Source organism: Berghia stephanieae, chromosome 11 (assembly GCF_034508935.2).
Source record: "Berghia stephanieae isolate SIO BIC M18660-M18661 chromosome 11, UCSD_Bste_1.3, whole genome shotgun sequence".
Taxonomy (NCBI): Eukaryota; Metazoa; Mollusca; class Gastropoda; order Nudibranchia; family Aeolidiidae; genus Berghia; species Berghia stephanieae.
The window spans coordinates 2213240-2285328 of NC_088370.1; the positions used below are offsets into that span (position 1 = coordinate 2213240).

The 72089-nt window shown below is 38.5% G+C and overlaps 2 protein-coding genes across 4 annotated transcripts; both read right to left on the reverse strand.

Annotated features, from left to right (window-relative positions):
- Positions 1-10925: 10925 nt before the first annotated feature.
- On the reverse strand, positions 10926-47022 carry LOC144956571 (putative palmitoyltransferase ZDHHC24). Its single transcript, XM_078887159.1, has 3 exons — positions 46953-47022; positions 19616-20159; positions 10926-15464 (listed from the first exon to the last, which is right to left on the reverse strand). Exon 3 carries the CDS (start codon positions 15453-15455, stop codon positions 14424-14426), a length of 1032 nt encoding a protein of 343 aa, XP_078743285.1. The 5' UTR covers positions 15456-15464; positions 19616-20159; positions 46953-47022; the 3' UTR covers positions 10926-14423.
- Positions 34247-45105, reverse strand: LOC144956445 (uncharacterized). 3 transcript variants are annotated; one of them, XM_078886944.1, is made up of 2 exons: positions 44180-45105; positions 34247-36488 (listed from the first exon to the last, which is right to left on the reverse strand). In XM_078886944.1, the coding sequence occupies exons 1-2, from the start codon at positions 44192-44194 to the stop codon at positions 35073-35075; spliced, it is 1431 nt and encodes a 476-aa protein (XP_078743070.1). In that variant the 5' UTR covers positions 44195-45105; the 3' UTR covers positions 34247-35072. The 3 variants fall into 3 exon arrangements, with proteins under 3 accessions (XP_078743070.1, XP_078743069.1, XP_078743071.1); XM_078886943.1 differs by having other exon boundaries at positions 44086-45105; XM_078886945.1 differs by lacking the exon at positions 44180-45105 and adding an exon at positions 42668-43148.
- Positions 47023-72089: the final 25067 nt, after the last annotated feature.

Sequence of the window (72089 nt, forward strand, 5' to 3'; positions counted from 1 at the left end):
TTGGGGGATGATATTTTTTTCCTTGTATATCATCTCTCTGTTATGCGCTGTATTATGTTTTGTATACATATTATATTATATGATTTGTAAACATTTGAGTGTATTCCTTTTTATTGGGACCTGTACTTGTGTCTGGATGAGACTTTTAGGTGATCTCAAACTCAGTACTTTGACGGTGTGCTCTTGGAATCTACATCTGATCCCTATTTGTTCCCAGTTCCCCTTTGTCTTACTTTTTCTTGGGTGCTTTAATTGTAATTCTAGAACTTTATACAATCCCATTTTCTTCCTTTTTACTGGCGCTGATATGACCTTAATGTGTTGCAAGCGCCGTAAAACCCTTTTAAAAACCCAAAACAAACAACAAAAGTAACCCGGGTCAACTACGGATATAGTCGGTGTTAGGGTTGAGTGAGTTAAGTGTCTGGTTCATGTTGACATAAGACTGTTTCCAGCTACCGTCAACTGAGGTGACTTTGCCACCAATTCAATAAGAGATTTTAAAGTCCAAATTCACAGAGGTAAAGTTACCCCAGTGGACGGTATGGTTCACATATCGTATACCTTCATACAATGCCTTCTCACTTGGCCATTTCATCAACCCCCCTCCCCCTATTACTGAACACAAATTAAACAGGCAAATAGGTGGTTTCGAAACAAATAAAACTTTATACAGGGAGGGCAGGAAATAGAAAACACAGCACCAGCAATAATAAAGGCAAATAAACAATGATGGTATGGTGATAAACAATAAAAAATAATAGTAAATAAAAAAACAGAATAATGGTAATGTAAACAATGATAATATGGTAAATTATAATGGTAATTAAACGATAATGGTAATAAACAATGGTAACGTGGTAAATGATAATGGCGATAAACAATAATGTGTAGTAATAAACAATGGTAATATGGAAAATAATAATGGCGATAAACAATGATTATGGTAATACAATAATAATAAATAGTAATAATGGCAATAATAATGATTCTGGTAATAAACAATTTACCATAATAATATTTGTGCACACCTGATAACTGAACGCAATTATGGGCCTGCTTTTAACATCGTACCAACAACAATTCTTAGCCTCAATGGGAAATTTGCCCGTGAATTTGGAGAGGCAAAGTCTCTCCTTCACGCAAAATTACCCCAGTTGACAGTAAGGACACAACTATTTTGCGTATCCACACATCTTATGGCGCTCGACTCTTTTAGGTCATTTATTCGGTGCCAGTAATAAGGAAAATGGTGTTGAAAACAAAACTACATGGGGGGCCAGAATACCACACCAAGTGCCCTCCCTGCCCACCATAGAAGACAGCTCGTGACATCCTTGCCCACCATGGGACATCCCCATTGGGAGGTCAGAAGACTCCAACCTGGATCTGAAGGTTTTACGGCACTTGAGACACTTATGTCGCTTCAGCACGTGTAAAAAGGAAAATAAAAAAAGAAAAGTTGTTGATCTGAAGTTAATAAAAGCACAAGAAAATGATAGCAAAGTTGACAAGCACAAATAGAGGACCAAAGACGTACGTCTTAGAAGGTTTTACGGCGCTTGCAACACACTTCAGCCATATCAGGGCCAGCAAAAGGAAAAAAATGAAATAATCAAAAAGTTCTAGAATTACAATTAAAGCACCCAAAAAAAAGTAATTCAAAGAAGAGAAACTGGTTCAAATAAGAAACGAATAGATTCCAAGAGCATTCTGTCAGTTTACTTAGTTTGAGGTAACCTAAATATCTCATTCTGACTCGAGCACAGGTCTCAACCAATAGGAACACGTTCAAATGTTTATGTTTGTTTGTTTTTAAGGATTTTACGGCGCTTGCAACACATTTAGCTCATATAAGCGCCAGTAAAAAGGAAGAAAATGGGATAGTAAAAAGTTCTAGAATTACAATTAAAGCACAAAAGAAAAGGTGAGACAAAGGGGAATTGGTTCATATAGGAAACAGATGTAGATTCCAAGAGCACATTATCAAAGTACTTAGTTTGAGACGGTGTGTCTTTTTTACGAAACCCGCCGAAACCCGCCGAAACCCGATGAAACCCGACGAATCCCGACAACGTTATGGGAAGTAGGTGGCTGTGGGGAGTGAACCTAGAACTCAGGGAAGTGTACACCATTGGGGAGTGAACCTGGGACTGGGTTTCGGCGGGTTTCGTAAAAAAGAACCAGTGCTTTTTTACGAAACCCGCCGAAACCCGCCGAAACCCGGCGAAAACCCGACAATATACAGCAAAGTTATGGGAAGTAGACAACTGTGGGGAGTGAACCCGAGACTCAGGGAAGTGTACACCAGTCGGGAGTGAACCTGAGACTAAGTTTATCGGCCGGTTTCGGCGGGTTTCGTAAAAAAGAATTAGTGCTTTATTACGAAACCCGCCGAAACCCGACAATATCCGGCAAAGTTATGGGAGTTTGGCAACAGTGGGGGGTGATCCTGGGAGTCAGGGAATTGCACACCAGTGGGGAGTTAACCTGGGACTGTGTAAAAAGGATATCAGTGGGAAATAAACCTGGGACTAAAGGGACATGGATACCATTGAAAGTTGAAGCCGGATATGGGAATTGAGTACCAGAGGAGAATGAACCTGACACTATAGAAGGTGGGCGCCAGTGGGGAGTGAACCTGGGATTCAGGGAATTGCACACCAGTGGGGAGTTAACCTGGGATTGTGTAAAAAGGATATCAGTGGGAAATAAACCTGGGACTAAAGGGAGATGGATACCATTGAAAGTTGAAGCCGGATATGGGAGTTGAGTACCAGAGGAGAATGAACCTGACACTATAGAAGGTGGGCGCCAGTGGGGAGTGAACCTGGGATTCAGGGAATTGCACACCAATTGGGAGTTAACCTTGGACTGTGGGAGATGGATAACTGTGGGTATCCGAGCCGAACTATAGGAGTTGGGTGCCAGAGGAGAATGAACCTGACACTATAGAAGGTGGGCGCCAGTGGGGAGTGAACCTGGGATTCAGGGAATTGCACACCAGTGGGGATTTAACCTGGGAATATGTAAAAAGGATATCAGTGGAAAATAAACCTGGTACTAAAGGGAGATGGATACCATTAAAATTTGAAGCTTGGTATGAGAGTTTGGTACCAGAGGAGAATGAACCTGACACTAAAGGAGGTGGGCGCCAGTGGGGAGTGAACCTGGGACTATGTAAAAAGGATATCAGTGGGAAATAAACCTGGGACTAAAGGGAGATGAATACCATTGAAAGTTGAAGCCGGATATGAGAGTTTGGTACCAGAGGAGAATGAACCTGACACTATAGGAGGTGGGCGCCAGTGGGGAGTGAACCTGGGACTATGTAAAAAGGATATGAGTGGGAAATAAACCTGGGACTAAAGGGAGATGAATACCATTGAAAGTTGAAGCCGGATATGAGAGTTTGGTACCAGAGGAGAATGAACCTGACACTATAGGAGGTGGGCGCCAGTGGGGAGTGAACCTGGGACTATGTAAAAAGGATATCAGTGGGAAATAAACCTGGGACTAAAGGGAGATGAATACCATTGAAAGTTGAAGCTGGATATGAGAGTTTGGTACCAGAGGAGAATGAACCTGACACTATAGGAGGTGGGCGCCAGTGGGGAGTGAACCTGGGACTATGTAAAAAGGATATGAGTGGGAAATAAACCTGGGACTAAAGGGAGAAGGATACCATTGAAAGTTGAAGCCGGATATGGGAGTTGAGTACCAGAGGAGAATGAACCTGACACTATAGGAGATGGGCGCCAGTGTGGAGTGAACCTGGGACTCAGGGAAGTGCACACCAGTGGGGAGTTAACCTGTGAATATCTAAAAAAGAATATCCGTGGGAAATAAATCCGGCTTCAACTCCCAATGGTATCCATCTCCCTTTAGTCCCAGATTTATTTCCTACTGATATCCTTTATACATATTCCCAGGTTAACTCCCCACTGGTGTGCAATTCCCTGAGTCCCAGGTTCACTCCCACTGGCGCCCACCCCTTTTGTGTCAGGTTCATTCTCCTCTGGTACCAAGCTTTCATATCCGGCTTCAACTTTCAATGGTATCCATCTCCCTTTAGTCCGAGGTTTATTTCCCACTGATATCCTGTTTACATAGTCCCAGGTTCACTCCCCACTGGCGCCCACCTCCTATAGTGTCAGGTTCATTCTCCTCTGGTACCAAACTCTCATATCCGGCTTCAACTTTCAATGGTATTCATCTCCCTTTAGTCCCAGGTTTATTTCCCACTGATATCCTGTTTACATAGTCCCAGGTTCACTCCCCACTGGCGCCCACACCCTTTTTTGTCAGGTTCATTCTCCTCTGGTACCAAGCTCTCATATCCGGCTTCAACTTTCAATGGTATTCATCTCCCTTTAGTCCCAGGTTTATTTCCCACTGATATCCTTTTTACATAGTCCCAGGTTCACTCCCCACTGGCGCCCACCTCCTTTAGTGTCAGGTTCATTCTCCTCTGGTACCAAACTCTCATACCAAGCTTCAAATTTTAATGGTATCCATCTCCCTTTAGTACCAGGTTTATTTTCCACTGATATCCTTTTTACATATTCCCAGGTTAAATCCCCACTGGTGTGCAATTCCCTGAATCCCAGGTTCACTCCCCACTGGCGCCCACCTTCTATAGTGTCAGGTTCATTCTCCTCTGGCACTCAACTCCTATAGTTCGGCTCGGATACCCACAGTTATCCATCTCCCACAGTCCAAGGTTAACTCCCAATTGGTGTGCACTTCCCTGAGTCCCAGGTTCACTCCACACTGGCGCCCATCTCCTATAGTGTCGGGTTCATTCTCCTCTGGTACTCAACTCCCATATCCGGCTTCAACTTTCAATGGTATCCATCTCCCTTTAGTCCCAGGTTTATTTCCCACTGATATCCTTTTTACACAGTCCCAGGTTAAGTCCCCACTGGTGTGCAATTCCCTGAATCCCAGGTTCACTCCCCACTGGCGCCCACCTTCTATAGTGTCAGGTTCATTCTCCTCTGGTACTCAATTCCCATATCCGGCTTCAACTTTCAATGGTATCCATGTCCCTTTAGTCCCAGGTTTATTTCCCACTGATATCCTTTTTACACAGTCCCAGGTTAACTCCCCACTGGTGTGCAATTCCCTGACTCCCAGGATCACCCCCCACTGTTGCCAAACTCCCATAACTTTGCCGGATATTGTCGGGTTTCGGCGGGTTTCGGCGGGTTTCGTAATAAAGCACTAATTCTTTTTTACGAAACCCGCCGAAACCGGCCGATAAACTTAGTCTCAGGTTCACTCCCGACTGGTGTACACTTCCCTGAGTCTCGGGTTCACTCCCCACAGTTGTCTACTTCCCATAACTTTGCTGTATATTGTCGGGTTTCGCCGGGTTTCGGCGGGTTTCGGCGGGTTTCGTAAAAAAGCACTGGTTCTTTTTTACGAAACCCGCCGAAACCCAGTCCCAGGTTCACTCCCCAATGGTGTACACTTCCCTGAGTTCTAGGTTCACTCCCCACAGCCACCTACTTCCCATAACTTTGTCGGGATTCGTCGGGTTTCATCGGGTTTCGGCGGGTTTCGTAAAAAAGACACACCCGTTTGAGATCACCTAAAAGTCTCATCCAGACACAAGCACAGGCCCGAACTAAGAGGAATACACTCAAATGCTTACAAATTAAATAGTATAATATGTAAACTAAACATAATACAATGCATAACAGAGAGATGATTTACAAGGAAAAAAATATCACCTCCCAAAACAATAACTATGCATTTGACTGTTTCCCTCCCAGCCAGGACTCCGACCAGGGCCAGGAAAAAAACCAAGTAATCTCATTCCAAGACAAAGACAGAAAGCAAGTTAGAAAATAGATATATGGGAATAGAAGACACAGTATGTACCTCCCTAAAAATCAATCATATATATATGTAAAACTAAAAATAATACAGATGATTTACAATAAAAAAATATAATTTCCCAAAACTCTAACTGTATACACTTTGACTGTTTCCCTCTCCCGGCCAGGGTATCCAAACATGGCCAGGACAAAACCAGGTAGTCTCATTCGAAGACAAAGACGGAAAGCATGTTGGAAAACATATGGAGGGGAACGGAAGACACAGTAAGAGCCTCCCTGCCCACTATGGGAAGTACGGAACCCCACCCAGAATGATACATTTGACTGTTTTCCTCCCAACCTGGGTATCCGCCCAGGGCCAGGACAAAACCAAGTAATCTCATCCCAAGACAAAGAAGGAAAGCAAGTTGGAAAACAGCTATAAGTATAAGGGGATAAAAGACAGTAAGTGCCTCCCTGCCCATTATGGGAGGTCAGGAACCCCACCCAGACACAATAAGTGCCTCTACTCTATGCCCAATATGGGAGGTCAGGAACCCCACCCAGACACAATAAGTGCCTCTATGTCCAATATGGAAGGTCAAAAGACCCCACCCAGAATAATAATAATAATATTGGTAATAATTTTAACAATATACTACTAATGCTTCTGCTACCACAACTACTACTACTACTACTACTACGTACTACTACTACTAATAATAATAATAATATCAGAAATTACAGTAACAGTCATGGTCATCATGTTATCATAACTACCACCATCACACTCATCATCATTACGATATAAATAAATTATTTGGAAAAGTAAAAATATGTATAAATTATTGCTATCAATAGTAATAGTAAGAGACATTTGCAATCTAAAAAAAAATAAAGATTTTAAAAATAATAATATGACCTTTGTAAAAATAAATATAAACATATTAATCTAATATTCTTCTTTAAAATATTATTAAATTAAATATTACATTATTTGAACAGAATCAAAGAATTTTATAAGTGTAACATAAATACAATTACCTTAACAAAAACGAACGTTATATCATTCATAGAAACTTTTTTTTTCAAATTTAGAAACAATATAAATATAAATAGTTACCCCAATGTGGGGCAAATGGCTGTTTCTTTTTCATGACTTGGTAGTTTTAAAGTAATATGGTTCTAGAATTACAATCAAAGCACCCAAGAAATAGACAAGGGGGAATTGGTTCAAACAGGAAACATGTAGATTCCAAGAACACACTATCTGTGTAGTTTGATTGAGATTGTTTGTTTGTTTTTTACGGCGCTTGCAACACAGGTTATATCAGCGCCAGTAAAAAGGAAGAAAATGGGATAGTAAAAAGTTCTAGAATTACAATTAAAGCACCCAAGAAAAAGTAAGACAAAGGGGAACTGGGAACAAATAGGGATCAGATGTAGATTCCAAGAGCACACCACCAATGTACCTAGTTTGAGATCACCTATAAGTCTCATCCGGACACAAGCACAAAATCCAACAAAGAGGAATACACTCAAATGCTTACATCATACATTAAAAATAACAAATATAATGTTACATAACAGAGAGATGATTTACAAGGAAAAAAATATCATCTCCCAAAACAATAACTATGCATTTGACTGCTTCCCTCCGAGCCAGGACTCCGGCCAGGGCCAGAACAAAATCAAGTAATCTCATTTCAAGACAAAGACAGAAAGCATGTTGGAAAACAGATATAAGGGGATAGAAGATACAGTATATACCCCCCTGCCCGCTATGGAAGGTCAGGAACCCCACCCAGAAAAGCAAGTTGGAAAACAGTTATAGAGGCATAGAAGACACAGTAAGTACCTCCCTGCTCACCATGGGAGTCAAAACATTTTATTACTGTACCATATATAATTATTTTAACAAAAACGAACATTATAACATTCATTATTCTAACAGAAAAGTTTGGGTCTTATTTTTTTTTTCAAAATTAGAAACCCTGTAATTAAATACAAAGCATAGCTAGACCCCAATGTGGGGCAAATGGCAATTTCATTTTTCATGTCAGTGTAAATGTTGCTGCTCGAAGCTCGAAGAAATAAATAATAACGTGAAGTTGAATGTAAGATTCAATTTAATTACCAAATCATCTGTGGTGTTTCAATCATCCTGTTTTGTTGATAAAGGGGAAACCCGAAACGTTCATTTGATCTGTTTTTGTAATTAAATTGAAGCTTACATTCAACTTCACGTTATTATCTATTTTTCATGACATAATATTATATTTTAAAAATCTCAGTCGTTAAAGAAACAACAAAAAAAGGTTGGAAATATAATTTAACGACATCAAACTAGTCCTTCAGACAAGGAGACTTGGAGATTGTTTTGTTTTGAAGGGTTTTACGGCGCTTGCAAAACATGTAGGTCATATCAGCGCCAGTAAAAAGGTTCTAGAATTAAAATTAAAAGGACTTGAGGAAATAGTAAGACAAAGGGGAATTGGTTCAAATAGGGTACAGAGTACAATATCAATGTAGTTTGAGATCAGTTCAAAGTCTCACCCAAGGAATACACTCAAATGCTTACATTATACGTTCAAAATAACAGATATAGCAATACATAACAGAGAGATGATTTTCAAGGGAAAAAAATATCATCTCCCAAAATAATAACTATGCATTTGACTGTTTTCCTCCCAGCCAAGCACTATAGTCAGGGCCAAGGCAAAACTTAGTAATCTCATTCCAAGACAAAGACAGAAAGCAAATTGGAAAATAGATATAGGGGGATAGAAGACGCAATAAGTGCCACCCAGCCCACTATGGGAGGCCAGGAACCCCACCCAGAGACTTGGAGACGTACCATAGAGAGGGACCTAAAGCCGATAGGTCTGTCCATCGAGATGGCCCCGAGAATAGCTGCTGACAGGCCAGGTGGAGATCCCTTGCATCGCCTCAAGTGCCAGCAGACCCATATAGGATTGAGTGAGTCAGAAAGAGCTATAAGGCCCATAGAACTGGAGTTTATCCCGGGTTTCAAAGTATAAAAGAGGACAATATCCATTGCCTGCTAGCATTTTGATAGGATACTAGTCTATCGCATAGTTATTATTATAATAATAAATATTTATAATTTACGAGGATGAGTCAAAAAGTAATGAGAAAAATCTCCTACTGAGTTCATTTCTTTTTCATGTGTGACGTTATATTTGGCTCAATTGATAATGATGATTATGATGATGAATAACTTGCACAGCACCCTTTTCTACAATATACAGGCTCTAGGCACTTGACGCACGTGGGAATATTGTTAATCAACTTGATACACAACACATTGACACACGGGGGAATATTGTTAATCAACTTGATACACAACACATTGACACACGGGGGAATATTGCTAATCAACTTAATACACAACACATTGACACACGGGGGAATATTGCTAATCAACTTAATACACAACACATTGACACACGGGAGAATATTGCTAATCAACTTAATACACAACACATTGACACACGGGGGAATATTGTTAATCAACTCGATACACAACACATTGACACACGGGGGAATATTGTTAATCAACTTGATACACAACACATTGACACACGGGGGAATATTGTTAATCAACTTAATACACAACACATTGACACACGGGAGAATATTGCTAATCAACTTGATACACAACACATTGACACACGGGGGAATATTGTTAATCAACTTAATACACAAAACATTGACACACGGGGGAATATTGTTAATCAACTTGATACACAACACATTGACACACGGGGGAATATTGTTAATCAACTTGATACACAACACATTTTCACAAAACTCCGTTAAAACTAATTATTTATTTAAAAGAGAAAAAAAAACAAACAAAACTTTTGGCACAATTCTAGTAATCCATACAAAAAATCAAAACATTTGTATTGTAAACAATAAAAACTCCTGGGAAATGTTTCAAAAAGGCTCAGGACATAAAAATAAATGGCATCGAGATTGCAAAAAGCAGTGATCACAAAGTAAAAAGCAACAAAAATAAACTTGCTCTACCTTAGAATTAAAAAAAAATGAATAGATAACAGTAAGGGTTAAACTATTCTTATAAATCTTTGACATTGCACTCAGAAGTAAGCTCCCCTGTTTTGTTTATTTGTTCTTAAAGGTTTTACGGCGCTTGCGACACAGGTCATTTTGGCGCCAGTGAAAAAGGAAGAAAATGAGATAGTAACAAAATTCTAGATTTACAAAATCAAAGCACCCAAGAAAAAGTAAGACAAAGGGGAATTGGTTCAAATAGGAAACAGATTTGGATTCCAGGACACCCTATCGATGTGCACAATTTGACATCACATGAAACGTCTCACCCAGACACAAGCACAGGATCCCACAAAGAGGAAAACACTCAAATGCTTACATTATCATTCAAAACAACACATCTAACAAATCATTAAAATTACAGACAGATGACTCACAAGGAAAAATAAACCCCTTCCCAAAACGTAAACTATACATTTGAATGTTTCCCTCTCAGCCAATTTGTTTTGTTTTTGTTTTTAAGAGTTTTACGGCGCTTGCAACACATTTAGGTCAGCGCCAGTAAAAAGGAAGAAAATCGGATAGTAAAGACATTCTTGATGTACAATTAAAAGGGCTTGAGGAAAAAGTAAGACAAAGGGGAATGGTTTAAATAGGGAACAGATGTAGATTCAAAGAGCACACTATCAGTGTACTTAGTTTGTGATCACCCAAAAGTCTCAACCAGACACCAGCACAAGATCCCACTAAGAGGAATACACTCAAAATGTTTATAAACCATATGTTAAGAATAAAAAAATAACAGTAGGTACATAACAGAGAGATGATTTACAAGGAGAAAAAAAATCATCTCCCACAACTATCCATACATTCGACTGTTTCCCTCTCAGCCAGAGTATCCAGCCAGGACCGAGTAATCTCATTCCAAGACAAAGACAGAAAGCAAGTTGGAAAACAGATATAAGGGGATAGAAGACACAGTAAGTACCTCCCTGCCCACTGTGGGAGGTCAGGAACCCCACCCAGCCTGCCCACTATGGGACGTCAGGAACCCCACCCAGCCTCTCGGCCTAAGACGCCGACAAGGAACAGGACAAAACCAAGCAATCCCATTCCAAGACAAAGACAGAAAGCAACAGCAACTCATAAAACAGATATAATAATAGGGTATAGAAGACCAGTGAGTGACCTGACTGCCCATTTTTGGTCAGGAACCCCAGCCAGGCTCAATGAATGTAATATATTTAAATACAGATTTTATGACTCATATATTATGTAAAGTTCAATTTTTAGCGTCAGGCTGGCCTTGACATAACACAGTTTTAAGGCGATGGATTGCAACATATTTGTACTAATAATGCATGTCAATAAAAGTCATGGGAACAAATTAATACTACAGGTAATTTAAAGCACAAAATATTGACATAGAGGAAATAAGAATAGATGTGTGTAAATACCACATACTTTGGTGTGTAAATATACGGTATCATTAAATTCAAATTACTCATTTCCAAGAGGAAATTAAATGTATCTTTAGCGTCTTATCCAAGGGAAGACTGGAATAACCCAGGCATCAGTCACAGTGCAGCGCTGTACACATTGCACATCAATCATCACCATAATCTGCATGCTTATTATGTATCATGTAGTGTCGTGATTTTCAATTTTGTTGTTTTTAAACATTTTTATTTTTATTCTTATTTTTATTATGTATAAGCGCCGCAGAGCACGATTAACGTGGATGTTTAGGCGCTATATAAATTTATTATTTTATTTTATTTATTTATTATTTTATAATCATCTTCATTGTCGTCGTCGCTATCATGATGATCATTATCATCTCCATCACCATCAAAAATTGTACTTAGTCGTAGCAGAGCTATTGTAGTTGACATGAAATAAATTCTATGATATGACCAGGAAAAGTGGTTTTTGTTGTGTTTTTGTTTTTTAAGGGCTTTACAGCGCTCGCAACACATTTAGGTCATATCAGCGCCGGTAAAAAGGAAGAAAATGGGATAGTAAAAAGTTCTAGAATTACAAATAAAGCACCCAAGAGAAAGTAAGACATAGGGGAACTGGGAACAAATAGGGATCAGATGTAGATTCCAAGAGCACACCACCAATGTACTTAGTTTGAGATCACCTATAAGTCTCATCCGGACACAAGCACAAAATCCAACAAAGAGGAACACACTCAAATGCTTACATTATACATTAAAAATAAATATAATGATACATAACAGAGAGATGATTTACAAGGAAAATAATATCATCTCCCAAAACAATAACTATGCATTCGGCTGTTTCCCTCCCAGCCAGGACTCCGAACAGGACCCAGTAATCTCATTCCAAGACAAAGACAGAAAGCATGTTGGAAAATAGATATAAGGGGATAGAAGACACAGTATGTACCTCCCTGCCCACTATGGGAGGTCAGGATCCCCACCCAGTGGGAACAAATTAATACTACAGGTAATTTAAAGCACAAAATATTGACATAGAGGAAATAAGAATAGATGTGTGTAAATACCACATACTTTGGTGTGTAAATATACGGTATCATTAAATTCAATTTACTCATTTCCAAGAGGAAATTAAATGTATCTTTAGCTTCTAAGTATCCAAGGGAAGATTGGAATAACCCAGGCATCAGTCACAGTACAGCGCTGTACACATTGCACATCAACCATCACCATAATCATCTTCATTGTCGTCGTCGCTTTCATGATGATCATTATCATCTCTATCACCATCAAAAATTGTACTTGGTCGTAGCAGGACTATTGTAGTTGACATGAAATCAAGTCAATGATATGACCAGGAAAAGTGGCTTGACTTAAAATTGATAAATACATATCATCTAATGCTATTCTATAAAACCACCAGACCAGACCAAAACAAACAAAAACTAAAAAAACAAAAATTAAAATCGAAAAAGCATGAATAAAAAAAGCTTACAACAATTATAGAAATATAACATGTGGAAGAGAAAGAGTGAAAGGAAAACGAAAAAGGTAGCGGGAAATAACAATAAATATCTTTTTAATCCATAAACTTCACTTTGGTTTTTGCTTTTGTTTTGTTTTCTTGGGGGGAAAAAATAAAAAATAAATAAATAAATTGTCAGCAGAAGATGCTAAAAATAGTAAAAGCATTCCTCTATCCTCTCTCTTAACTCACTCAATCCTAGAGATTTTTGCTACTTTTCAAAATTGGAAAAAAAACGTATTAAAAATGAGCATGTACTCGTACATGGATAGTTTTACTCAACAACCATTAACATGTAAAAACTAAAAACATTAACTTTGATACTACGCCTATAATTTGTCTCCGAAAAATGTAATAAATAGACATGGGGTAAAACTAACCTGGGTAAACTTCGGATATAGTCGGTGGTAGGGTTGAGTGAGTTAAGGCAGCCCTTTAACTCATTCAACCCTAACACCGACTATATCCGTAGTAGTTTACCCCTGTTACTTTTACCCCATGCATATTTAGTACATTTTTATGAGACAAATTATAGGCGTAGTATCAAAGCTTTGTTTTTGTTTTTGTTTTTGTTTTTGCATGTTAATGGTTGTTGAGTAAAACTATCTATGTACGAGTACATGCTCATTTTTTATACATCTTTTCCAATTTTGAAAAGTAGCAAAAATCTCTAGGATTGAGTGAGTTAATTTTCCAGTTATACATAAGCACTGTACGGTAGTATCAGCAGTATAAAGGAACATTTAAAACTAGACCCTGTAAAGCATGAGGCATGATTGTTGATGTCCATGGCAATAAATCTACACAAATATTCATAATAATCTGTAATAATATGTAACTCACCACCTCAATTCAGTATTACGTTGGGGTGAACCAGGGGATTAAAATTTAAATTCCAAGTTGTAAATTTTTTTATAATGTGACCACCCATCTCAAATCTGTATTATGTCGGGGTGACCTAGGTACTGGAAATTGAATGCACAGCTACAAATATGAAAAGTAATCCTTCAGAGCCATTAGGCCCATTATTCCAGTTTATATAGTGTGAAACGGACAATAGCAATTGCTTGCTATCCTTTGGATAGGATGCTAGTCTATCGCAAAGTACTTTCCACCAGATCTAACAGACCCAGCTACCATTTCACTGCTAGGTAGACGGGGATTTGAAAAAAAAAAAGAAAAAAAGAAAAATCGACTGCACCTGGGATTGACCTCGGTCCCGTTGCGTGTGAAGCAGCTTCCCAAACTACCCAATTCTCAGATTTTGTGATATATTGTCCACCCTTAAAATTCAATTTTTCAAAACCTGGCTCACCCTAACATTAATGCCAAATTGATGCAGATGATCACACACATAAATTCTTTACATTGGAAGCAAAACGAGAACTCTTTGGGCGGAGTCTGAGATCAAACTTGGATATGTGGGGAGGGGGGGGGGGGGGATGGGACGCCTCAGGCATAATAGATAACTAGGGGGCAATCATGAATGAATCAACATCCACAGATTTTCCTCTGATGAGATCCAAAAGCAAGTGTCACATATCACAACAAGACCACATAGCCGCATCAAGCACCTTTAGTCCCGTGCAAGAGTTCATCCCACGTTTTTCCATCGCCAAGGTAACCAAAAAATGGTAGAGGAACCAGAAAACTCACGAGGCAGTAAAGCTTCGACGGGCCAAACACAGACATCACATTTCTCACTAAATCGCTGCTGTACAGAAATCTATTTCTTTTGAACTCGTACTTCGTCTGTCCTCTGACAACCAGGAACATTTGAAACAAGAAAAAGTAGAGACATAGACAAGCTGTGAAGGTACTCCAGTATAAAAATAAAACAAATAAAACGGAGGTACCACATGTGTAACCCAGTACCCAAAACCCGATTAAAAAGGGAGGAAAATATGCAATGACGCCCCATTCCTGAAACAACTCGTAATTCTCATTGATAAACCAAACTGTCGCAAACGTACTGTATAAAGCACCCAGAGCTCCGTATAAACAGAATGTTGTAAAATAGCGTTGATTGTGGAAGCCGATACAACATCCTGCGAAGAAACAATGGTGGTCCCTTTTCAAGATACAAGAACGACAAAGAGGGCAATGCTTCGATCTGGGAGGAGTGAGCTCGTTGCATTGGCGACATTCATCCCATCCGGCCAAGTTGAGAGCTGTGTTGCCTTTCAACTGATGATGTCTATCCTTTCCATTGCTGAAAATACGGCCACTGCCAAGTGCACCCCCTGAATCTGATTCTTCGTTTTCTGTTTTTGAAAAAGTCTTGAAAGTTTTTTTACGATTATAATTCCAATTGCTATCACAATTCGATGAATTGTCTTTCGCGAGAAATGTGTTTTGCTGGCGACTAAACACGGAGAAATGGAATTTTAGCTTTATGCAAATATAATTTCCAACTACATAAGTTGCTAAAATGACAGCGAGAAGCGTCCGATTGAAAAGTGTGATGGCATCATCCCTGTAGACTTGAGGAAGTGTGACGCGAAGGGCGATGAATAAAGTTAGAGATGTGTAAATTGCAAACAAACTCTGACACGTCATATTCAATAAAAATAACTTCCATTCCCAGCTCAACGCCATGACGGATCACTGGAGAAGAAAAAAAAATATTAAAGTTAATTCTTTATCAAACATGATTAGTAAATATTAATCGTCTTTAAAAAATAATTTTTTAATAGAAAAATTGAGGTTTATATAGGCCAACATCCACTTAATGTGCTCAAAATGCTTTACAGAGGGTCCCTGACCAATAGCAACACGTAACATATAGAACAAGACATGACACCTGTTTGCGATATTACAATTTTTTTTGACAGAGACATTGCTGTTAACGGCCATGTACTCATTTTACACCTAAGTTTGGTGAGAGAATGTGAGTAAAGAGTCTTTTCCAAGGACTCGACTACGAGGCTCGAACCCAGGACTTTCCGATCCGAAAGCAAGTGTCATACCACTAGACCACATAGTCCCACAAAGAGGAATAAAAGGATTCAATAATTCAATACAATCTGTCTTTTACTGTTTTATTTATTGATTTATTTATCTTATTTTTTAAATTTTTTTTGCTTGTTTATTATTCGCATTTTTTATGCTAGAATAAATCATGAATTTATCATTACTTCTGATATTAAATCAAAATCCAAGAGCACACCGTTGATGTAATTAGTTTAAAATCACCTAAAAGTCTCATCCAGACACCAGGACAGGATTCCACTTACTTACTTACTTATCCGAACCAGCGACCACCTGAGCTCTAGCCCTTCGGTCTTGTGCCATGACGTAGAAGTTAGACGTCTTTTGTAACAGGATCCCACTAAGAGGATTACAAATCTCACTCAAAACGGATCATTACATTACAGAGAGATGATTCCCAACGAACTGTAACATCACCTCCCAAAACTAACACTATACATTTGACTGTATCCCTCTCAGCCATGGACTCCAGAATGGGCCAGGACAAAATCAAGTAATCCCATTCCAAGACAAAGACAGAAAGCAACTCAGAAAACAGATATAGGCGGATACAAGATACAGCAATTGGGGATTGGTTCAAATAGGGAACAGTTACAGACTCCAAGAGCATACCGTCAATGTACGTCGTTTGAGACCAAACTTAAAAGTCTCATCTGGACACCAGCAGAGGAACCCACTGAGAGGAATACACTCAAACACTCTTCCAGAACATATCCATATAACTGATAATACATAACAGAAAGATGATTTACAAGGGGAAAAAATCATCTCCCAGAATTAATACTAAACATTTGACTGTTTCCCTCTCAGCTTGGGACTCGAGCGAGGACCAGGCAAGACTAAGATTCCAAGACAAAGACAGAAAGCAACTGGGAAAAAAAACAACATATAGGGAGAAAGAATACAGACCAAGTGACCTCCTTCCCACCGTGGGAAACCTCATATTCTAACAGCTTTAACTGCGGATCGGTTCAACTGAACTCTCCAGTCTTTGAGCAACTTAATTATTTGATTTGTTCTGATTGATTTGATTGATGTAAATACATGTCGGGTCATACCGGTTAATCTAGACTAATCTAGACTAACTCAACCCCCCCCCCCCCCCCGAAAAATCCCAAGTTATTTGGGATGACCTACCCTATGTGTTCAGAGGTGCTTTACAGAAATGAGGCACCAAAATATTAAAAATATGGATTCATCATCATCCATCATGGCTTGTGCTCTTGAGCACATTGCCGGTCAGCTGTCTCCACGAATCACGATCCGATGCGGTGCGCATGGAATTTGTGTTGCTTTTTAAGTCACATTTGGCCATTCTTAGGTTATTTAAATAAGTCATTTTTCGTCTTCCTCTAGCTCTCTTTCCTTCGATCATCCCAGATGTTACCAACTTTTCTATTCCATCTCTTCTCCACACATGTGGATTATAGAATGTTAAAAGTACATTTTTGAGTCACCAAAGCAATATGGAGAGAGGGACAACTCAACCGTGACACTAACTCATTTAGTATTTGGCCATGGTAACTTTTACTCCATCATTAATGCATGTATATCTTTCTGAGACAAAGTATATGCGTATTATTAAAGCTAATGTTTTCAGTTTTTACATGGTTGGTTGGTGAATAAAACTATGTATGTAATGCCATTTTTTTAGGGGGGGGGGGGAGGTTCAGTTTTGAGAAGTACCAAAAATCTCTAGAGAGAGCAGATTTTTATTGGGTTTTTTTTGTGTGTTTTTTTAAAGAGTTTTACAGCAACACATTAAGGTCATATCAGCGCCAGTAAAAAGGAAGAAAATGGGATAGTAAAAAGTTCTAGAATTACAATTAAAGCACAAAAGAAAAGGTAAGACAAAGGGGAATTGGCTCAAATAGGGAACAGATGTAGATTCCAAGGGCACACTATCACAGTACTTAATTTGAGATCACCTAAAAGTCTCGTCCTGACACAAGCACAGGTCTCAACTAAGAGGAAAACACTCAAATGTTTACCAATCATATAATATAATATGTAAACTAAACATAATACAATACATAACAGAGAGATGATTTACAAGGAAAAAAAACGAAGTGGTTATTCAGAGTCGACTCTGGATAACTGTAGGCAGTTATTCAGAGTCGACTCTGGATAACTGTAGATGATTATTCAGAGTCGACCCTGGATAACCATGTGTACAGATATTTAGAGCTGAGTAGCCTATCGAATTATCGAGTTGAGTTCTTGCGAGATGAGTTTCTTTCAATTTGATACCAGTTTACTACGGTTATTTTGTGACTTTGGCAATTTTAGTGCCAAATTCTTAAAACTTGGCGATTTTTCAACTTCAGTCGCTTATAAATAAGAATCTTTAATCAATTGCAAAACATATTCCATCAACAAAGCAAATTTAAATTAGCTTATAAACAATCATTTCTTAAATCGATCAGCCTAACTTATCTCTATTACCAAATGATATCTATAAACATAATATGAAGATAGAAGGGTGGCTGAGAGAGAGAGAGAGTGAGAGAGAGAGAGAGAGAATTAATGAATTGATTTTTTTTTTTTTTTAATGTTTTATAATTAGACACAAGTTGTAATGAATTCTATTAACAAATTCAGAACAATCAAATAAAAACAAAACAAAACTTAAAAAGGAAGAAAAAAAAAAGACACGCTTATAAACCTTATAAAATAGTCAAATGAATGTATTTTCATGTTACAGCTAAAAAGTACACAAATATTTACACCCATTTGCTCCATCCCCTTCCCTTTCGGTCATCTTCTCATTCATGGCCACCATGTGTCTTGTGCTGCCTTTGACATTTGGCGCCAGCGTGTCTAGACTAACGTCATAAATAAAGGAGTGTCACCAAAATTCATGCAACTGAGCAGAGGTGTCAAAAAATGATAGAAGGCATATTATTGTTTTTCCTCCCTGAACTACCACTGAGCAGAAAATGTTTGACATGACAAAAACAACGAAACATTTATGAACAAATCCTAAAATCCCAGAAATCCGCGGAAGATTATCATCACTGGTCCCCACTATATTTTTTTTTAATATTTCTTTTTTTTTTTTTTTTTTTGCAAAATCTCGACAATTTGCAATTTTCCTGTCATTGTCTTGGAATGAGATTACCTAGTTTTGTCCTGATCCTTGCCGGAGTTCCTTGGCTGGGAGGGAAACAGTCGAATGTATAGTTATAGTTTTGGGAGATGATATTTTTTTTGGCTGCGGTTATTCAGAGTCGACTCTGAATAACTGTCTACCGTTATTCAGAGTCGACTCCCCGACTCTGAATAACTGTAGACAGTTATTCAGTGTCAACTGTCTACAGTTATTCAGAGTCGACTCCCCGACTCTGAATAACCGTAGACAGTTATTCAGAGTCGACTCTGAATAACCGCAGCCAAAAAAAAATATCATCTCCCAAAACTATAAATATACATTCGACTGTTTCCCTCCCAGCCAAGGAACTCCGGCAAGGATCAGGACAAAACTAGGTAATCTCATTCCAAGACAATGACAGGAAACAATTGGAAAACGGGTATGGGGGGGGGGGGGGATAGAAGACACAGCATAATATGTACCTCCCTGCCCACTTTATACAACAATCAGTCAATATGAAATTAAGAATGTAAATTAGGAATGAAATACACAAAAAGAAAGGTTGCTTTGTGTATGTAGTAGCGTATGGTTACACCTCCAAATTCATTTTGTCAACCCAGCTTCGAAAGTCTTCCTCCGGCACTGTTTCATACTCACTCACTCTCACTCAACTCACTCTCATGCTATGCTGCTATGCGACCTCATGGAACGAGTACAATATGGAATCTGTTGTTTGGTGGTGATGACTACCTCTGTGTGTGCTGCTAAGGAATAGGCTATTTACAGCTCCAGAAACTTTTCTAAACTTCTGAAAACTTTTCTTGGTTCAAGCGCTGTTATCAAAGACTGCGAGCGTGAAAATCTAGGACTTCGTGCATAAATTTATGAACCATTGTTATTGTTCATGGTCGTCAAAGACTCTGTGAAGCAAGATTGTATTTCCGGGTCAATCGGACTTAATTGCATTCGCAAGGTTGCATTATCTTATTTTATTATTGTTTTTTTTTGTTTTTGTTTTTTTTTTTTTTTTTTGGCTAATCCTAATGAGAAGAAAGAAAAAAATGGCTACACTGTAAATCGGATACAATTAGGCTTGCAGTCGACATATGCAGGTCTGACTTCCGAACGAAATTATTGGCCAAGTTTAGCGTTGTAGTACGGTCATTTTTTTCAGATTTCCATAACAACAATGGACCCCTAATGGATCAGGGGTGTAGGGTCTGGAGGGAGTGGTAGTACCTTTCGGTGAGAGACAGTCGCATCTTCGGATGGTCAGGATCCACTGGTCCACACCTGCATATCTAGCTCATGTCTGGCTCCTAGAAGCTGTAGTGCACGCAGCGGCCACACCCCGGGACCGGGTCTCGACTGACCTGCGAAACGACATTGAGTGACTCGCGTAGTAGGGTAGAATAGGTAATGTCTCACCTTCTAGTGCACAAAGTCTGGATATGGTTAGGTAAAAGTAGGCGTAGACAGCAAGTCTGTGGTAGTCAAAGAGGCGCGTCTGAGACAAAATTAGATAGCGGCTACCACCGTGGAAAAGGGGGAAACCTTACCACGTATCATTCATAGTTAATCATGGCTAGTCAGAGATATAGTGTTAGAGATGCTTGTGACGTTGGGCCCCCCAGCGGCGTAGCCTGGTCATTTAGGAGCATGGGGCTGGATTTGAGATGGGTTGCCGCATATATATATATATATATATATATATATATATATATATATATATATATATATATAGAGAGAGAGAGAGAGAGAGAGAGAGAGAGAGAGAGAGAGAGAGAGAGAATTTGATGCACTCAATTATTTTACCAAAATTTGTATGTTCTTTGTAACTTGTTCATCATGCCTGGCTAAAGATAAGCGATAGCCACTGTCAATCTGTGCACCTATGTGAAGAGTACCAACGGTTTTCAATCTAGTGGTGATATTTAAATGTAAGTTAGACTTCTGATGGTTCAATGCTCTCTGTGTTAAATTTTTCAAACAGCTAAATCCACTTCTTGTCCAAGACAATTCTGTATTGCTGTTATCGCCAAACAAAATACAATTAAAAGAAAATAAACTCTTATTTTCTATTCTCACCGATAGCCAAGGAAAACGACTATACCAATCTTTATCAAATTAAATGACCGATTCTGTTTCCCGTCTTTAATAGTGAGTACAAAATCGTTTGGTTGATGGGGACCGAGACTTTTAATCAAAAGTTTATTTTCCCTATTCAAAGAACTGGTATTGATAGTCAACAGATAATCAACGTGATTCATCACAATTAATAGCATTTAATTAAAATTTTAAAAACAAACACTGCACACATCAGATTAACACACTCAAGTTAAAAGGGACAATGGGGAATTCAATATCACATGCCTGACACGCCTCGAAGAGGGATGGGTAACAGGTACAACACGATTGCCATCAATGGAACAATTAGGTCATTGTGTGTGGCTGCGAGTAAGACAGCCACAATGACTCAGTTCAACGTCAAGATGCCTCTTGATGCCCACAGTCATAGCACACGGCAAACGTGAAATGCATCGCCTGGTTGTACCGTGGGAATATGGCTGGAAGCCTTCTCCACCTTTAAAGCCACACGCTGTACTGATTGGTCAGGGGCACGAGTACAACTCGAGCTGTAGTAAATTCAAAGCGGTGTGATTGGTTCAAGTTTTGAGGCTCTGTAAGGGTTTTTTAACACCAGGTCAACAATGAATTTCATTGTTTGTGAAACAGAAAAATTAAAAGTGTGACTTTTTATTGTTAAATTCTTACATACTTTCAAGACAATGACGACCTGTGGCTTAGCCTTAATAGCCTTTAAGGCCCTACGCCACTGGGGCCCCCTGCAACTAAGTATCAAGCTGTAAATATGTACAGGGAAGAGGAATTAAGTAATGTCCAAAAGATGGCACCTTATGACGTTTCTGGTGGAAAGCCCTCGGGAAAGCCAGAGACTGATCTACCTACCTTGAAGACAAGAAATGTTCCTTTAAAAATTGGCACGTGGAATGTGAGAACACTTGCTCAAGCAGGAAAGCTCCATAACCTAATTATGGAGGCAGAGGCGATGAATATGGATATCCTTGGTGTCTCAGAGACAAGATGGAAAGACAATGGAATAATAAAAAGAGACAGCCACACTTTTATTTACTCCGGAAATACTCAGCACAACAGAGGCGTTGGCATCCTGATGAAAAACAAAATTGCTAAATCAGTAACTGGGTATTGGCCCGTGAACGACCGCATCTTAATGTGCAAAATCCAAGCTAAACCTTTTGATTTAGTGCTCCTACAAATTTATGCACCAACGAGTGATCACCCAGATGAGGAGGTCGAGGCACATTATGAAAATGTAAACAAGGCCCTCAAATGCATAAAATCAAGTGACATTGTTGTCGTAATGGGGGATTTCAATGCGAAAGTTGGAAACGCAGCAATCTCACCGTTCATGGGAAGTTGTGGTCTAGGAGAGTCCAACGAGAGGGGTGAACGTCTGGTCCAATTTTGCGAGTCCCACGACATGACCATAATAAACACCATATTCAAACAACCAAAGAGGCGCCTATATACTTGGAAGAGCCCAGGAGATATATACAGAAACCAAATAGATTATTTTCTCATCAAAACCAGATTCAAAAACTGTGTGACCCAATGTAAAACTTTCCCGGGTGCTGACATTGGATCGGACCATGTTCCCATCATGGTGAAAATAAAAGTTAAATTAAAAATTCCCAAACAGAAAAGGGACGAACACATAAAGTACGACCTAGCTGAACTTAGAAACGAGGAGCTAAGAGCGAAATATGCTGTAGAAGTAGAAAATACGTATTATTGTCTTATGGAAGAACAAGAAGACACAAATAAAGAAACAGAAGAAACGTATAAGAGTAGAATTGATAAACAATGGTCCTCTCTTAAAGGTGCAATAACAACTACAAACGAGAAAATGCTAAACAAAAAATCTAAAGAAGCAAAGAAAGAATGGATGACGAATGAGATTTTTAATCTTATGAGAGAACGGAAACATTCAAAGGGCACCCCTAGGTACAATGAACTGGACAAATCAGTAAAGAAAAAGTGTACCCAGGCTAAAGAAGACTGGCTTGATGAAAAGTGCCACCGTATTGAGAAGCTATCACATGAGAGAAACCCTGGACCAATGTTTGCTGAAATCAAGAAATTCACATATAAAAACGCTCAATCTGGCGGTTGTATCAAAGATAAATCAGGTAGACTCCTCTTTGAGGTGGAAGAAATCGCCAATAGATGGAAAGAATACGTGGAGGAGCTATTCAATGCGGACAGAGGTGACAACCATATACAGTCCTTTCTACGGGGACCCACAATCCTAAGATCAGAAGTAGAGAAAGCCCTATACTGCATGAAAACGGGGAAGGCAAATGGAATAGATGGGGTGTCAACAGAAATGCTGCAAGCACTGGGTGAATTTGGTGTTGATGTGATAACGGACCTTATGAATGAAATATACGAGTCAACGCACATCCCAGAAGACCTTCGCACTTCTATCTTCATACGGCTACCCAAGAAAGCGGGTGCAATTGAGTGTTCGGACTACAGAACAATCAGTCTTATGTGCCATCTACTGAAACTCCTCCTGACAATAATCCTGAAAAGAATCTCGTCAAAAGTAGATCGTGAGATTTCAGAACAGCAAACTGGGTTCAAAAAGAACAGTGGCACCAGGGAGGCAATTTTCGACTTAAAAATCTTGTCAGAAAAATACTTAGAGGTCCAAAAAGACATATATGCCTGTTTTATCGACTACTCAAAGGCATTTGATTCTGTTAGTCATCAGAAACTTATCCAGGACCTTGTGGCAATAGGTGTGGAAGAGAATGATGTGGCTCTAATCGCTAATCTGTACTGGCAGAAAAAGGCTCAGATAAAAGTGCAGGCAGATACAACAGATGCAATTGAAATCAAGAAAGGAGTGCGCCAGGGATGTGTTATGTCTCCTTGCTTGTTTAATTTATACACAGAGTCTATTTTTCGGCAAGTAGAAACAGCACAAGGGTTGAAGGTTGGTGGCCACAACATCAACAATCTACGTTACGCTGACGATACTGTCCTGTTGGCGGAAAGTAAGGAAGACCTACAGAAGCTACTTTCAAAAGTGAACGAAGAGAGTAAAGAAAAGGGGCTGTTCATGAATGCGAAGAAGACAAAAACAATGGTGATAACAAAAAAGAAAGAGCCCATAGAAATAGATATAGAAATAGAAGAGTGTCCAGTGGAACAAGTAAAGGAGTTCACGTACTTGGGGCAGTTGGTAACATCTGATGCAAAGTCTGACAAAGAGATCAGGAGACGAATAATGCTGGCCAAAAATGCGTTCATGAAACTAAAGCCAATCCTCAACAACACAAATATCTCCATCAGAACACGAATGAGATGCACCAAATGCTATGTGTGGTCCATTTTCTTTTATGGTTGTGAAACGTGGACACTAACCGCACAGACAGAACAACGTATTGAAGCTTTTGAGATGTGGACGTACAGGAGAATACTGAAAATACCTTGGACAGCAAGAAAAACAAACATCGAAGTCCTCGACCTAATGGGCCAAAAACAAAAAGAACTTCTTTTGACTGTGAAGCACAAAAAGCTGTCATATTTTGGACATATGCGAAGACATGATAGTCTCGAAAAAAGGATAATAGAGGGAAGAATTGAAGGAAAGAGAGGCAGAGGAAGACAAAGGAAATCCTGGACAGATGGCATCAAGGAAGCTACAGGACGGCGCATGGCAGACTGTAACGAGGCTGCAATGGACCGTGAAGGATGGAAGGCCATGACATCCGACCTCTGGAAAGAGATGGAACCCGGGTAAGGTAAGGTAATGGATCAGGTTATCAGACCTGCAAATACGTGCAGGTCGTTTACAGTAATTATACAATTGTGCAGACAAACTCTCGATATAGATAGAATGCGCTTGGCCAAGGAGTTCACAACATTGCCATCCGGAAGTATAAAGGACCAACACACAAACTCTGTGTAACCATGAACGTTTATAGTCAGGTTAATACAGTTTAGTGAGAACAACTCACAAACGCGGATGGCAAAAACAATAACAGAGGCCTGAGTGACGTCATCTGCATACTATCTATATCCAGAAAAAAAAAACATTTCAAATGAGATAAAGAAAGACATTTCTCTGGAGACGAAAAAGAATACAGCGGAACCTCGGTTGTATTACAATGACGGTGGGAACAGCCAAAATCTCTCTCTCTCTCTCTCCTCTCTCTCTCCCTCTCTCTCTTTCTCTCTCTCTCTCTCTCTCTCACACACACACACACAAACACACACATGCACAAACGACATACACACCCACTTTCAAACTGACCATGTATGTGTGTGTGTGTGGGGGGGGGGGGGTGTATGTGTGTTTTGTGCTACCCACTCTCTGCTTCAACAAGGCCCATGATAATGATGTAGTACATAGACTAGAGTGGAACCTCAATACAACAGACATGGCGGGACCAGACTGAAACCCTCTTGCTATTATAATCGAGTCCTGTTATAACCGAATTTCAAGGAAAACCACCCCCCCCCCCCCCCCCCCCCAAAAAAAAAAATCACATTTTCAACACGTCCAACCATCCAAAATGTCAAAGTTTAACATCAACTGACATTTACGGAAGGTTTTCAACTATCAGAGGCCAGGAAAACCCTGTAATTCCTGTAACAATCGTCTATCTGGCATCTCAGATTTTCATCGAGGGAGAGACGATATTTAATGACCTTCAACTTTAGTTTAACTCTCTCCTTACCCGCCATTTTCCGGATTTTCCCCAAAACTTCACACCCAACCTATACAAAAAATATATTTAATTCACTCAAACACTAAAGCTGTTTATTTTTGCTATAGGTACATATTATTTTTTTTTTTTTTTTTTTTTTTTTTGCTAATCGAGCTCTTCAACACAGTGTTAATATACTTAACTATAGCAAACATTTTTGTTCAAATATTAGAGGGCCCATACACGCTCAGTTTTCATCCAGGGACGATCTAGGGACAGGCACGGCTGAAGCAAATCGTAGTGAAAACGCAATGTGTGTGGCCAAATACCTTGGCGACGAGCGGATGGACGGTCGGCAGTATAAAAGGGTGGACATTTTTTTCTCTCTCTCTCGGATTTTCGCTGTTTTGATGTCAGATTCATGATCAGCGTCAAATTTACAATCGGTTGTATACCAAGAACTATGTCTTTACTCCAAAAATTGATGAAATTAGAAATGCATTTTAATTAACAGTGAGGCTTGTGGCTGACAGAACAGTGCCCCCTCCTGTTCTGTGATGGAGCCTAGTGGTATGACTCTCGCTTTCGGATCGAAGGTCCGGTTTCGAGACCCGCTCTGAGTGGCGCAGAGTTGAGTCCTTGGAAAAGGCTCTTTACTCACATTCTCTCGCCGTACTCAGGTGTATAATGAGTACATGGTCTGTCATTGTCTTTGTCGGAAAAAAAAAATATTGTAATATCGCCTGACAGGCATGTCTCATCCTTCATGTTTAGTATTGCTGTTGGCTTGGGACCCCTTGTAAAGCGCTTTGGGCACGTCTAGTAGATATTCCGTCAAATAAACGCTGTGTTATTATTTTTTTAAAATAATATCTTTATAAATTTTGAGTCAGGAAGAGGTAGATGAACAAAAGGTTTCGTTCTTGATCACCGTAAAATATATGAATTTCATACAAAATAAAACACTTTTCCTACTTTCGTAATTTCCATTGTAATGACATAATATGACAGTTATTATCATTATTAACCTTTTTAATTTCATTATTATTATTATTATTATTTTATTTTTTTTGTCTTTTTTTTCCTCCTCGTTGACGAGACATCATCAATCACGATCACGAATCCGACGTGAAAACAGCGAAAATCCGAAAAAAGAATTGTCCACTTTTTAATACTGCCACGCCCCCGATCGCTGATGGCCTGGAAAAATACCTTACCGTAAGTGGTCAAAAATCATCTGGGACTGACGCAGGGATCGGGTCACAGCGACCCAGACGAGCGCATCACGGGTACAGAACTCAACGTCTATGGGGGCCCTTATGATGTACAAAATAAATTTGAATGACAAAAATGGCTGCATCCTATGGGTAGTAAGGAGGGGGTTAACCCAATGAGGACAGTGAAGAACTGTCTGTTTGTTTATTTTGTTTTTAAGGGTTTTACGGCACTTGCAACACACTGAGGTCATATCAGTGCCAGTAAAATTGAAGAAATTGGGATAGTAAAAAGTTCTAGAATTACAATTAAAGCACTCAAGAAAGGGTAAGACAAAGGGGAATTTGTTCAAATAGGAACATATTTAGATTCCAAGAGCACGCTATCAAAGTACTTAGTTTGAGATCGCTAAATGTCTCATCCAAACACAAGCACAAGTCCCTACTAAGAGGAACACACTCAAATGTTTACAAATCATATAATATATAATATCAGAGCTGCCTACTTGAAATGTCAAAAATTCCTAGTTTCCAAAGGACAAAATGAATAGGTCACAATAAATAGCATTACAAATCAATTATTTGCCCTCAGCATAATCAAAATATACTCCAAAGTCCTGAATACAGTTACTAAGCAACCAAACTCTCCTTTTTAACAAGATTTCTTGAATAAAAAACGTCTATTCAGTTCTATAACTGGAGCCAAAAATTCGTAATTTTACGAATTATTCTTAGTAGTAGGCAGGTCTGTAATATGTAAACTATTCATAATACAGTGCATAACAAAGATTTGATTTACAGGACAAAAAATATCACATCCCAAAACAGAACAGCCCGTCACCACCTATCATCACCAACATTGGGTTTTACGCGCTTACGACACGCAGGTCATATCAGCGCCATCAAAATAAAGAAAATGGAAAATTCAAGATTGCTCAATTAAAATCACTTAAGAAATTCTAAGACAGAGGGAACAGGTTCAAATATTATGGAACAGAAATAGATTTTAAGGATATGATATAAGTTTATTTAGTGTAGGATCTTCTAAAAATCACAGGATCTTAATTAGAGGAATCCTCTCGAATGTTTACTAAATTTATTCAAAACAAAAACTATAATGGTGCAAAACAGAGATATTATTTACAAGGGGTGATATCGTCTCCCTAAATTAATACGTACAATACACTTAACTGCCCCCCCCCCCCACCCCCTTTCAAGGACTCGGCCCAGGGCCTGGACAAAATCAACTCACGGCAACAGTGAGGTTGTAGTTGTATCGTCTTCAAAGGAGGAGGATGCGGAGGTAAAGTAGAGGGAGGAGGAGGAGGAGAAGAAGAAGAAGAAGAAGAAGAAGAAGAAGAAGAAGAAGAAGAAGAAGAAGAAGAAGAAGAAGAAGAAGAAGAAGAAGAAGAAGAAGAAGAAGGAGGAGGTGGAGGAGGAGGAGGAGGAGGAGGATGACGAGGAGGAGGATGAGGTGGAGGAGGAGGAGGAAAAGGCAAAACCAGTTCCAGCGAACACGGTAAAGCAGTTGTGAAATTATCATAGAAAAATAAATTGAGCATTTGTTTAGCGCAGTATCCACCAAACCACTAAACGTCCTCAAAGCGCTTCACAAGAGATCCCTCAATAGCCAACAGTAACATGCAGGACGAGAATATTACATTTTTTAGACACAGCCAATGCTGTTAAAGGCCAGGTACTCGTTTAAAATCGAGTATTGTGAGAAAATGGGAGTAAAGAGCATTTTCCAAGAAATCCACTTTGAGTCAGACTCGGAGCGGTTTTTTTAATGATGTTTTTAAGGGTTTTACGGCGCTTGCAACACATTTAGGTCATATCAGCGCCAGTAAAAAGGAAGGAAATTGGATAGTAAAGACATTCTTGAGGTACAAGTAAAAGGGCTTGAAGAAAAAGTAAGACAAAGGGGAATCGGTTGAAATAGGGAACTGGTTTAGATTCCAAAAGCACACTAAAGCACACATAATTTGAGATCACTTAAAAGTCTCAACTAGACACTTGCACAGTTCCCCACAAAGAGGAATACACTTAAATGTTTACAAATCATGTTAAAAAACAGAGAGATGATTACAAGGAAAAAAAAATATCATCTCCCAAAACTATAACTATACATTCGACTGTTTCCCCCTCAGCCAGGAACAGGACAAAACTTAGTAATCTCATTCCAAAACAAAGACAGAAAGCAATTGGAAAACAGATATAGGGGGGATAGAAGGAACAGCAAGTAGGTACCTCCCTCCCCACTATGGGAGGTCAGGATCCCCACCCAGAGAGCGGTTTTGAACCCCACACTTACGTCTGAAAGTGGGTATCATCCCACAAGACCACGAGCCGCCCATTTAAGTGACATGTCAAAAGCTACTCTTCATGTGTTACATGATAAGAGCGTGTCCGAGACTGTAGCAAATAAATGTCATTTTCCTGACATTTGATAACAAATAATTTGACTTTCACGTGTCACTCTGCGTTCAGTTACAAAAAAATGTTTCAAAATAATTAGTCTACTGTGAAAATAGCAAAAAAAATATATAAATAAACAAATTAAAAAATAATTGTTTGTTTTTAAGGGTTTTACGGCGCTTGCAACACATTAAGGTCATATCAGCGCCAGTAAAAAGGAAGAAAACGGGATAGTAAAAAGGTCTAGAATTACAATTAAAGCATCCAAGAATAAGGCAGACAAAGGGGAATTGGTTCAAATACATAGGGAACAGGTGTAGATTCCAAGAGCACACTATCAAAGTACTCAGTTTAAGGTCACCTAAAAGTCTCATCCAGATACAAGCACAGGTCTCTACTAAGAGGAATACACTCAAATGTTTACAAATCATATATAATACATAAACAAAACATAATACAATGCATAACAGAGAGAAGATTTACAAGGAAAAAGAATATCATCTCCCAAAACTATACATTTGACTGTTTCCCTCCCAGCTAGGACAAAACCAAGTAATCTCATTCCAAGACAAAGACAGAAAGCATGTTGGGAAACAGATATAAGGGGATAGAAGACACAGTATGTACCCCCATGCACACTATGGGAGATCAGGAACCCCACGCAGAATTTAAAAATAAACAAACATACATATAAATAAATAAATAAATAAATAAATAAATAAATAAATAAATAAATAAATAAATAAATAAATAAGTAAATAAATAAATAAATAAAAAGCCTTCTTCAGGGTCGAAAAGGGACAGAATACAGCAGTAGTAGTATCCACTTTTTCCACAAATTTTCAAATTTTATTGAAAATGATTAAATCCTCAGCTATTTTACACATTATTCGTCATTATTCAACCAACACAAACTGACGAAAACGAACTCCTTCCGGAGATTAAAACAAAAAAAAACAACAAACAAACAAAAAAAAAACTCATACCGTATTGATGTATTTTTGTTGAGTGTTGCAAAAATTAGCTAGACTCTACCATAACATGGAGTTACTCCGGCCACCGGGATTACTTGAGCCACTTATAACTTATAGTTTTTTTGTTGTTTTTTTTAAGGGTCTTACGGCACTTGCAACACATTAAGGTCATATCAGGGCCAGTAAAAAGGGAGAATATGGAAAAGTAAAAAGTTCTAGAATTACAATTAAAGTACCCAAGAAAAATGAAGACAAAAAGGGGATTGGTTCAAATAGGAAACAGATGTAGATTCCAAGAGCACACTATCAAAGTACTTAGTTTGAGATCACTAAAACTAAAAGTCTCATCGAAACATCGAGCAGAGGTCCCCACTAAAAGGAATACACTCAAATGTTTTACAATTCATAAATAACATAAAGAAAACATAATACAGTGCATAACCGAGAGATGATTTATAAGGAAAAAAATATCTCCTAAAACTAACTATACTTTTGACTGTTTCCCTCTCAGCCATGGCATCTGGTCAGGACCAGTACAAAACCAAGTAATCCCATTCCAAGACAAAGACAGAAAGCAAGTTGGAAAACAGATAAAGGGGGATAGAAGATGCAGTAAGTACCTCCCTGCCCACTGTGGGAGGTCAGGAACCCCACCCAGGACACAGTAAGTACCTCCCTGCCCACTGTGGGAGGTCAGAAACCCCACCAAGGCTTTTGGAATGCCCACACTCTTTACCAAATTGGTTAGCAAGTCGTGTAAGCCACAAAAGAGATGAAGACTTTAGGAAAGATAAGAACGTCAAAGACCATATCACTATTAAAAATGACAAAGTAGAGCAAGTAGTAAAACACAAATATCTAGGAGTCACCATGGACAAAAAAAATTACGGTAGGACGTACATACTAAAGACATGAATAGTATAGTAAAATTAATCAAAAAATGTACTTTTTACGGAAATTGTCCCAACTTAACATTGACAAAACACTTTGTACATTATTTTATAGATCTGTAATAGAAAAGATTGTTGACAAAGTGGTAGTAGATAGTGAAGCCAAGGGAATGGAAGTGAATATCACCAAAACGGAATGCATGGTAATACAGAAAAACCCCGAAAACAACAACACCTGCAATATAACGATTCACGGCGAGCAACTTACCAACGTAGAAAGTTTTAAATACCTAGGTTCAATAGTGACAACAGATGGAAGATGTAACCGAGACATACGAGCAAGAATAACTCAAGCCAAACAGGCCTTCATGGACCTCGGAAACATTTTGAAAAACAAACAGATGTCGTTCGGAATTAGATTCAGAGTCTTGAAGTGCTACGTGTGGCCAATCTTGTTATACGGATGCGAAAGCTGGACTACAAATGCAGAAACACAAAAGAACATTGAAGCTTTTGAAATGTGGTGTTTGAGAAGGATGCAGAGAATATCGTATACTGCACACAAAACGAACGAAGAAGTGCTAAAACAAACATACCAACAAAGGAAACTAATGCCCTTAATAGCGGGTCGACAACTATCCTTTTTCGGACACATAGTAAGGAAAGATAAGAATGAATACCTGGCAAGTTGTGGAAAAATACCTGGTAAACGTGCCCGGGGGAGACAAAGAAAAACACTCATAGACCAACTGAAGGGCTTCACCAACCTAACAATCCAAGAGCTGTTTGAAAAAGCAAGAGACAGGGAGGAATGGAGAGAGATAATTCATGCAGTATCCGAAGCCTGGATCAGGCATGGAACCTAGAAGAAGAAGAAGAATAGAAAGTGTTTTAGTATATTGTATTACTGCCTGGGGTGGAAATTGTCTTAGCTCAGCAAAAGCTATCTTTGACATAACAGTTGAAAGGGCTTACAAAAATATTAGAATCAATGTTTTTTAATGTTTTATATTTATATACAGAATGTTGTTTAAGGAAAATTGTAAATATTTTAGATAATCCCACTTGTCCTCTTATCATCACATCACCAAGTCGAACACAAGTGACATATTTTTGTCAATCCAAGCAAAAAGTGAAAGATACTTCAGATCCTTTTTATCTTACAGTTACAGACTTTTTAATAAAGGAAATAATTTATAAATTTTGGTCTATGTTCTGTTTTAACTTTGAATCTTCTTTAAAATTACTCCATACCTACAATTTTGACATCAATTTATAAAATCGTTTACTACATCTTTACAATTATAAAATCTACATGTGCCATGTAATTTATACTATGTAATTTTTTCGGTTAATTAACAATATCATTATACTGTAGAAGTACTCAAAAAGTACTAATGGTACAAATCTCAATGATTTTGATATTGAAGTTCATCTATAACACATTAAATATGGCCTAATTGAAATCGTTTTTGTTTTTTGTTTTGTTTTTAAGGGTTTTACGGCGCTTGCAACACATTTAGGTTATATCAGCGCCAGTAAAAAGGAAGAAAATGGAATAGTAAAAAGTTCTAGAATTACAATTAAGGCACCCAAGAAAAAGTAAGACATAGGGGAACTGGGAACAAATAGGGATCAGATGTAGGTTCCAAGAGCATACCAACAATGTACTTAATCTGATATCACCTATAAGTCTCACCCAGACACAAGCACAAGATCCAACAAAGAGGAATACACTCAAATGCTTACATTTCATTATACATTAAAAATAACAAATTAAATAATACATAACAGAGAGATGATTTACAAGGAAAAAAATATTATCTCCCAAAACAATAACTATGCATTTGACTGTTTCCTTCCCAGCCAAGGCCTCCGGCCAGGGTTGGAACAAAACCAAGTAATCTCATTTCAAGACAAAGACAGAAAGCATGTTGGAAAACAGATATAAGGGATAGAAGACACGGTATGTACCTCCCTGCCCACTGTGGAGGTAGGGAACCCCACCCACTAATTGAAATCCTGTGGGTATATGTCTAATTTTTATGAAAAATGGTAATAAAATAGCATCACTGAGGTGGAATGACCATTTGATAAGACATGATAAACATTTTTTTTTTAAAGTGCGCCATCCCGCACACTACAAATGAAAGGAAAACAACTTGTAGCAGTCATCCCTATGAGAAGGACCACATCGTTTTCTCTCTTTGAACAGCGACGTCACTTTACAACCTAATGAAAACCCAATAATAATAAATGATGAAAATGTCAACTTTATCGAACTAACTAGCATATTATTATTATTATTGCGTGCTATGTGGTCTAGTGGTATGACACTCGCTTTCGGATCAGAAGGTCCTGGGTTCGAACCTCGCTAGGCACATAGTTGAGTCCGATAAGTCTCTTTACTCACATTCTCTCACTGTACTCAGGTGTAAATTGAGTACCTAGCCGTTAACAGCGTTGTCAGCTTTGTCTGAAAAAATTGCAATATCGCCTAACAGGCGACATGTACCGTCCTACATGTTAAATGTTGCTGTTGGCCAGGGCCACTTGTAAAGCGCTTTGAGCACGTTTAGTGGATATTGTGCTATATAAAAGCTCAATTATTATCATTAATATTATTATCATTTTTATTATTATTATTATTATTATTATTATTATTATTATTATTATTATTATTATTATTATTATTATTATTATTATTATTATTATTATTATTATTATTATTATTATAAGCTCAATTATTATAAAGAGGCAATTCACCTTAACTAGTTCTATCTTACTGAGATTCTATTTCATCTTTGGCATTGCAATTCTAAAACAATATTCTCTTTCTGTGCCCATTCATTTTCGGACACATTCAATGTCGCCAACTTGAAATTCTTGCCAATAAAGCAATGATCCACGATTTCTCTGGCCAAAACCTACGTCAATATTTCCTCTGACTCTCGTTAGTGATTTGAAACAACTCAATAATAAAACCAGAATAACATCACTTTGCAAAACTAACAAACATCAGAGAAAAGGCACGAAAGACATTTGGGGAATCTTCATGAGTACAATTGTATTATCGCCTAACAGGCATCAATCATGTCTCGTTCTACACATTACAGGTTGCTGTTGGTCAGGGACCCTCTGTAAAGCGCTTTGAGCATGTTTAGTGGATATTGCGCTATATAAAAGTAAAAACTTTTTCTTTTTTTTTTTTTTCAGTACCACAATAATTATTTAAATCCACAGTCATCACCCCCAATCCTTCTTTCCATCTCTTAAAATCTTCTTACCATCACCAGCCATTAAGGTTGGTTATATAATGAGACGGTCCTAAGACCAAGGGATGAATTCAAGGAAACAGTTGTCAGATTTCAGCTTGAGGTGCAGCCATACAATACCTTTATTACTATTACTATTACCACTATCATTGATAGGGTTAAAACCCTTTTGAGATATTGAGACTCTCATATTAATAATAATTGGGTTGCTAAATCTAATGTAATACTTGATGAAAGGAAAGGTAGAGAGCAGTGGGGGGTGCCTGAAGCCTGGGAAAGTGAAAATACAAACAAAAGAGTGAAAATGGAGATGCTTCGGATGGGAATTTTACAGACATGGACGGTTGATGGACAAGGAATCCACTTTCTTTTCCAACTCTTATCAACAAACCCAAATGTTGTGTACGATTCTTTAATAAAGTTTGTCTATTGTTTACTTCAGTTTTCGACAAGTCTTCTTCTCATAATATCATTACATCACCAAACATCACAATCATCATCATCATCATCATGACTGTGAGTTTTAATGTGGTATTTCCAAGCAGATGGATAAGGGACAGTGGGCTCCACTAAAAAAAATAAAAAAAAATGTTTATATTCATGAATGCGTTTGATAGTGTCTCTTCAAATTTGTAAATGTAGAAAACTTCCATCCACAGTCAGAACACTGGTATTTCTTAATGCCCAAATGAACCGTATTACAGTGTGTCTTCAACTGGGAACTCCGTAGAAATGAGAGATCACATTGTTTACACGGATAAGGTTTTTCTCCTGTATGAATTTTCATATGAATCTCAAGTAAATAATTCAGAAAAAAGGATTTACCACAAATGGCACATTTGAATTTAAATTGGTTTTTGTCTGTGTGAACTTGAGCAATGTGTCTCTTTAAATAATCAAACTTTTTGAAGGTCTTGTTACACTGAGGGCATTCGATTCTCACAGCAAATTCCTCTTTGTGTGAGCGTCTTTGATGCAATTCCAAAACATCTGTTGATTCAAACGATGCATGACAGATATAGCATATGTTGAAATTGTCTGCCTCTGGGTGGTTTTTCATGTGAAGATGCAGAATAGAAGGATTCAAAAATATGCCTTTGCATAAATAACATTGGTAGGACTTTTTTTCCTTATGACGCATGGTGTGATGGCATTTAAGTCCGCCTTTGGTATTGAAAGATTCATTACATAATTTACAGCTGTACATTTTATAGCCTTCAAAAGAAAGTCGTACACCCGCATGTTCCTCCTGCACGCGATTTACTAAATGAAGAAAGCTATCAAATAAAAATGGACACTTAGGACATCTATAGGTTTTAAAGTGAACATTATCATTGTGTTCTTTAAGATCCGTAACTGTTTGATTGCATTTTGCACAGATAACGCCTGGCTGTTTTAACTGCATATGAGGTTTATTATGTATTGTTTCTATGTGGTGTTTGAAAAGACTATCTGTTGGGAAGGATACTTTACAAACAAAACACTGAGGTTGAGCTGACAGGCTCCCAGCGAGGCTCGTGTTTCCCTGTATGTCAGAATGAGCCGGACTGCCCACTAGTTCACTATTGGTGACATGTTCCTGCCTGATATGACTTCTCAAATCCGATATTGAAGGAAACGAATGTTTACAAATAAAACATTTATGAGGGTTTTCAATATTGTAGATCAGGTGAGTTGTGATATGATATTTCAATACAGGTGCACTGGAAAATGATTCCTTGCACATAAAACATGTGTAAGGATTGTCTTTTTCATGAATTTGCATGTGCTTTTCCAAGTTGTCAAAATTGTCAAACACAGAATGACATACAAAACATTCGAAGGATTCATCGCCACGATCTCCATCAAGAAGCCTTTGATCACTTTTTTTACATTCATCACCGTGGCTTGTGTCTCTGGACTCGTCACTGAAGAAAATGGGATCTTTCTCCTGCTCAGGGTGGGATTCTGTGAAAAACACTGGCAAGTCATTACCTAGATTTACTGCGCCACCTGCAGTATCATCCTCCTTTATCTAAACAACAAGAGAGAAATATATAAAAATTTATCAATGCGTGCTTATTACAGTGAAATCTGCATCATGTCAACTTCTGCATAACAACATCTCTTGTTGGTCCCAAATTTTCTGGGTTAAAAAAAAATCTAAGTTTGTTCATTGATAATGTATAAAATCAACCTTGCTTAAAGTCAATTGATCTTTCTGGTACGGTGGTGTTGATTTTTATCAGGATTCCACTGTATTAAGTCTGTTTTAGGGGGGGGGGGGTTATATGAGAACAAAATAGATGTATATTATAAAGACGGTGGTGTTGATTTTTATCAGGATTCCACTGTATTAAGTCTGTTTTTGGGGGGGGGGGGGGGGGTTATATGAGAACAAAATAGATGTATATTATAAAGATGGTGGTGTTGATTTTTATCAGGATCCCACTGTATTAAGTCTGTTTTAGGGGGGGGGGGGGGGGGGGGTGTTATATGAGAACAAAATAGATGTATATTATAAAGATGGTGGTGTTGATTTTTATCAGGATCCCACTGTATTAAGTCTGTTTTAGGGGGGGGGGGGGGGGGGGTTATATGAGAACAAAATAGATGTATATTATAAAGATGGTAGTGTTGATTTTTATCAGGATCCCACTGTATTAAGTCTGTTTTAGGGGGGGGGGGGGGGGGGGGGGGGGGGTTATATGAGAACAAAATAGATGTATATTATAAAGATGGTGGTGTTGATTTTTATCAGGATCCACTGTATTGTCTGTTTTAGGTTGGTTTTTTTTTTATCAGAGAACAAAATAGATGTATATTATAAAGATGGTGGTGTTGATTTTTATCAGGATCCCACTGTATTAAGTCTGTTTTAGGTTGGTTTTTTTTTTTATCAGAGAACAAAATAGATGTATATTATAAAGATGGTGGTGTTGATTTTTATCAGGATCCCACTGTATTAAGTCTGTTTTAGGGGGGGGGGGGGGGGGGGGGGTTATATGAGAACAAAATAGATGTATATTATAAAGATGGTGGTGTTGATTTTTATCAGGATCCCACTGTATTAAGTCTGTTTTAGGTTGGTTTTTTTTTTTTTATCAGAGAACAAAATAGATGTATATTATAAAGATGGTGGTGTTGATTTTTATCAGGATCCCACTGTATTAAGTCTGTTTTAGGTTGGTTTTTTTTTTATCAGAGAACAAAATAGATGTATATTATAAAGATGGTGGTGTTGATTTTTATCAGGATCCACTGTATTAAGTCTGTTTTAGGGGGTTTTTTTTATATGAGAACAAAATAGATGTATATTATAAAGACGGTGGTGTTGATTTTTATCAGGATCCCACTGTATTAAGTCCGTTTTAGGGGGGGGGGGGGGGGGGGGGGTTATATGAGAACAAAATAGATGTATATTATAAAGATGGTGGTGTTGATTTTTATCAGGATCCCACTGTATTAAGTCTGTTTTAGGTTGGTTTTTTTTTTATCAGAGAACAAAATAGATGTATATTATAAAGATGGTGGTGTTGATTTTTATCAGGATCCCACTGTATTAAGTCTGTTTTAGGTTGGTTTTTTTTTATCAGAGAACAAAATAGATGTATATTATAAAGATGGTGGTGTTGATTTTTATCAGGATCCCACTGTATTAAGTCTGTTTTAGGTTGGTTTTTTTTTTATCAGAGAACAAAATAGATGTATATTATAAAGATGGTGGTGTTGATTTTTATCAGGATCCCACTGTATTAAGTCTGTTTTAGGTTGTTTTTTTTTTTATCAGAGAACAAAATAGATGTATATTATAAAGATGGTGGTGTTGATTTTTATCAGGATCCCACTGTATTAAGTCTGTTTTAGGGGGTTTTTTTTATATGAGAACAAAATAGATGTATATTATAAAGACGGTGGTGTTGATTTTTATCAGGATCCCACTGTATTAAGTCCGTTTTAGGGTTTTTGTTTTTTTTTTGGGGGGGGGGGGGGGTTTAAACTATAAGAGAACAAAATAGATGTATATTATAAAGATGGTGGTGTTGATTTTTAACAGGATTCCACTGTTTGGGGGGGGGGGGGGTTAATATAAGAGAACAAAATGGATGTAAATTATAAAGATACAATCAATGATTAATTGAGCGCTCACCAGACCATGACAGGCACACAAAAGCTAACCAAGAGGCCGTCCCTCAAGATCATGGCTAGAACTAGAACTAGAACTAAACGACTATCAAGAACTGGAATGGGATGACAAGTGAAAAATGCAACAGACTTGTACGAGACCAGGAAGAATGGCGAGACAATTCCAGTCAACTCCTTATGAGAATGAGGTGACACTGGAGTAAAAAAGAATGCTGGAACTTCGTATTGATTAAATAAATAATTAAATTGAGCTCTTATATAGCGCAATATCCACTAAATGTGCTCAAAGCGCTTTACAAGTGGTCCCTGGTCAACAGCAACATTTAACATGTAGGACGAGACATGACGCCTGTTTGGCGATATTACAATTTTTCGGACAAAGACAACGCTGTGTTAACGACCAGGTACTCATTTTACACCTAAGGGTGGTGAGAGAATGTGAGTAAAGAGCCTTTTCCAAGGACTCAACTATGCGCCGAGCGAGGTTCGAACCCAGGACCTTCCGATCCGAAAGCGAGTGTCATACCACTAGACCACATAGCCGCACAGATTATACTCTATACTATTAGGCTGCGGCTATTCGGACTTGAGTCTTTGCAAATTTCAATTTAATCTAAATTATTGACAATTACATAAAATTGATGAAAATGAAAATAACAATAATGGTAATATTGTAACTATCAACAGGTAATCTAAACCCACTTTATTTATCGTGAAAAACAATCGGAAGTCAAGTAAGATATTAAAATGAAAAGAGTTCAAAAGTTCCCTTTAAAACAACGCAGTGGCTATTTTTACAGTCCCATAAAGATGGTTCTCGGGGCTATTTTTACAGTCCCGTAAAGATGGTTCTCAGGGCTATATTTACAGTCCCGTAAAGATGCTTCTCGGGGCTATTTTTACAGTCCCGTAAAGATGCTTCTCGGGGCTATTTTTACAGTCCCGTAAAGATGCTTCTCGGGGCTATTTTTACAGTCCCGTAAAGACGGTTCTCATGGCTATTTTTACGGCGTTGATGCGATTCTGTTCAATTATCCGCATAGTTATAGATTATCATCTTTTTGCAGTATTCACAAAACTTCACATATCATTTCTCCCGATATTTAGATGTACAGATCTAGAGGCGGTGAATGAAAGCAAAATTAATTTCATTTAACATATTTAGATCTAAAGCTAAAACTAAAATTAACAAACAATTAATGTAAAGTCAATTCTCTTAGCAATTTTTACGGTACTGTCATTTTTATTACATATATTTTTTTTTTTTTTTTGAGCCAAGGTCAAAAGGTGCCCGCCTGATACCAGTGTTAGGAAAATTTGATTTTTACTTAATTATGGGCTGTTTTCATTGGGTTAATGCTTGTAATCAATTGATAATATGAAGAAGAGATAAAATGAGATAGCTCAACATACTCTGTACAACAGAATATGAAATAAACAACTTGAAAGTGAATTTTGAATGCTGTTTGGCATGTGCTTAAAACGAGGTCAACGCATCACCTTTTTAGAAATCATGTAGAAATTAAATGTGATGTTTTACCCCCCCCCCCCCCCCCCCCCCCCCCCCCCCCCCCCCCCCCCCCCCCTTGATTGAAATTTGACTAATTGTATAAAGTCAAAATTTACTTTTAAACGCAATTGCAGTATATTACATATCTGATTAAGTTTCATATAGAGTTCTTAAAAAGTTGGTGTTGCTTGTGACCTTTGGTGTCATCAAACACAGCACAATACTAAGACTCGACACGAAACTTTAAAGCTCATGATTAATGTTTATATAATGTTTTATTATGAGAAAAAAGCATAGATTTACTATCTTAACTCAAATCTTGGAGTAAATGTATACCGTTTTGCCGATATTGAGGTTTATTGGTTTTGGTGTCATTTGTCACAAGCAACACGGCATGCGTGAACACGTGGAAGTTTGTTTCGTTAAATGGCGATTCGCAATTTGGATCTACCCTTCTTCCAGTCTTTGAAGTGCAGCACGTTCATTTGCCTTTCCAGCGTGGCTCCAGGCAGAAAAGGTAAGTTGAACTTTGGTGTCATCGCTATTTTACATTGTCACAAGCAACACTTGATATTGGATATTACAAAGTGCCACCAAAAAATTATGTTTTCAGCTGTTATTCTATTTACAAATATGATATTATGACATCTCGCATAAGTCTGTGATTTTGACACAATTAATTATTTCCTTGTAATTCTAATTTTTTATGTTTCAGGGTTGTATTAATCAAGAAAAAGACAAAACTCAAGCTTTTGACGAATCCAGATAAAAGAAGGGTTGTCAAGAAATTTGATTTGATTTACTATTAACACACTAAATTACTACAAACTACCAGATTTGAGCAGTATGGTGATGGTTACCGTATGGTTACATTAATTCATTACCATAGCTGATATTTATCTAGTGTTTGTGTGACTTCTGGTACTTTTTGTGACCATTGGTGTCATTGGTTAAAATGTCACAGGTGACACTTACATTTGAAGTTTCTAATGTATTTCTGTTTTCATGTTCTTCAAAGCTTGAAATGTCATTGAATTACATTTTAACAGGCTATATTACATGTGTTCAGTTGCCATTTTTGATTTATTGAGGCAAAATTGCGTTCAAGTGCCGATTTTGACCAAAGTAATAGCAACAATGGTATTACTAATTTCTAAGTATATTTCCAATTTGAAAGTATTTAGTCTCTTAAAATATTATTGAATTTCATTTTAGAGTAGGTTATTGTGGTTTTTTGACTGAAAATAATGATATATTATGGACGAAAGTGTGATTTGGTGTTGCTTGTGACATAAGTAATGGTGTCACCGGTCTTATGTCACAAGTCACATTCAGATGCTCTAATTTCCATGTATATTTCTATTTTTGAAGTCTTTGGTTTCTGAAATATTATTAAATTCCATATTTAACTGACGTTATTACACTGGTTTGACTGAAATTAATGATATATTGTCGAAATTGCAATTTGGTATTGCTTGTGACATAAGTAATGGTGTCATCGGTCTAATGTCACAAGTGACACAATGCCGCTAAATAAGATATGCTTTGGTCACATTATTTCCCAACATTTTATTCCAAAAGTTTCTGAACATTGCTGGTCATAAACATATGCAATATTGTTGTTTTTGTTAATGTACAAACATTTTTATGGAATAATATATTTGCATTCTATGTTGCTTGTGACCGATGACACTAAAAAGCAACATTTTCTCCAATAGTTGGTAATATTATTGTACTATGATTGTTGTTGATTGTGTCTTTTTGTCCATAACTTACTAAATAAAGTTTGATACTCAACAAAAATCATTTGGTTATAGAGTTTTTTGTCTCATTTTGGTGTCACCGGTCACAGGTGACACCAGCAACCTATAGGTATTGTTGACGATATTATGCTGCGTTAGACATTAAAGTTATCTAAAGGGCCTTTGATTCATGAAGTACAGGGTTTTTGCTACACATATAGAAAGATGAATGGACTATTATGTCACTTTTATTTTGAGAAAAAAAATTGGCACCTTTTGACCTTGGCTCATTTGCATAAGTTATGTTTGCAGTACAGAACAGCCCATTTTCTATCATCAGTGGGCAGGTTAGGTTGTATGTCTTGATTTTTTTTCTGTCAAACATACATAATATAGATCTATTATCAAACACTGAAAGTATATTTATTTAGTTCCTGCTTGAGTCGACACCCCCCAAGATATAATACTTTACAGGTTGGCTTTTGTTTACACTTTACCAGTATAACCAGTCAGGAAGGACTAACGGTTTATACAATTTTAAAAGACGTAGACGTCTAACATTCAGGGTGCAGTCTTCTCACGTGAGAGTGGGTTTGAATCCAATTTAAAAAAAGAGGCCGATTGGACACATTTTGACCATAATTTTAGAACCCCCTCCCCCCTTCCCCCAACCATATTGTGGACAAATGACTACCCCCCCCCCATGTGGATGTCCATGGTAAAGATGCACATTGCGAAACACCTCATGCTTAAATATTGTTCTTTTGAATAATATTTTTTTAAAAAAGAAAGTAAATAATGATGATGATTCTCTACCATGGGCGGTCATGATCCAAAAGAATAGAGGTGCCCAAGACTGATCCTCTTTGGGGCGCCGAGGTGGAGAGGGCATTTTACTTTGGTCCCACCATCGCGTTGCTCCTACTCCTTTACCGATTGACCAAGTGTTTGTTTCGACCAGACAAGAGTGGTCGCTGTATTGCTCCTCCCTTCCCAGTTTTATTGTTCTCCGCCAAAGCGGTGTTCACCTTGTGGTCAGACCAAGGTTGTGGTTGCCCTGGGTCAGACCCCTCTGCCTATGCTTTGAGGTACCACTAGGGAAAGAGATAGATAGAGAAAAAGAGAAAGGAAAAAGAGAGAGAGAGAGAAAGAGAGAGAGAGAGAGAGAGAGAAAGAGAGAGAGAGAGAGAGAGAGAGAGAGAGAGAGAGAGAGAGAGAGAAAGAGATAGAAAAAGAAAGAGATTGGGAAAGAATGAAAGAAAGAGAGAGGGAGAGAGAGAGAGAAAATGAGATATAGGGAAAGAAAGAAAGAAAGAAAGAGTGAAAGAGAGAAACAAAGAAAGAATTTAGAAAGACCGGGAGAGAGAGAGAGAGAGGGGGGGGGGGAGAGAAATAGAGAAAGAAAGAGATTGGGAAAGAATGAAAGAAAGAAAGAGGGAGAGAGATAGAAAAAAAGAGAAAGTAAAAAGAGAGAGAGAAAGAGAAAGAAAGACATAGAGAAAGAATGAAAGAGAGAGAGAGAGAGAGAGAGAGAGAGAGAGAGAGAGAGAGAGAGAGAGAGAGAGAGAGGCTGCTAACTGGCTGCACCTGAACGAAGTGAGTGAGAGTTTTAGAGCTAATGGCGTCTACTCAGCCAATCTGTTACTATTTATAAATCTATTACCGCAACGCCGTAAAAATAGCCACCAGAACCGTCTTTACGGGACTGGAAAAATAGGCCCCGAGAACCATCTTTACGGGACTGTAAAAATAGACCATCTTTACGGGACTGTAAAAATAGCCACTGCGTTAAAACAAACATAAAATATTAAAGTCAGTCAATGTAACTGGTCTAAAGGACCACTTTTCTAACATCTTCAAACAACGTCCAAATACAATCTAGTGTTTGACATGCAACAATCCTCCTAGAGGGCTAGGAAGGGATTTTTAGCTGAGTCAGTCTGATACGTGCAAAACAGAATTTATTCTGGACTCTTCGTCTGCTTCCATCAGTTTCACTCTCTGCCCACTGCCCGCATAGAATCTGCCTTGTGTTTGAGTTCGAAAAGCCACGGGGCACTATTCAGACTCGAGTCTGAATTGCCACTTCAACTTCAATAATATTTAGCACTTGCATTGCCAGCGGTATTTCTTTATAATATATAGATAGTGAAAAACAAAATAGAAGTGAATATCAAGTGGTCTGCTGCAGTGTTGCTTTGTCTTTTACTTTCTATTTACACAGAGTTTCTTACATGTCCCAGTAGTTTTGGGGGTTTTTTTACATGAAATTCCATCACCATGACAAGACGGATCTGAAAAAGTGTGTATGAATGAAGACATATTTACATTTGAATGAATCATTGGGAAAAATTCCGTAAGATTCTCTTTCAATTAGTATTTTCACGGGGGATCTTTTGTCAGGCGTTTATTTATTGAATTTGTCAATATATTATAGTAGTAGCATTTTAAAATCTCTAGAACAACCTTGGTAGAAATTTCTTTTGTCACTTTGAGCTGAAAACGTCAAACTGCCAATTCGCCTTTTTATTTTCAACCAGGAAGAAAGTTGTTAATCATCAAATCTGTTCACAGTCCACAACCAATAAAATTGTTCACAACCTACCTACCTGTTAACTTTATTGATCATCTTTCGTTTCTATAATTTGTTCATTCTGGCCACAATTTTGGGGATATTGATGATCGCCGGGAATTTGTTTATGTTGCTGACGAATTCCCAGGCCAAAAAGAAAAGAAAAAAAAAACACAAAAAAATACAACCTCTCTTTTTGTCTTTTTCTTTTCTTGTCTTTTTTTTTTTTTTTTTTTTTTTTTTTTGAGCGAGTCTATTCTTTTCTCCATTCTTGTTTGGCCTTTTCCGTTTCTGAGCATGAATTTCTTAAAATTGTTTGTTTTTTTAATTAAAAAATTATTGGGGTTTTTTTTCTCTTCTATCTGACCATTTAGTCGCTCTCTGAATATTTCTGTTTGTTTGCTTTTTAATTATTTATTCTTTTAAGATATTATTTTAGATCGGAGTGGAGACAAATATGACAATTTGCTAGAAAGGAACCAAAGCCTCCAACCAGGGGGACAGGTTACATTCTATTTCATGTATGTGTTTACATGAAAACCGACCCTATATTTTCTAGTTTTACTCACTCGGAATGGTTTTCCATAGTTCACCTCTAATGGTCTAGCTAGTCATATCTACTTGAATAACTATATAGAGAATTATCCTCTAAACATGTTCTCACGCTTTAGTGCATGGGCCAGTGGGCATACTCAATGTCTCAATCGTTTCTATGTTATATGTTTGTGTTGAGAATATTGGCTATTAAGCTTAACTGCTGGTCAAAATTATTCGCGATGGTGGTGTACGAACGAATCGGCGGTCTCAAGAAGTGGGTGAGAGAGGGATCTAGTAATGACTTTGGGTTTGAAACGAATATTTTTGTGTTCGTGGATAGCTCACACGGTAGAGCCACGCTCTCACCTGCCAGGCGGAGTTGTCGTACCAATAAGGTCGCAGGTTCAAACCCCACCACCGCCGCGAAAAATTTTTATTCTCTATTGTCTTCTGGCACTTTTCTATTCACTTCATATCTTGTTGTTACCAACATAAGTGCCTGCTCCACTCACTTTTCTGAATTAAAAATTCACCCATACACCGGAGCATACTCAATGTCTCAATCGTTTCTATGTTATATGTTTGTGTTGAGAATATTGGCTATTAAGCTTAACTGCTGGTCAAAATTATTCGCGATGGTGGTGTACGAACGAATCGGCGGTCTCAAGAAGTGGGTGAGAGAGGGATCTAGTAATGACTTTGGGTTTGAAACGAATATTTTTGTGTTCGTGGATAGCTCACACGGTAGAGCCACGCTCTCACCTGCCAGGCGGAGTTGTCGTACCAATAAGGTCGCAGGTTCAAACCCCACCACCGCCGCGAAAAATTTTTATTCTCTATTGTCTTCTGGCACGTTTCTATTCACTTCATATCTTGTTGTTACCAACATAAGTGCCTGCTCCACTCACTTTTCTGAATTAAAAATTCACCCCATACACCGGAGCATACTCAATGTCTCAATCGTTTCTATGTTATATGTTTGTGTTGAGAATATTGGCTATTAAGCTTAACTGCTGGTCAAAATTATTCGCGATGGTGGTGTACGAACGAATCGGCGGTCTCAAGAAGTGGGTGAGAGAGGGATCTAGTAATGACTTTGGGTTTGAAACGAATATTTTTGTGTTCGTGGATAGCTCACACGGTAGAGCCACGCTCTCACCTGCCAGGCGGAGTTGTCGTACCAATAAGGTCGCAGGTTCAAACCCACCACCGCCGCGAAAAATTTTTATTCTCTATTGTCTTCTGGCACTTTTCTATTCACTTCATATCTTGTTGTTACCAACATAAGTGCCTGCTCCACTCACTTTTCTGAATTAAAAATTCACCCATACACCGGAGCATACTCAATGTCTCAATCGTTTCTATGTTATATGTTTGTGTTGAGAATATTGGCTATTTAGCTTAACTGCTGGTCAAAATTATTCGCGATGGTGGTGTACGAACGAATCGGCGGTCTCAAGAAGTGGGTGAGAGAGGGATCTAGTAATGACTTTGGGTTTGAAACGAATATTTTTGTGTTCGTGGATAGCTCACACGGTAGAGCCACGCTCTCACCTGCCAGGCGGAGTTGTCGTACCAATAAGGTCGCAGGTTCAAACCCACCACCGCCGCGAAAAATTTTTATTCTCTATTGTCTTCTGGCACGTTTCTATTCACTTCATATCTTGTTGTTACCAACATAAGTGCCTGCTCCACTCACTTTTCTGAATTAAAAATTCACCCATACACCGGAGCATACTCAATGTCTCAATCGTTTCTATGTTATATGTTTGTGTTGAGAATATTGGCTATTAAGCTTAACTGCTGGTCAAAATTATTCGCGATGGTGGTGTACGAACGAATCGGCGGTCTCAAGAAGTGGGTGAGAGAGGGATCTAGTAATGACTTTGGGTTTGAAACGAATATTTTTGTGTTCGTGGATAGCTCACACGGTAGAGCCACGCTCTCACCTGCAGGCGGAGTTGTCGTACCAATAAGGTCGCAGGTTCAAACCCCACCACCGCCGCGAAAATTTTTTATTCTCTATTGTCTTCTGGCACTTTTCTATTCACTTCATATCTTGTTGTTACCAACATAAGTGCCTGCTCCACTCACTTTTCTGAATTAAAAATTCACCCATACACCGGAGCATACTCAATGTCTCAATCGTTTCTATGTTATATGTTTGTGTTGAGAATATTGGCTATTAAGCTTAACTGCTGGTCAAAATTATTCGCGATGGTGGTGTACGAACGAATCGGCGGTCTCAAGAAGTGGGTGAGAGAGGGATCTAGTAATGACTTTGGGTTTGAAACGAATATTTTTGTGTTCGTGGATAGCTCACACGGTAGAGCCACGCTCTCACCTGCCAGGCGGAGTTGTCGTACCAATAAGGTCGCAGGTTCAAACCCCACCACCGCCGCGAAAATTTTTTATTCTCTATTGTCTTCTGGCACGTTTCTATTCACTTCATATCTTGTTGTTACCAACATAAGTGCCTGCTCCACTCACTTTTCTGAATTAAAAATTCACCCATACACCGGAGCATACTCAATGTCTCAATCGTTTCTATGTTATATGTTTGTGTTGAGAATATTGGCTATTAAGCTTAACTGCTGGTCAAAATTATTCGCGATGGTGGTGTACGAACGAATCGGCGGTCTCAAGAAGTGGGTGAGAGAGGGATCTAGTAATGACTTTGGGTTTGAAACGAATATTTTTGTGTTCGTGGATAGCTCACACGGTAGAGCCACGCTCTCACCTGCCAGGCGGAGTTGTCGTACCAATAAGGTCGCAGGTTCAAACCCCACCACCGCCGCGAAAATTTTTTATTCTCTATTGTCTTCTGGCACTTTTCTATTCACTTCATATCTTGTTGTTACCAACATAAGTGCCTGCTCCACTCACTTTTCGTAATTAATTGTTGCAATATTTTATTGTATTGCTCAGTTGCTAACACAAATATGAAAATTGTTCCCTCACCACAAGCAAAGCAAAGGTTTCTTTCATCATATGCCATGCTTGATAATAATTTATCCTCTTAAGGCTGCTCATAAGAGAGGTGTCAATTTAGTGGTTTTTGAGCTATCAATGAAATTAATTTGTTGTAATTTGCATATCAATAATTTAATTCCAGCGGCAGGAAATGATTGAAACAAGCATCATTATAAAGTAAAAATGATGATCTTGACACATGCCAAGTTTTGTTGTCCGGGCAGTAAAACCTTAAAAGATATGAATTTTTTATTGTAAATTTCTTATTTGGCATGACTTGGTGAGATCCTTATTTTCTCTCCCATAGTACTCCATGCCATGAATTATGTCCAAATATCAGTTTAGGAATAAAATATAAACCATTAAACGAAAATAATACTAATATTATTTTTTAAGCATTTAACTGATTTAAATATTATGAGTTTTGGGCACATTTGAAAGTCAACTTTTTAATGGCTTGATAACTTTTTTCTATACTTAAATCCCTTACGATTCAAGTCAAAATTATATTTTTTTATGACTGTTAGGCATTATAGTTTGAAGATGTATACGGTACTGCTTTTGTGTGGTTGTCTCAGGAAATGCCGACTTTAAAGTGTCATATAGGTGTCAATGTTTAGGGTATTCTTGCATGTTGAATAAGTAATATAATGTAAGTTCAAGTTCTCCTTTTGTGCACAAGTGAATGTGTTAACTTTTTATAGACTGAAGCGTCCAGATATATATGGCAGTGATTTCCCAAAAATTAAATGATCTTGCTGTGGTGTTATACTGATTTGGCTCTGGTTGTTATTCAATTGTTTTATCTCTAAATTTGACTGACTGGAGTTCAATGGTATATCAGATGACTTTATAAGACAATGACTAAATGTGTATTCTTGGAGGAAAGGAGATGATTCTATATAAACTATATGGACAGTGTGTTCGTTTTGAATGTAGTTGGTCAATAAGGAGAAAAAGGTTACTACTTGGAATAAACTATATGCCCTCATACTTTTGAATCCTCTTTTGTCCACATACTATGTCCGTCTGTTTGAGCAAATCATTTAATTTAACAGTACCAGTGCTTAGTTTTAGTTGTAATTGATGATTGATACTGCAATATTTGTAGCATGTCCAGTAACCTTGTTGGGTGATTGATTTTTTCTTGTAAAGAAGTCATACTTTATAGGCAGATTGATAGTAAATTGAGATATTGACATCATACACAATATTAGTTTTTAGTCTTTACTGGTCAATAAAATATTATCTTTATGAGTTATTTTACCACAATCATATCAATTTACTGTTATGATCAACACAACTGTTTGAGAGGAACGGAATTGGTAAAAACAATATACAGAACTTACAAAACCATGAATAAATCAAGAAAATCAACTGCCAATATGATAATATTGCACAGGAACATAGATGCATATATGTACTTATGATATTTATTAAAATTCTTGAGATACTGCCGCTGAGTTTTGAATAACAAATTTTTAATTTAAGTGCACCATAATTTACAAGCACTTAAAATTAGATCAACAATTTGTGATATTCAAAGAAAACTATTAACCACAAGAATGTCAAATTTTCACTGATGTTTAGAAAGACAACTGATTTTTCAAATCAAAATAATGAAGTGAAAGAGTCTGTTATTGTTTTCCCGCTATACAGACATATTATAAGACCATAAATATCCATAATTGCCCCCATTGGACACGGCACTGCCTGATACCAGTTGAACTCCAATGACCTCATGCAGGTAGCGAGCACGGAGGGTTATTGGTCCCTTGGGAGTTCCAACTGAAATAGCGCTGATTCCACGCAGTGTCTATAATATGAAAAAATATATATTACAGTGTATTTGCTTCCTTTCAGTTATAAATAAACAAGAGGAATTTTGTACGAGCACAATTCAGGCATGATTAATGGGCATATAACACATATACATTTGTAACATTTGACCTTGCTGTAGCAAAGAAAGCTTACGATATTGTCTGGCAAAACCCACAGCTTTACAAAACAGTCATTATTCACCTGGGTGTCTTTCACACCATAATTTCATACCTTGGTGCCCTGGGAAAGCTCCAAAGTGGATCTGGATTTGAAGAAATTGTGACTGAAGCAGGGCTATGTGCACATGGTTCTATGGATAGGGTTATGAGTGGAAAGAACTACAACAGGGCTATACGAGTGCATGTGTCTGTTTTGGAGGCTCTAGAGAGGCTTCTGCTTGCAAAATTTGAGCAGGACACGGATTCAAAACTCAGTAAAGACCTCATGTCTTACATAAAGGAATTCACCGAAGGAATTTCAAGCCATACAGCTAATAAAATTCTCCAGCCAACTGTGTATGCTGAGTTATTTTCCCAGTATGAAGCCTTCAAGGCTTCTCCTCCAGTTTCTGCGAGCTATAAAGACAAACAACTTTCTTCTTCATATATCTTGTTTAAAAGAACTGTGCCCGCTGCTTTTTACCACGAATCACCACAATTATGCCAAGTATCTCAGTGTATATTTTGTGTCACTAGCCAACCTGATTCATTCCCACCAGGGGCAGAAGAAATGTTACAAGATAATGGATTTAGTGTCTCCAGATCAAGGACGCCTGCTGGAAGAATAGCAGTTGATATGACCATTGGACAAACAATAAACAAACATGCAAAGACAAAAGGACGTATTGTTGGGTTCAGCAAGAGTCTTCCAAGCGATTACCGTTGGAGTGTAACAAGACACAATCGAGCAGAATATGTATCAGCAACCCAAAGAATGATCAGCAACAACAACTGTATAGATATAGACACCCACGCAGAAAAAAGACAAAGTGAAAAGCGAGTGCAAAAGATCCTCCAGGCATTTTCAGCATTTATCAATCCCTTTGAAGTTGAAGATGGTCTGGTCAGTCTAGCTTCAGGAATGAAAGTGCAAGAGGATGTTGCTGATGACCTGCTAGCCGTGGAAAAAACAAGAAAAAGATTGTTTGAAAGTTTTGTTGAAAACAGACTGAAGGAAAAGACTGTAGAATTTCACAAGCCATTAGACAGGAACAAGACCAAGACATTTGCATCATTGAGGAAAGTGGTAACAGTGAAAAAAGACATGAACGTGGTCAAAATCAAGGCAGAAAGAAATTTATTTGGCCAGCTTCTTGTTTTGTCCCAAGAGCACAGTGTTGATCTTCAAAAAGTTCTTCAATATCCTCTAACACCTACTCCATGGTCGCTGGCTTCATCAGATGGTTTACCTCTGAAGACCAACAAAGCAACTCTGTTTCACAAGCTCACGTCTGACAATTCATTAATGTTCGAGGATTATGCAAAAAAAAAAAAACAAACACCGTTTACATTGTTGATGGCAATGCACTGTTACAAACTCTGTCAGCAATCCCAAATACATTTGGTGAAGTAGCCAAACTTACATTTTCCTCCTTACCACAAGCAGCTTGTGTACACTTTGTGACTGATACTTACATAGAAGATTCAATCAAAGGTTGTGAGAGATTGAGGAGAGGATCTTCTGAAGATAATGCATACTTGTTAAGAGGATCTGCAACAACAGTGCCCAGACGTTGGAAATCATTTCTCAGCTGCGTTGATAACAAAAGATCCCTTATCAGGTTTCTCCTCAAGGAATGGGAAAGTAACGAATATGCAAAGAAACTGAGAAACAGGGAAATCTTCTTTGTCTGTGAAGAGAGATGCACCTTACTTTACAGTGACACGGATGAATTTACCACAGCTGTACCTTGTCTAGATCTCTACTCATCACAGGAAGAGGCAGACACACGAATTATACTGCACTGTCAATATGCTTCCCGCCAACCAAACTGTGAAACAATTTTGTCAGATCACCAGACACGGATGTCTTCTTACTTCTCCTTTCATTCTCAGAGACAATTGGAAAGACCCTGATTTTTTATACTGGCTGTGGCAACAACAGGCGACAAATCAATGTCTCTCAGATAGCAAAGACTTTGTCTAAACAGATGTGTGATGCATTACTTGGTGTCCATGCATTCACAGGCTGTGACACAACAAGTTGCTTTGCTGGGCAAGGAAAGCTGAAAGCTCTAAAATTTCTTCAAAAGGAGGAAGATCTTAGAATTCTGTTCTCCAGATTTGGAACATCAGCAGCTGTTTCGAGTAATGACTGTCTCATGATAGAGTCATTTGTGTGCAAGCTGTATGGCAAAACCTCATGCACAAGTGTCAACAAAGTGAGGTATGACATAGTTCGCCAGCGTTTCAAAGGAAAGAAAGGTACCATCTCATGCAGTGGTGGAATTGATCTGTGTCAGATGCCTCCTTGTAGTCAAGTATTGTCACTGCACATATCAAGAGCCAACTTTCAAACTCTCATTTGGAGGAATGCAGTGTGCCAGAATCCTAGCATTCCAAAACCAGAGGATAACGGTTGGCAGAGAAATTCTGCAAATGAATTGGAAGTACAGTGGTTCAAAGATGCTTTCATTCCAGATGAGTTGCAGGAAATTGTGTATGAAGAAAGCTGCACCAGTACTGACGAAGATACATATGCCGAGGATGGTAGTAATGCCTGCATCATACATTAAAAATAACAATAATTCATTACAGAGAGATGATTTACAAGGAAAAAAATATCATCTCCCAAAACAATAACTATGCATTTGACTGTTTCCCTCCCAGCTAGGACTCCGGCCAGGGCAAGGACAAAACCAAGTAATCTCATTCCAAAACAAAGACAGAAAGCATGTTGGAAAACAGATATAAAGGGATAGAAGACACAGTATGCCCCCCACCCCCCTCCCCTGCCCACTATGGGAGGTCAGGAACCCCACCCAGGATATCAACAGGCTTCTCGTGATTAAAATATTGGAATTGAATTGGAATAAGCCAAACTGGCAACCTCGGTTTCTTTTAATTAAAAAAAAAAAAACATGTCTTGTCGTAGGCCTGTTGTTCTTGTTGTTTTTAAAGGTTTTACGGACTTGCAACATATTTAGGTTATATCAGCGCCAGTAAAAAGGAAGAAAATGGGATAGTAGAAAGTTCTAGAATTAAAATTAAAGCACCCAAGAGAAAGTAAGACAAAGGGGAACTGGGAACAAATAGGGATCAGATGTAGATTCCAAGAGCAAACCATCAATGTACTTAGTTCGAGATCACCTATGTCTCATCCGGACACAAGCACAAAATCCAACAAAGAGGAATACACTCAAATGCTTACATTTCATTATACATTAAAAATAACAAATATGATAAAACATAACAGAGAGATGATTTTCAAGGAAAAAAATATAATCTCCCAAAACAATAATTATGCATTTGACTGTTTCCCTCCCAGCTAAGGACTCCGGCCAGGGTCGAGACAAAACCAAGCAATCTCATACCAAGACAAAGACAGAAAGCAAATTGGAAAACAGCTATAAGGGGATAGAAGACACGATAAGTACCTCCCTGTCCACTGTGGAGGCAGGGAACCCCACCCAGGTCGTAGGCCTGATCGGGTCTTAAGGCCCGACGACCTTCTAATTTCTCATAGGGGCGACAATAGATACAACTTAGCTAATACCTAATGGATTAGGTAATCAATAATTTAGAAGCTAAATACGAGTGCCAATCAATACTTTTAAAAGTATTTAAAAATCATGCCCCTCCGCCATGACATCGTAAGATATCGTCGCCTCGGTATTCAACGAAGGAATATAGATAATTCAAATTCATCAAACAAGATGTCTGGTGTCAACAGGAATCACCAATGTTGTCCAAGTGAGCAAATTGGGGTTAATAATCTTACCCAAGGAAAAAAAGCGAAAATGCCTGAAGCGGGACTCGAACCCGGGACCTTCCGGGCCAAGGAGCAATGCTTTAACCAATCGGCCGCATCAATACGTATATTTAATGTAAAGGATTAAACATGCATTCAAAAAAAGTTTGGATACAAGTTATTTAATGTATTTATAAAAATTAATTATCCTGATGATACGTCTATTACGCGTTGAAAATTTAAAAATCTTAAATGAAAATGCCCCGTCTTAACGTTTTGATAAAGCTATTTTAGACAAAGTTATGAGGTGGAAAATCGTTATAAAATTCAAGACTTTTGGAATGTGTTCTGTGTAGAGTTATTTTGGTACTAAAAGGGGTAATGTACTGTTATTCCTTAAACAAACCCACTCATATAGCGTGAGAAGGCATTGTTCCAAGACAAACCTTTATGATACATCAAGCAAATATCTATGCCTGTTAACGCAACTTTATCATATCATAGGATAAAGTCATTAGTGCATATCACTCTTGAAGAATCGAATCTTGTAAAGTCAAACAATACACAAAGGTTTAAAAGCGTTTGCAAGATGTTGGGTAATTTTAGTGTCTTGAAAAGGAAAGAAGATGGTACACAACAAAGACAGTAAAAAGATCATACTCTGTGCCTAGCCTATGACCATCAGAACTCTCAAACATTGGAAAACACCGAGGTGATTTATGAACGAAACCGACCACCCGGAGAGATGATAAATTGCATCATCGCTTACAAAAACACCCCCAAAAAACAAGCAAACAAAACACACACACACACACACACATATATAAACAAACACACACACCCATGCGGAAGGGCATAAATATCTTTTTATTTTTTTTTTAAGTATTGATGGCACTTGTATTTGTCTTCTCAATTATCGATTAGTTATTCCATTAGGTATTATCCACAGACACACAGACACACATGCGCGACCAATTATTTCTCTCACAGATAGAATGTCGTGGGGGGGGGGGGGGTGTCATATAACCTATCTTACGGATACCTAAATCAATGTACACATGCAGAATCGAATCTTGCACAGTGAAAACGATCTGGAATAATGCCCAGCTTTAGTTTGAAGTTGAAGTACGAATAGTGAAAGTGACACTATCTGCCCTTACGTACGGCAACGACGAGTGATGATCCTAAGGGCGAATAGGGTTACCCTTTTCTTTTCTTTTTTTTTTTTTTTTACATTTTCCTTGCTGTACAGCATTAGAGATCTTTTTGAGTTGTGAATTTAAATTAAAATTAAATTCCCTTTATTCATCCCATATGTGAAAATTCTTTCAAGGGTATATTTCAAGGGAAGACTGAAATAACCCAGTCGTCAAACGCAGTGCAGAGCCGCAAAATGGGCGAGGTGACTCGCTCAAGGCCACACAGCGCAGCGGCGGGTGATCGAACATGGTAGGTACCTTTTGGGTACGAAGCCAAGACCGTACCGCTGAGCCATTATAAACAGTAAAGTAAAGCAGTTATAATAGAACCAGCTTTAAATCAAAAGCCTTGTATACCTTTTATGTACCCTATTGAATGTGTATTATAAACCAACAGAAATCACATATCATATCATGATCAGATGTTAAGGTTTAATAAATGACATAAGACAAAATCATTGCTGACACTTTGAGTTCCCCCTTGTGCAAAACATAAGTTTTTCACTAAAAATTTTAAACATAGAACAGTTGAACATTGCTTTAGAGGAACAAAATAGATGTAAAAACATGTACAAATACAATTATACATCATATATATATATATATATATATATATATATATATATATATATATATATATATATATATATATATATATATATATATATATATATATATATGAGCCAAGGTCAAAAGGTGCCCGCCTGATACCAGTGTTAAGAAAATTTGATTTTTACTTAATTATGGGCTGTTTTCATTGGGTTAATGCTTGTAATCAATTGATAATATGAAGAAGAGATAAAATGAGATAGCTCAACATACTCTGTTCAACAGAATATGAAATAAACAACTTGAAAGTGAAATTTGAATGCTGTTTGGCATGTGCTTAAAACGAGGTCAACGCATCACCTTTTTAGAAATCATGTAGAAATTAAATGTGATGTTTTACCCCCTTGATTGAAATTTGACTAATAGTATAAAGTCAAAATTTACTTTTAAACGCAATTGCAGTATATTACATATCTGATTAAGTTTCATATAGAGTTCTTAAAAAGTTGGTGTTGCTTGTGACCTTTGGTGTCATCAAACACAGCACAATACTAAGACTCGACACGAAACTTTAAAGCTCATATTTAATGTTTATAAAATGTTTTATTATGAGAAAAAAGCATAGATTTACTATCTGAACTCAAATCTTGGAGTAAATGTATACCGTTTTGCCGATATTGAGGCTTATTGGTTTTGGTGTCATTTGTCACAAGCAACACGGCATGCGTGAACACGTGGAAGTTTGTTTCGTTAAATGGCGATTCGCAATTTTGATCCACCCTTCTTACCAGTCTTTGAAGTGCAGCACTTTCATTTGCTTTGCCTTTCCAGCGTGGCTCCAGGCAGAAAAGGTAAGTTGAACTTTGGTGTCATCGCTATTTTACATTGTCACAAGCAACACTTGATATTGGATATTACAAAGTGCCACCAAAAAATTATGTTTTCAGCTGTTATTCTATTTACAAATATGATATTATGACACCTCACATAAGACTGTGATTTTGACACAATTAATTATTTCCTTGTAATTCTAATTTTTTATGTTTCAGGGTTGTATCAATCAAGAAAAAGACAAAACTCAAGCTTTTGACGAATCCAGATAAAAGAAGGGTTGTCAAGAAATTTGATTTGATTTACTATTAACACACTAAATTACTACAAACTAGCAGATTTGAGCAGTAGGGTGATGGTTACCGTATGGTTACATGAATTCATTACCATGGCTGATATTTATCTAGTGTTTGTGTGACTTCTGGTACTTTTTGTGACCATTGGTGTCATCGGTGTAAATGTCACAGGTGACACTTAAGTTTGAAGTTTCTAATGTATTTCTGTTTTCATGTTCTTCAAAGCTTGAAATGTCATTTAACAGGCTATATTACATGTGCTCAGTTGCTATTCTTGATTTATTGAGGCAAAATTGCGTTCTAGTGCCGATTTTGACCAAAGTAATAGCAACAATGGTATTACTAATTTCTAAGTATATTTCCAATTTGAAAGTATTTAGTTTCTTAAAATATTATTGAATTTCATTTTAGAGTAGGTTATTGTGCTTTTTTGACTGAAAATAATGATATATTATGGACGAAAGTGTGATTTGGTGTTGCTTGTGACATAAGTAATGGTGTCACCGGTCTTATGTCACAAGTCACATTCAGATGCTCTAATTTCCATGCATATTTCTATTTTTGAAGTCTTTGATTTCTGAAATATTATTAAATTTCATATTTAACTGTGATTATTACACTGGTTTGACTGAAATCAATGATATATTGTCGAAATTGCAATTTGGTATTGCTTGTGACATAAGTAATGGTGTCATCGATCGGTCTAATGTCACAAGTGACACAATGCGGCTAAATAAGATATGCTTTGGTCACATTATTTCCCAACATTTTATTCCAAAACTTTCTGGACATTGCTGGTAATAAACATATGCAATATTGTTGTTTTTGTTAATGTATAAACATTTTTATGAAATAATATATTTGCATTCTATGTTGCTTGTGACCGATGACACCAAAAAGAAACATTTTCTCCAATAGTTGGTAATATTATTGTACTGTGATTGTTGTTGATTGTGTCTTTTTGTCTATAACTTACTAAATAAAGTTTGATACTCAACAAAAATCATTTGGTTATAGAGTTTTTTGTTTCATTTTGGTGTCACCGGTCACAGGTGACACCGACAACCTATAGGTATTGTTGACGATATTATGCTGCGTTAGACCTTAAAGTTATCTAAAGGACCTTTGATTCATGAAGTACAGGGTTTTTGCTACACATATAGAAACATGAATGGACTATTATGTCACTTTTATTTTGAGAAAAAAAATTGGCACCTTTTGACCTTGGCTCATATATATATATTATATATATATATAAATATATATATATATATATATATATATATATAATCTATATATATTATATATATATATATATATTATATATATATATATATATATATATATATATATATATATATATATATATATATATACATATATATATATGTGTGTGTGTGTGTGTGTGTGTGTGTGTGTGTGTGTGTGTGTGTGTGTGTGTGTGACTGTTACTAGATTCATCCTAAAAGAAAAACTTTTTTTCTTCTACTTCTCTTTTGTCTGCATGTTATGTTTGTTTTGTTTTTAGGTGTTTAACGGCGCTTTCGACACTATTTAGGTCATTTAAGCGCCCGTTTCTGTCTTTCATCAATCTTTTATCGCCCCCAAGGGGCCACAGCTGATCAAAACGTGTACTGTTGTAATAAAATCTTTATAAAATCATAATAGTTACATGTTTGTTAAGTAAAAATATCTATTTACAATTTCTGCAGGAGTTCACATTCCTGCAGATACTTTAAAATTGAAAGCGGATCGACCGACTGGAACAGAGACTTCAAGTCTCTGTTATCATAATGTTGTGACCTTATCTGTTCTAATTCTGTACATTCAATTAAAGTGTGTTGAACTGTCAGGTCACAGTTACATGTTCTGCAGAGGGGTTTTTCATCCCTCTCCAGAAGGAAACGGTGAGTGAGGGCAGTATGTCCGATCCGGAGTCGAGTTATTTTTACCTCGTCTCTTCTTTTTAGCCCCGAGTTGGGTCTGGGGCCGAGGTCACTTTTAATTTGTTTTAATTTGTTATGTACATCTCGACTCCAGGATCGTTCCCATTCCTTTCGGACATGTTTTTTTATATTGATCTTTAAATCCGCGTGTGGGATTTTACTGCCCTCTTGTAATTCTTGGCTCACCGCCTCTTTTGCCAGTCGATCCGCTTCTTCGTTCCCCTGGATACCCACATGACTAGGTACCCAGAGAAAACAAACTTTCTTTTTCTTAATAAATAATTTATTTGCACCTTCCAAGATACTTATGAGTCTTGGATCGGTGCAATAAAAATTTGAGATCCCCTTAAGTACGGACAGTGAGTCAGACAAGATCAAGAATTTATTTTTATTCGATCTCTCAGCCAAACGGAGAGCATTTAGGATTGCTCTCGATTCCGCTGTAAAGATCGAAACATTTCTATCCAGGCGAAGTGATCCTGTGCCTTCCGATGAGTGATAGGCACATCCTACTGCATCTGCGCTCTTTGAACCATCCGTAAATATGTGAGTATGGTTTTTGTATGTTTGTAATATTGCTTTTAGTGTCTGTTTGTAAATATGTGGGTCTGTTTGTGATTTTTCCAGTTTTGTTAGGTCCAAATTTATGTTTGGTCTATGTATGGACCATGGTGGTGTCTTTGCCTGGACGTATGGATGTATCCTATCTAGACTGATGTTCATGTCTGCGATGTCTTTTTTTATTCTGCAACCTAATGGTGGTGTCATTTTTGGGTGCTTGCGAAATTTTTCTTCTAGTGTCCTATCCGTGTAGTGTACATGTTTGTGTGCTGGGTTGTCGTGCAGCGATGTGACCTTAGTAACATACTGGAGAGCCAGTTTTTTCCTCCTGAGATGGAGAGGTGGCTCATCTGCCTCAGCATAAAGGCTTGCCACTGGAGAAGTGCGGAAAGCCCCGAGTGCCAAGCGCAGTCCCTGATGATGAATTGGGTCCAGCATGCCTAAGTAGGATGGTTTTGCAGAGCCGTATACAAAAGATGCGTAGTCCAGTTTTGATCGAATAAGGGTTCGGTATATCTTTAGAAGAGTGTTTGTGTCCGAACCCCATTCCATGCTCGACAGAACTCTCATTATTCTCATTGCTTTCATGCATCGCAGTCTGAGATCTTTGATATGGGCGAGGAAATTTAGTTTCCTATCAAAGATCAAACCCAGGAATCGGGCTTCGTCCTTTACCTCAATTCTGGAATTGTTGAGATAAAGGTCAGGCTGTCTAATGCAGGTGCGTTTTCGGCAGAAGTGGACAGCTACTGTTTTTGATGGGGAGAAGGAGAAACCATTGAGATTTGCCCACTCCGACAGTTTGTTTAGTTGGAGTTGTAACTGTCTCTCAATGGTGTCCATACTCGATTTACTTCGATAGCATACAAGAAAGTCATCAACATATAAGGAACAGTCAACATTCTGTCTCATTGCATTCACTATTGAGTTTATTTTAATCTCAAACAGAATGGGAGACAGAATGCTACCCTGTGGAACTCCCTCTTCCTGATCAAATGGATCAGAAAAGGTGGATCCTGCTTTGACCTGAAAGGATCTGTTGTTTAAAAATGCTCTGACAAACATTGGAAGGTTTCCTCGTAGACCAAGTTTGTGCAGATCTTTGAGGATTCCGAATTTCCAAGTTGTGTCAAAGGCCTTCTCAAGGTCAAAGAAGATTGCTACCAAGTGCTCACCTTTGGCAAAGGCCTCACGAATGAAGCTCTCTAGTCGAACAAGGTGATCAACAGTTGATCTGTTCTTTCGAAAGCCACATTGGAGGTCGGAGAGGGAGTTGTTGTGTTCCAAGTAGAACATCAGACGCTTGTTGACCATTTTCTCCATCAGCTTGCATAGGCAGCTGGTGAGGGAGATTGGTCGGTAGTTTGAAGCGTCCGAATGGTCTTTCCCAGGTTTTGGGATTGGAATCACGGTGGCCAGATTCCAACTAGGTGGAAAAGTCTGTGTTGTCCATATCTTGTTATAGATATTCAAAAGGACAACCAGACTATCTTGTGGAAGATGTCGGAGTATTTCATAACTGATGTTGTCAGGACCCGGTGCTGTGACATTTGTGTCACGGAGGCAGGCACCCAACTCCTCAAGTGTAAATGGTTTGTTGTAGTCTTCAGTGTTTGTAGATGTAAAGTTTATTGGTGTGTTTTCTGCGTTTTGTTTATGGCGCAGAAATTGTGGTGTGTGGTGTGCAGACGAGGAGCTGTGCGCCAGCCTCTCGGCCAGAGTGTTGGCAATTTCTTGTTCTGTTTCAGCCACGGATCCATCGGGACGTGTCAAGTGATTTAGTGAATCACTATCAGATCCCTTCAGTTTCCGTAACATCTTCCACACCCTATTCAGGGGTGTCTGGCTATTTATTTTTGAGACAAAGTTTTGGAAGGATCTCCGTTTGTTTTCTCGGAAGATCTTCCTACACTTTGCTCGTAGTTTCCTAAATGTTGCGAAATTCTCAGGGATTGGGAATCTCATCGCTTTCCTGTATGCTTTTTTCTTCTCCCGTAGGGCCGCTCGACATTCCCTGAAAACCAGGGATTGTGTTTTCTCGGTCTACCAGAGGTTGTTGGTATTGTCGAGCTGCAGATATTTGTTAAAATATTTTTGAATTTGTCATAGCTGTCCACCTCTGTCGTAAGGAGTCTGTGACACTCCTGTGAGAAAGTTTCCCAATCTGCTCGCCGTACACACTCCAACGTTTGGGCTGTGGGGCCCTTGAAGTCGGGGTGATGTCGAGGCAGACTGGAAAATGGTCAGAACCGTGATCGTCATCGATCACAGTCCAGGAGAGCTCTGGAGCTAATGTAGGATCACAGAAAGTGAGATCGATGGCAGACGTGGTAAGATTGTGAATATTTACCCGTGTTGCCTCGAGACCGTTTGCCAAGTATACATCCATTTTCATTATGAAAGCCTCCACTGCCTTTCCCTCTGGTTTGCGTCTGTGTTTCCCCAGAGAGGACTGTGAGCATTGAAATCTCCCATTATCACATAGGGAGGGGGGAGTTGGTTTAGAACTCCCTCTAGCTCGGCAGACTGGAGGCGATGATCTGGTGGGATGTACACAGAGCAGATGGTGATTGGTCTGTGCAATGTCACTCTCACTGCCATTGCCTGTAGATTTGTTTTCATTGGTATCAAGCGGTGGGGGGTGCTCTTCTTCGTGAGAATTGAAACTCCCCCACACGCTATCTGGCCATCAGAGTGAATCAGATGATTGGCCGTATATCCTTTTACTGTGTAGTCGTCTGCTGGTAATTTTGTTTCCTGCAGACAGACTACATCAGGATTCCTCTGGAGGAGGAGGTCCAATTCTGTTCTATTTGATCTGATCCCTCTGATGTTCCAGGAAATTAATCTTGTCTGACTAGGTATCCTAATTTTTTTGTGGGGAGGTTAGGCAGTATTTTGACACATTTGCGACCTTGTTTTTAGGTCTTGATGGCTTTTTCTTTTGAGGACTGTCTTTTCTAGTCTGTGCGATTTTGCCATGGCATGGCTGTTTTGGTTATTACCAGCAGCCCTGGCAACTTCTGCATAACTCTTGGCAGAAGCAGCGACCTGCCGAGGGGGGCATATCACTGCTTTTGCCTGAGCAAACGTACCGCCGTAAGTGGCTCTGTATGTCAAGATTGCCTTTTCTTCTTGCCACTTAGGACAATCTTTCGAATGTGCTGCATGCTTGCCTTGGCAGTTCAGACAACAAGGGTCCACTTTGCAGTTTTCCTCATTGTGGTCTTCTTTGCCGCAGCGGGGGCATGTAGCTTTACGGCGGCAGTTTGTTTTAGTATGGCAGTACCGGTGGCAGTTAAAACATCTCATGGGGTTCGGGACGTAAGGCCGAACCTCCAAGTCGAGGTATTCAATTCTTATTCTCGACGGGGGTCTCGGGCTGTCAAAAGTCAGGATCCAGGTGTTGGTCTGGATTGTGCTGTCGCCGCAGCGGATGCTAACCCGCCGAGCTTCGACAACACCCTCCAGTTCCTCAACCATCTCCTGCTCCGAACAGCCTATCAGATCTCTGCTTCTTATGACACCCTTTGACCTATTGAGGCTCCTGTGAGCCTCAACGGTGACTGGGATGTCAGAGAATCTGGTACATTTCAAGAGGTTCTCACTCTCTTGTCGACCCTGCACTTGTATCATTAAAGTGCCAGAGTTGTTCCTGTTCACTGCCTTTGGTGTACCGGCGCCATTTGCTTTGAGTGCCTTGCTGATGGTGAAGATACTCAAAGTGTTCAGTTTGATGTTTTCCTCATTCGGTTGAATTACCAGGAACGGCGAGAATTTTGGGGTTGCCATTCCTGGTAAGTCATCAAGAGTCATCGGGGCAGTTATCTTTCTTTTTTTACCTGTCTGGGGTGGGGCTTTAAGGGGAGAGTTTTTCATATTTTTGGCCATGATATATATAAATTTTTATTCAACCCGGCTATATTGTGCCCACTAGCACGGCTCAGTCCCACACTTGGGGGGTAAGGCACTCACCGAAGCTATACTCCTCAAGTCTGGCCTCCTCTTGTCCTTCCATGGTCCTTGGGAAAAAAAAAAAAAAAGGACTCGAGGGGTGGAGTTGGGGGACGTCCCGCCTCCAGGCCTTTCTCTCGGATTGACCCTAATCTTTGCGTTGCACAAAGACTGACTGCTGATTCAGAGATGACAAACCATGATTAAAAAGAAATTTCATGGGGGATAGGAACTAGATATGGTTTTAAATCTAGTCCTTCCAATCTCTTTGCCTAAATGGAGGGGAGTGCCAAAAAATAGATTTGGCATCTCTGCGTTGGGTAGCTCGGGCCATCTACAAGGTAGGCTACCCACCCGTCTTTAGAGAAGCGTCAAGCCAAAGAGGAGTGTTGGGGTAGAAACACCTCGCAAGGTGAACCCCCCTCAGCCTCCAGGATCAATAGCTCCTCCTTATCGGGGTCCTCTCGGAACTGCGCACCCTCAGCAGAAAGGTGCCTGCTGTGCAGGATTTGGAAAGGAATATCTCCTCGTTGAACCTATTTCAACGGTACAGGGTATAGAGATACTGGGGGATAGAAGACAGTTAAGAAGGCTTGTTTTCCTCCGTTCTTTCTCTCTCTCTGTCCTGGCAACTCAATTTTGATAAGGAAGGGAAATTTGGAATCATTGGGGAAATGGGGTATGGAATGGAAATCATAGCTCAAATATGGTAAAAGGGGGTGGGATTTGTGCTATGCCATCGCCTTCCCTTGCTCTCTTTAAACTGAAACCGTCATTCCTCAAAACATCTTTTATATACTACGTTCTTGGGATTTGGGGGGAGAAAAAGTTTGGGGATGATTGCCAGGACAAGAAAAATAGCAAAATGGGTGAATGAAGCCATTCTCATAAAAAGGGCTGGGGTGTGGGGGTCTGTGGAGCCACTGTGTCTCTCCATTTTTCTCTCACCAGTCGGGTGGTTTTTCGTTGGTTACCACCAAACCAGAATGGCTCTTTTAGTCGCCTTCTACGACACGCATGAGCTTACGGTGGCTCAATTCTTTTCCCTCTCAGTTGAGGGACCCCGGAGACCACACGGGGTTGTCTGCATGTTAAATCATTTGTTTTGATAAGGGTGAACCCGAAACAGCAACAGTCAGTTCTCTTGTTATGTCATTCATTGAAGCTTAATGTTTGTTTGTTTTATGTTTTTAAGGGTTTTACGGCGCTTGCAACACATTTAGGTCATATCAGCGCCAGTAAAAAGGAAGAAAATGGGATAGTAACAAGTTCTAGAATTACAATTAAAGCACAAAAGAAAAGGTAAGACAAAGGAGAATTGGTTCAAATAGGAAACAGATGTAGATTCCAAGAGCACACTATCAAAGTACTTAGTTTGAGATCACCTAAAAGTCTCATCCAGACACAAGCACAGGTCCCCACTAAGAGGAATACACTCAAATGTTTATAAAATACGGAGTGGCTATTCGTCAGTACTGACCCCCAGGCGCTGGCACCTGCGGGTCAGTACTGACGAACAGGCACCGGCGTCTGGGGGTCAGTACTGACTAATACTATTACTAGTACTGATGCCAATTGGTCAGTTCTGACCTGGCCACGGGCGTTGACGGTACCAAAATTATGGAAAAATGCCATTTTTAAAAATAACTTGCTCTACGACAAATAAATCAGCATTTCCTGTCCCATACTAGTCGCAGGGAAGCCCTTGTTTTCACTAAATCTTTTTGTCGGTTTACGTGAGATTTGTTTAATAAATATATCAATTAATTAAACAAGTGAAATTGTCCAATCCTGAGAAAAAGACCAAATTTGGTGTTGAAACGCCAAATTGGAAGCCCTATATTTCGGTTCATCCAACGCGCATGCTCACTGCACTGATGCGTGGCGCTAGAACTGAAGAAAGTGAAAGCTCTTTCATTGTCTCGTCTTTCTTCATTCCTGTCATTTGAAATTCGGCTTGCTCGCATCTTACTGAGACAGGAAAAGTAGAAAACGGTAAGGGCTGCCTGAAGCCGGTGATCTTAAAATACTAACGAAAGAGTGAAAATGAAAGGCTTCGTATGGGAACAAAACAGACAATGGACGTTTCGGGTACAAACCCTTCATTAACACAACAATACACAAATAAACGTGGAAAACAAATAAAATATAATGAAAAATAACTTTGTCGTCTGTACTCAATGGTGGTTGAGGTTGCAGTATGAATGAAATGTCAGCGTGGGTAGAGGATAGGGTGCCCCAGGGGGGTGATCTGATTGATAAGAAAAGGTCAGCGTCAGGGAGCAGAATCTTCCAGAAAATAATGGAAGATAAAAGACATATAAGTAGTAGTAGTAGCAGTAGTAGTAGTAGCAGTAGTGGTAGTAGCAGTAGTGGTAATAGTAGTGAGTGGTCGTAGTAGTAATAGAATGGACAAAGTATTATAAAAGAATCGTAACAGGAAATATTAGAACACATTTTCCTCTATTTTTCTTTAAATAAAGCTATAACGAAAATATACGGGGAAAAAAAAACAATAAAAACAAAATAACCCAAAGAAATAGAATGGACAACATAAAATAAAATAGAATCTTAATGTGGCTTGAAATAACGAGTCATATCGTTGCCCCAACGGCATCTAACGCGTTAGAAATCAAACTTATCTGGGTGACCAAGTGTTACTGTGTGCCATCGGATAAGTTGGCCTGAGAGCCTGGAATTTTAATTGTTTTTTTTTTTTAAATGGTATACTTTTGGAAGTGACGAATAAGTGCGAAGAGGTCTTCGCACTGACGAACAGGTCCGATGTTCGTCAGTGCTGATCAATGGTGGGCGGTGGCACAGACCGAAGAGAGGTTGTCTGTGGGCGGTGGCACCTGTTGTTCAATACTGACCAATAGACACCAGGTTATTGGTCAGTACTGACCTCCAGGCACTGGCGTCTGTTCGTCAGTACTGACCCGCATGTGCTAGCGCCTGGGAGTCAGTACTGACCAATAGCCCTAGCCTATAAAATATGTAAACTAAACATAATACAATGCATAACAGAGAGATGATTTACATTTGACTGTCTCCCTCCCAGCTAGAGTATCCGGCCAGGGCCTGGACAAAACCAAGTAATCTTATTCCAAGACAAAGGCAGAAAGCATGTTGGAAAACAGACATAGGGGGATAGAAGACACAGTATGGACCCCCCTGCCCGCTATGGGAGGTCAGGATCCCCACCCAGATTGAAGCTTAATATTCCCACACATTTTTCATTTTTATCAAAGGTATCCCCAAATTTCTTCACAAGGGTTTAATATATATACCATGTTTTCTAACACTACAACACATGCAAAGTAAAAAAAAAATGCACAATCAAGACACAATCTATTCTATTAAATTTCAATATTTATTTTCTGATCATTTATATAACACTTTAAAGTAAGACATGAATTGATTAGTATGTACATGAGGCAGTTTTATTTCATTAAAATAATAATTCATATATCATATTTCATTTCCTCAGCCGATGGGATGATGATGATGATGATGATGATGATTGATGATGATCATCATCATCACTATTATTATTATTATTATTATTATTATTATTATTATGTGTTCTAGTGTCAGAGTGGGGCTTTTAAATGCGTGGCTATGAAGATGATTTACAAGGGGAAAAAATATCATCTCCCAAAACTATAACTACACATTCAACTGTTTCCCTACCAGCCAAAGACTCCGGCCAGGGTCAGGATAAAACCAGTATCTCATTCCAAGACAAAGACAGAAAGCAATTGAAATACAGATACAGAGGAATGGAAGGCACAGCAAGTACCTCCCTGCCAAATATGGGAGACTTTCCAACTATGTATAAGCTTTCCTTCACAAAACGATAGACAGATTTGATGCTTGGGTGAGAGCTGTCCGCCGTCAGACAGAGACAGGTCGTCTTTGGATTCCACCAAGTCAGTCATCACAAAGTACGCATCGAACATTTTTTGGAAAGGATCTTCAAATCGAATAATATCAGAAGTTTGAAAGAAAATTCAATTCCATCACCCTTCACATTCACAGGAAACTTGTCAAAACCCCACAAACGTGGGTGTTCTTCTGCATCCCAGGACGATAGTGAAAGTGCCCGAGTACCTTTCATCCATGACCATAATTTATTTTTTTTATCTCCAGAGAAACTCATCAAACTACTTGAGAATAACGTAAGTGCTCTCGGGATGAATTTAAGGGAATATAAAGCAGAGCTCTCGGGGGGAATTTAAAGGAATATAAAGCTAAGCTCTCGAGGAAAATTAAAGGAATATAAAGCTGAGCTCTCGAGGGGAATTTAAAGGAATATAAAGCTGAGCTCTCGAGGGGAATTTAAAGGAATATAAAGCAGAAAACAAAAATCTGAAGGAGTGCGTAAAACGTAGAGATGCCAAATGCCTCAACTTGATTAACCTTCTAAAGGAGGAAAAAGTCATCAGTGAAGAAAAAGCAGCGTTGCTTGACTACAATTTTTGATTTAAAAAATCTTTGGCACTCATTCACAATGAGCTTGATGCTAAAAATACATCACCAATCACTCGTACTCTGAGATAGTGAAATCATTTGCCGTCACGGTACTTTTATAGGCCTCAAGAGTATGAGTATCTCCAGAATTTTTTTCATCTTCCCAGTTCCTGAACAATACGAAGATGGACCTTGTCTTTAAACTGCGAACCTGGTTTTTAAATGGATGTTGTCAATAGACCCGGAGAGGACCTTTCTGGGAATGAAGATATGCGTGATGTGATGTATGTATGGTGATGTTTGCTATAAAAAAGGAATGTGTTTATGATTGGAAGACTGGATGCTTTGCAGGAACTTTTGAAACTTTCTCGAGAGCAACGGTGAGATGGTCACAGAAGCTCTTGTGTTTATGGCCGTAGGGATCAAGGGTCACTGGAAGAGACCGATTGGATACTTTCTAGGAGAAGTAGATGGCACACTACAAGTGCAGCTTGTCAGACACGCAATTTCCCTTCTGTCAGATAAAGGTTTCAACGTAGTGGGTGTGACTAGTGATGGCTCATATGCCAATCAAAGTACCACCAGGGAACTAGGTTGTTCTTTTAACATCGACAATATCAGACCAACACTTGCACATCCTTAAGATGTGGAGAGAAAAAATCCATGAAAAATGTACTAACATTTTCACATGATAATTTGGAAATCTTCTTTAGTCGACTGCAAAGAAAGTGGGGTTGGAACAAATAATCCCAACGTTAGTACAAGGTGTATATCTATGCTTGGCACATAGTAAATAGAATATGTAAAAAAAAAAAACATTTCTTGGCTTTATTATGACGTAAGTAGAATATGTAAAAAAAAAACCTTTGAATGGAGAAAAAAAATCCACGAAAAATGTACTAACATACAAACTTTCCCATGATAATTTGGAAATCTTCTTTAGTCAACTGTGTAGAAAAGGGGTGGGGGGGGTGGGGGGGTGTTGGAACAACAATTCCAATGCTAGTACAACGTGTACACCTATGCTTGGCACAAACCAAAGCCAGATCAAGTTTCACGAAAGAAGATGACCAAGCACAACGGTTGACGAAACCAACCATGTGGATACTTCTGTTGATCTCTCAGCCCTCCCTATGCATTTTACCCCAGTCTCTCCGATTTATTCAATTTTGAGTCACTGTAATTATTACAGTCTGTCAAAAAAAAGGCATCTTGTTTTGAATTCCCAAAGGATGCAGAACAAAGGAATGCATGGATTAGAAAAATTCCTCGTGAAAACTTGGTTGTGACAAAGTTCACAGTCCTTTGTGAAAAACACTTTCAGGAAGAGGATATAATACACTTTAAAGTTGTTCATGCAAACAATGGACAACGTTAGAAAACTGTTCGTAGGAAGCGTTTAAAGTTGTAAGCTGGTGCCATCCCATCAATAATTCCAAATCTTTTCTCTTACCTCACCACTTCCCCTTTGCCACAAAGGGAAAGCCCCAGGAGACAGAGACTTAAGGAGAGAGGAGAGGGGAGTTTTAATGTTTTTCTAGAACAAGATAAAATTTCAAGTTTTGATCATGTGAAAAATGAAGTGTGTGGATCTCTGCAAAAGTGGAAATATAATGATATCAGTTTTAATGTTTTTCTAGAACAAGATAAAATTTTAAGTTTTGAACATGTGAAAAATGAAGTGTCTGTTATGCTGTAAAGAATGATTCTGCATATGTGTATGCCACTGCATCGACTGATGCGGATGGGTTAATTATTCCTTTTAGTATATATTATATGTAAAAAATGATTTGAAACTAAAAAATGTTCTTGTTTGTAAAAATGACTTGAAATGGATAATTCCAGACTCTAAAAGCTGTCTACTTGGAGCCAGTTAGAAAATAGTATAAGCCATTACTCTGGAAAAGATGTTCATCTACCGATAATTCAATATTTCAGCAGGCAATTAAATTGTTAAATGTCTGCAGAGACAAAAATAATGATAATAGTTATGACAAAGTTTTTGATTTTTTAATTGATCAGTTAAATTGGATAAATCTGTCTCCATCACAGCGTAGATTTTCGGCGTAAAGGTAAACGATAAAGTAGACAGCAGCAAAGTCAGCCTGTTAGTTCTCTCTCTCTCTCTCTCTCTCTCTCTCTCTCTCTCTCTCTCTCTCTCTCTGTCTGTCTCTCTCTCTCTCTCTCGCTTCCCGGCCTGAAACTATAGAGAGAGCCTTGCTACAAGTCAAGAATAGATTTGACAAATTTAGAAAGAAAACTCAGCCTTTTACAGAAATTAAGAAACTACTTGAAAGAATTAGAAGACATTGACGGAAAGCTGTTAGTGCAAGAGAGAGAGAGAGAGAGAAATTTACATTAATAAATCTAAAATATCATAAAAATTTACTCTTCACTCTTTGATTGTTAGTCTTGTCAGTTCGAAGCTAGCATGCTGTCCCTGTCAATAATATCACCATAACAATTGATATTAGGACTGACATATCAAATGAAACCTATCTAACACTATGGGCCATTTTGCTCGAGCTGAATTCAGGTTTACATCTCTCGTCCTCTCCACCGTGCATGTAAGCTAAAGACCACACTGCAAAGAATTTAGCAAAAGAAAAGGATTACCACTTCCACAAGGGGGACAATCCAAGGCAAGGTCTTAGCCATAGACAAAGAAAATGCATCCAACATCACTAATGCTGTGACGCAGGAGATGAAAATTCGTAATGTGAGGTGCTTCGCTCATACATTGAATTTGATCACTCAGGATTCAATCCAGAAGACATGTGAAATTGATGACATAAGAAAGAAAGTGAAAGAAGCCATTGTCACTTTTTTTCCACCACAGTACAAAGGCCAGTGACCGTCTGAAAGAAAAACAAACGGCATCTGGTATTCCGGAGAAAAAACTCGTCTGTCCAGGACGTGGAGACGAGGTGGAATTCCACGGCGCTAATGATGCGGCGTTACTGAGAACAGCATGAGTTGGTGTCAGCAATGCCCTGCAACTTTGGAAAACAAGATCTGTGCAGGAGGGCCCTTTTAGCTTGATGGAAGGAAAATCAAGCAACGATGCCTTATCTAAGCAAGTTGGCAGCGAAGGTATTATTAGGAATACCAGCGAGATCAGTACCACCGGAAAGAATGTTTTCAAAGGCAGGAGAGTTGTCGGCACGATGGAGCACACTGAAGGACACACATGTACATTATTTTGATTTGACAAAAATTGATAGAGAACTGATCGTAAGGATTGGGCAATCCAGTTATCTGCACTTCTCAAGGGAAAAGTACTAGACGTTTACACAGGACTGAGTGATGAGGATGCAATTGATTACGATGTGGTGAAAGCGGCTTTATTGCGACGTTACAACCTTACTGAGGACGGATTTAATCAGTAGTTTAGAAAGAACAAACCTGAACAAGGAGAGCGTTTTAGTTTCAGTCAGTTTGCGACAAGATTATAAAGTTATATGGAGAAATGGATTGAATTGACTGGAAAAAGGAAGGACTCAGTTGCTGACATTCTGGATATGATATTGAAGGAACAGCTGGTCAGTGTCTGTAGTCGGGATTACGACATTCATACAGGAAAGACAGCCGAAGACAGTGACATTTTGAATTATTAATTTGTGGTCAAAGCCAGGACATTTTGATTTCAATCCTTATTCTTGGACGATGCCAGACACATTATCAGGGATGCCACCAGGCAAATTAAAAAAAGCCTGAAAACTTGCGCGGACGAGATACAAATCAACGTCAAGGGCTTTGTAGGGATTTGAAAAATATCAAATTTGGAATATTGTTTCAGTACTTATTATTGCAATTGAGAGCAAATAACACACAAAAGAAAGGAGAGTTAACAGTTTTCAAATTGATAAAATAAGGTGCTGAAAACAAAATATAGACAAATTAATATCAATAGCTATTAGGGATGAGAATGACTGGTCACATTCACATAAAAGGAGAAAAGTTCTCATTGTGAAGATCATGACCCACCCATGCAACCATAACCTATAAATTTAAACTTCACTCAAATTCACTGAGACGCGATCCAAAATTTGTCTCGCAGCAATTTCTGACACGACTCGGAGAATTTCAAAAGTTGAAAGTGTAATTAATTGCTAGGGATGATGGTGTGGTGGTGGTTGTAGTAGTGGTAGTAGGGTTGATGATGTGGTTGCAGTTGTAGTAGTAGTGGTGGTAGGGATGATGGTGTGGTGGTGGTTGTAGTAGGAGTGGTGGTAGGGATGATGTGGTAGTGGTGGTAGGGATAATGATGTGGTGGTGATTGTAGTAGTAGTAGTAGTGGTCTTAGAGATGATGATGTGATGGTGGTTGTAGTAGTAGTGGTGGTAGGGATGATGATGTGGTGGTGGTTGTAGTAGTGGTGGTCTTTTAGAGATAATTGTGTGGTGGTGGTTGTAATAGTTGTGGTAGGAATGACGATGTGGTGGTAGTTATAGTAGTACTGGTGGTAGGGATGATGTGGTGTTATTTGTAGTAGTAGTGTTGGTAGGGATAATGATGTGGTGGTGGTTGTAATAGTAGTGGTGGTAGAGATAATGTAGTGGTTTTGGTGAGTGTTTTTTTTTCAGTGATAATAATAGCAATTTGTCAAAAAGGAGG

Coding starts and splice junctions, on each gene's coding strand:
- LOC144956571 (XM_078887159.1), bottom strand. CDS start 15,455: ATGGCGTTGAGCTGGGAATGGAAGTTATTTTTATTGAATATGACGTGT.
- LOC144956445 (XM_078886943.1), bottom strand. CDS start 44,133: ATGGTGATGGAATTTCATGTAAAAAAACCCCCAAAACTACTGGGACAT. Junction 36,489..44,085: donor CCCCAAAACTACTGGGACAT/GTAAGAAACTCT, acceptor CTTGTTGTTTAG/ATAAAGGAGGATGATACTGC.